At 33.9% G+C, this 72,089-nt stretch overlaps 7 protein-coding genes across 9 annotated transcripts; 4 read left to right on the top strand and 3 right to left on the bottom strand.

Annotated features, from left to right (window-relative positions):
* The first annotated feature begins 738 nt into the window (after positions 1–738).
* Positions 739–3,049, top strand: LOC109150695. Of its 2 annotated transcripts, none has more exons than XM_019298680.1 (2): positions 739–1,616; positions 1,686–3,049. In XM_019298680.1, exons 1-2 carry the CDS (start codon positions 1,514–1,516, stop codon positions 2,840–2,842), a joined length of 1,260 nt encoding a protein of 419 aa, XP_019154225.1. In that variant the 5' UTR covers positions 739–1,513; the 3' UTR covers positions 2,843–3,049. The 2 variants fall into 2 exon arrangements, with proteins under 2 accessions (XP_019154225.1, XP_019154217.1); XM_019298672.1 differs by having other exon boundaries at positions 740–952; positions 1,414–3,049.
* An 8,000-nt stretch (positions 3,050–11,049) lies between these two features.
* LOC109151385 (E3 ubiquitin-protein ligase SINAT2-like) lies at positions 11,050–13,400 on the top strand. Its single transcript, XM_019299392.1, has 3 exons — positions 11,050–11,404; positions 11,685–12,068; positions 12,936–13,400. The coding sequence occupies exons 1-3, from the start codon at positions 11,186–11,188 to the stop codon at positions 13,254–13,256; spliced, it is 924 nt and encodes a 307-aa protein (XP_019154937.1). The 5' UTR covers positions 11,050–11,185; the 3' UTR covers positions 13,257–13,400.
* Positions 13,401–44,495: 31,095 nt separating this feature from the next.
* Positions 44,496–48,968, top strand: LOC109150673 (F-box protein At3g58530). The gene is made up of 12 exons (XM_019298651.1): positions 44,496–44,846; positions 44,971–45,030; positions 45,376–45,459; positions 45,601–45,731; positions 45,838–45,913; positions 47,491–47,561; positions 47,802–47,888; positions 48,001–48,073; positions 48,199–48,266; positions 48,368–48,436; positions 48,512–48,617; positions 48,714–48,968. The coding sequence occupies exons 1-12, from the start codon at positions 44,670–44,672 to the stop codon at positions 48,777–48,779; spliced, it is 1,068 nt and encodes a 355-aa protein (XP_019154196.1). The 5' UTR covers positions 44,496–44,669; the 3' UTR covers positions 48,780–48,968.
* Positions 48,969–49,076: 108 nt separating this feature from the next.
* Positions 49,077–55,157, bottom strand: LOC109150652 (carbon catabolite repressor protein 4 homolog 1-like). 2 transcript variants are annotated; one of them, XM_019298649.1, is made up of 12 exons: positions 54,511–55,157; positions 51,440–52,184; positions 51,005–51,091; positions 50,842–50,925; positions 50,680–50,766; positions 50,472–50,558; positions 50,331–50,384; positions 50,156–50,247; positions 49,898–50,012; positions 49,616–49,763; positions 49,379–49,531; positions 49,077–49,277 (listed from the first exon to the last, which is right to left on the bottom strand). In XM_019298649.1, the coding sequence occupies exons 1-11, from the start codon at positions 54,666–54,668 to the stop codon at positions 49,386–49,388; spliced, it is 1,803 nt and encodes a 600-aa protein (XP_019154194.1). In that variant the 5' UTR covers positions 54,669–55,157; the 3' UTR covers positions 49,077–49,277; positions 49,379–49,385. The 2 variants fall into 2 exon arrangements, with proteins under 2 accessions (XP_019154194.1, XP_019154186.1); XM_019298641.1 differs by having other exon boundaries at positions 49,077–49,293; positions 54,511–55,156.
* Positions 55,158–60,285: 5,128 nt separating this feature from the next.
* Positions 60,286–61,695, bottom strand: LOC109150643 (60S ribosomal protein L21-2-like). The gene is made up of 2 exons (XM_019298630.1): positions 61,382–61,695; positions 60,286–60,691 (listed from the first exon to the last, which is right to left on the bottom strand). Exons 1-2 carry the CDS (start codon positions 61,616–61,618, stop codon positions 60,434–60,436), a joined length of 495 nt encoding a protein of 164 aa, XP_019154175.1. The 5' UTR covers positions 61,619–61,695; the 3' UTR covers positions 60,286–60,433.
* A 647-nt stretch (positions 61,696–62,342) lies between these two features.
* Positions 62,343–66,350, top strand: LOC109151195. Its single transcript, XM_019299113.1, has 6 exons — positions 62,343–62,562; positions 62,693–62,743; positions 64,313–64,364; positions 64,458–64,516; positions 64,665–64,710; positions 65,993–66,350. The coding sequence occupies exons 1-6, from the start codon at positions 62,437–62,439 to the stop codon at positions 66,133–66,135; spliced, it is 477 nt and encodes a 158-aa protein (XP_019154658.1). The 5' UTR covers positions 62,343–62,436; the 3' UTR covers positions 66,136–66,350.
* A 4,370-nt stretch (positions 66,351–70,720) lies between these two features.
* LOC109153456 (zinc finger protein 8-like) lies at positions 70,721–71,707 on the bottom strand. The gene has a single exon (XM_019301328.1). It carries the CDS (start codon positions 71,578–71,580, stop codon positions 70,807–70,809), a length of 774 nt encoding a protein of 257 aa, XP_019156873.1. The 5' UTR covers positions 71,581–71,707; the 3' UTR covers positions 70,721–70,806.
* Positions 71,708–72,089: the final 382 nt, after the last annotated feature.

Below are 72,089 nucleotides of genomic sequence, written 5' to 3'. Positions count from 1 at the left end.
AGTAGGTGAGTTATTATCACTATTAATTATAGACATAGAATTAGCAACATATTTGAGACATGTGAAAAAAAAAAAAAAAAAAAAAAAAAAAAAAAGAGGTATGTTTAGTAATTTCTTATTCTTATTTGCCTGTGAAGTATAATATTTTCCATATTAAAAGTGACAAAAGAATATTTGGCTAATATAATACAACAAGTGTATTTAGTTAATGACCACTTCAATAAAATTTCAAGAACATATTAAACTATAAGTTAACTCCCCATTTTGACTTGTCCTTCTCTTAAAACATTTGAATATATTATCATATAACTAATCAATTAATACTTTTTAAGTATAAAAAATTTTAAAATTTAAACACAACACCTTCTAACAAAGAAATATCCTAACTAGAAAAATAATAATATCAAAATTATTAATATTTAAACGGGGACTTGAAATCAGTCCATGCTATACATTCTTATATTTATTACTCACAAAATAATCACTTTCAAAGTCTCAAATAACAATTACATATTTGTAATATACTCCGTAATATTTTACCATATCAAAAGTATATATTTGAAATGATTAGTTTTTAAGATTTAATGTAAAGTTTTTTTGAGTACTATTGTTACATTATAATATTTGTCCATACATAAGTTATCAACTAGAACCAGATTTAATGTAAAGTATTTTGTTATTGTACGCAACTAATATTTGACATAACTCTCTATCTCTTTCTATCTATTGTTTAATCTTTATTGGGAAAATAGGAATTGAACACAAATGCACAATTAACAGGCAGGGGCAGCCCATCATCTCTCTTACTCTCTCGGACCAGATCCCTATTTACAAGAGAAAACACAACCCATGAAAAATCCACTCGGTACTCCACCGATTTCAGAGAAGTAACAAGCATTTCTTGCTCCAGCTTAACGCTCTTGAGCCTCAAAATCCAATATTTTGCTCAAAGGTCTCTCTGTCTTTCTCTCTCTAGCTGAAGCAACTTTTGAGTTTTTTGTCTTTTATCGGTGAATTGTAATTAAACCCTATGTTTGAATTTTGCTTGGGATTCTAGAACGTGAATTTCCAATCTTGAGCTGGATTCGTGAAATTGAATCTCATTCTGGGTCACAATCTCGTTGGCTCTTTTCGTTTTCTGTGATGAGGTTTGGGTTTTGTTTTTGTTGACTGACCCACAAATGATTAGGGATTTTTCTTTTCCTTTCATTCAATTTGTTTCAGCATAAATTTCCGGGCTTTATTGTTTATGGCCAGGATACAATAATGGTTTTTATTCATATTATCGAGTGGAATCTGGGTTTTGGTTTTCTTAATCAGTAAATTAGGGTTTCTTGGTTAAGTCCACCTGAGCTTACTTCATTTTTAATTATCTGAATTACCAAAGTTTGGGTTTTTAATTTTCGAATTCAGAGGGAGAAATCTGAGCTTTGGTTTGATTGGGAGTGTAAGACACATACATAGGTTTTGGTTGCACTGAGCTGGAATTTGGGTGTGTTTAGTTTAAGGAACTATGGAGGATGGGACTCCGAATTCGATGAATCTTGATCTTAATTTGGGCCCTGTTGATCATCCAAATGGTGAAGTGGCTCCTGAGTCTGGACCAGTACCCACTCCGAATATTAATTTGGAGGAGATTTTTGTTAGGGAAAGGAGACAATTTGGTCCCGAATCGTTTCCAATTGAGAATATTAATTTGGAGGAGTTCCTTGATGGTAGAGTTAGGGAAGCAGTTAGGCAAAGGAGACAGAGGAGGCAACGGTGGCGGTCCATGTGGAGAGAGTTCCCAGTCCCGCCTGAAACTAGAAACATTGCATTGGAATTGATCGGTGGGAGCAGATTGCAGACTGGTGAGGCTAGTATTGCTGCCGAGGAGAGGCCTGCAGAAGTGACCAAAACATGCGATACTAACAATTCGTGTTTGAATGATGAGGTATCGGGAAAAAAAGAAGAAAATGAAAAGGGAAACGGGGATGAAGGTAGCTTCTTTGACTGCAATATATGCTTGGATTTGGCAAAGGAACCCGTCGTGACTTGTTGTGGCCACTTGTTTTGTTGGCCTTGCCTTTATCGTTGGTTACATGTCCATTCGGATGCGAAAGAATGCCCTGTTTGTAAGGGGGAAGTGACAATGAAGAATGTGACTCCAATTTACGGTCGTGGGGGTAGTGCTCGGGAGACCGAAGAGAATTCTGCACTCAAAGTTCCTCACAGGCCCCAAGCACGACGAGTCGAGAGCTGGAGACAAACCATTCAGAGGGCTGCAGCGTTCACCATCCCGATGGAAGAAATGATTCGTCGACTTGGCAGTAGATTCGATTTGACCCAGATGCAGCCTCAAAATCTCGATGGCTCCCACGAATCTCCCGAGAGAACCAACTCCTTGCTCAACCGCATTCTTACCTCGAGGGGACGCAGAGAGCAGAACCCTATCTTGCCATCTGATGATGTCGTTAACATGGCGGGTCCCACTGACTCGGATATCTTGGAAAGCCTGGAAAACCCGGAAAACCGGCGACTTTCATCTCTTCTACAACGCAGATCAAATTTGCATCGGGCCGCTGGTGTTGCTAACCTTAACATTGCTGAAAGGCTGCTCGAAACATATTTCCGTAACAGTGACAGAAGTCAGGAGCAGGCTCTACCGGTTGACGACAGAGATTCTGTTTCGAGCATCGCAGCCGTGATTCACTCCGAGAGTCAGACTGTAGATACTGCTGTCGAAATAGATTCCACAGTTTCTCTTTCCACCTCATCTTCCAGAAGAAGAAACGATGCTTCTAGAATCTCAGATGTTGATAGTGGAGATTCACGCCCGCTTAGAAGGAGGAGACTGCACTGATCGCCTCCTCTCATCCTATTCACTTTCAGTAGTTTAAATTTCTTTCAGCGTAAATGTCTCACAGCATTTGCTCAAGTATAAACTGCCAGTATACATAGGCATGCTTTAAAAAATATCGAACTTGCTCTCGTGGACAACTCACATGAGGTATTCTTAATGCATTTCTAAGTTTTGCTTATTCTATAAAATATCTTTCCTTTTCTTCAATGCTCAATTGCTTATAATCTTCTATGTTGAGCAATCATGTTGGTTTGTTTGTTTGTTTGTGTCATATCTGAGTTACTTGTGCTGCACTTTTCACGTGTTTATAATCTTTATATATGTTGCAAAGCATATGAGATAAATCAATTTCTGAAGGTGATAATTTATCATTACTTAAGTCATAATCATATATGTGTTGATGGAAGTTTATTGCGGTGACTACCTTGAATTAGGTGAAATGTGTGTCCATTTAGGTATAGGTTGAGAATAGAGAATGGAAAACGGGAATGGGGATTGAATTTGAGACCTCTTAGCGGTTATGATGATTTGGAACTTAATTGTTGGATTGTGGCTCGAGATAGTAATGTAAGTTGTGATTGAGTACATTAGATTGCAGGGAGGAAGGAGTTAATCAAAATTGAAGTTGGTAAAGAGTCCTCATTATTACTAGGAAAAGTTTTATTCTTAGGAGGCATCAAAATGTTAAAAATATGTTGTCCAGATCCTCCTATATATCCATAGCATATTTGTTTCTCAAACCTTAAATAAACAAAAAAGTGTAATTAAATTCTAATCTTACATACTTAGCTGGTTACAAATGATTTGAAGTTGATTAAATTTTGACGTGTACATTTATTCATGTGATAGTGAATTAGCCCATTACTTGGAAAATCTTTTTATTTTTAGAAATTAAAAATTAAAACACCGAACAGAGACAATTTATTTTCAACATCACATGATAGCCATTAATATCTTAATGAGTTTAGATCTATACTCTAAAACGAAATCTGAAATCGGATTATCGAGGCTTTTTATGCCGAGATCTAGACTCAATAAGATAGCCATGGTTGTCATCTGACACTGGATGGAGAATGGAAATGTTGTCTTCATCCAATGTTTTAGAATTTTAATTTTTTTAAAAACTTTTTTTCAAAGGAATAAGGTTTAAATTGGTTACTGAACCTAACTTGAAAATGCAATTAGGTAACTAAACAAAAAAAGTACAATTAGGTCATTAAACGAAAAAAATGTGTAATAAGGTCATTGAACACTCCAAATGTATACAATTTCACCTAATATCAGGTTACCATCCATTTCGTCAGGTTGTCTGCTTTACGTGGATGGTGAGTTGACATTTTAAATAATTTTTAATAATAAATTTTTAAAATAATTTTTTTTTTAAAAATGATTGCTGGCCGGCGGCCACCGCTTCCCCGCCCCTCTCTTCCTTTGTCTCGAGTTGGAGACGAAGAGATTTGTCTTCGTCTCCAAACCGGAGACGAAGACAGGTCGGAAGGGGGTGGTGTAAGACAGGTCCTTCGTCTCAAGCTATCCCTCCCCAGACAAAGGAGGAGGGGGAAGGGGTCGCCAATGTTTTCTATTTTTGTTTTTTGTTTAAGTTTTATTTTTAAAGTTTATTATTAAAAATTATTAAAAATACCAACTCACCATCCACGTAAGTAGGTAACCTGTTGAAATGGATGGTAACCTGTTATCAAGTGAAATTGCATATATTTGGGGTGTTCAGTGGCCTAATTGTACCTCTTTTTTTTTTTTTTTTTTTTCTTTTTTTTTTCCTTCAGTGGCCTAATTATATTTTTAGGTTACGGTCAGACCAATTTGAACCTTATTCCTTTTTTTAAAAATAAAATGTTGTACAAGATTTTTCAAAGTAATGGACCATGCCATAATTAAATAAATGTATACATGGAAGGCTGGTTATCACCAAATCAATGGTAACTTGTCGAATATATAACATTAGGATTAATTGTACTCATTTTAAGGGGTCTTTATTGAATTCTTTTACTTACCAACTCAATTGGCTTTTAAAGGATTTATTTGACACTTCTCTTTTTAAAAAAATTATTAAAAAATGCTTCATATTTCATAAATCATCAGGAGCACATCTATTTTCAAAATATTTGAAAACTTGTTCTTATGAGAAAACTAAAAACCAATCACAAATCCTCAATCCGGCTAAATATAATAAAATGGTTTTAGAGAAAGGACGGGAAACATAAATTATTGTAGTATTTTGGTAAGTTTCTTCAACTTTAAAAGTGCATTTTTCAATACTATACAGTCCGTTTTGGCTAGTTTGAAAGTGCATTGCACTTAATATTCACCTTTAAGAGTTTATGATTTAATTTTTTGGTTTGATTTTAGTATTTTTTTTAGTTTGATTTAGAAGTTCACTTTTTACTGCATAAGGTTTAGTATTTACGGTTTAAGTTTAGGATTTATTTATTTATTTGGTTTAGGTTTTAAGATTTATCCAAAAAAGCAGAACTCTATGGTGTTAAAAGTGTACTTTTATAACTAAAGAAAATTACCAAAATGTCACAATGTTTTTTTTTTTCCTCAAGTTTGATTTTTTCAAATAGATTACTGAGATTGGTTTTAATTTTTTTTTTTTTAGTGCACGCGTGCACGTGTGTGCGCGTGTATATATAGTTCATATGAGAACTAGGCTCCCTGTGAGAATGCATGGACATGACTAATTTCATTCGTTCATCTAAGACGATCAATTGTTAAAAAATAAAGAAAAGTAACATTTATGTAATTATGATTGTGCATTTTGAAACGATTGATAGTGCATTTAAAAAGAAATTTTTAAAATACATTGTCAATTATTCGTGAATGTACTGTCAAATGTTTCTGAATGTACAATTGTAATTACAGAAATGTTATTGCATTTTTTTTCATTAATTTCCAATCTTTAATCATTTTAAGTAGATGACTAAGATAAGTTCACACTTTTTTTTTTTTATGAGAAATTTAATTCTTATGAGAAACATACCTTATATACATAATCTCCTATAAAATTTTCGATATGTTCTTTTTGCAAAAAGATTGCTCATAGGTTGAGCTGTGTCAAAAGTTTACTACATAACTAAACAGAAGTAAAGATCTTATATATACATAAACTTGCGTGTTTTTTAAAGTGACAAAAGGCAGAAGAATGAATGGAATCGTCGTTGACTGAGTCACCCAAGTTTTTTTTTTTTTTTTTTTTTTTTTTTTGTTCTTTTCTTGTACACATAACACACTCGCCCACGTCATGGTTGCAAAGTTGATAATATTAGTTTGGAAGCAAAGTTGATTATATTAGTTTGGAAAAATGTCAAATAGACTCTCGAATTTTACCTGAAAAGTTAATTATGTGACTGAATTTTTTAAAGTTGTAGTTAAACTCATTAACATTTTATTTTAATACAATGAAACCCAAAAATCGGTTAGTGACCTGTGGTAGAAGGTCACTAGGGTTCCGACATCATATCATTTCCGACCAAAAATTGACCACCAAAGACCGGCGCCGGTCGCCATAGAAAAACGGTCGCCTTCTTCGGCGACCATTTGTGGTCGCCTCTCCGGAGAAAGGCAACCAGTACTGGCCGTCTGGAGAAGGCGATCGGCAATCGGCGCCAGTCGCCGCGGTCGATTTTTGGTCGGAAATTGTTCTCGGAGTCTTAGTGACCTACTATCACATGTTATTAACTGATTTTTAGGCTTCATTGCACTAAAATAAAATGTTAATAGGTTTAATTACAACTTTAAAAAGTTTAAGCACCTAATTAATTTTTCAAGTAAAGTTCAGTGATCTAGTTGACTTTTTTCCCTATTAGTTTTAATCATTTGCAACCTCAACTACACCATATTAACTAAATACGGAGTAATTGATTTGATAACCACAAAGTTTCATTGTTCATAAAAAAAATATCTATTGTTAGCGTATTTGTAATCTTCTTGAAAAACTATACAAGCTTCCAATAAATCAAAATTTTAAGCATTACAGCCTCATTCACACACAAAGATTGATTAAAAAAATTAAAGCAGCTTTTACTTTTACTTTTTAAATGTTGGATTTTTTTCCCTTACTATGCCACAATGCATTCATTTATAAAAGATAATGTTTTTTTTTTTTTAAAGAAAACAAATATATTTTAGTGTGAGTTGATTTTTTTAGACTGAATTCAAATGACTCATCAATCCAACTTTTAAACAATATATATTATATGGGTTAATCTTCTACTAAATTCCTTGTCTTTAACTGCGGGTTTCTGCATATGGAGTCATTGCTGAAAAATGGCCTACTTCTAAAAAAAAAAAAAAAGTAAAAAAATCTCATTACAATATGGTGACTTAACTATTCAATTAAGAAAATTAAAGCAGCTGAGTTAAAAGATTAGTACCAAGACTATATGGTCTAATGGTATCTGGGTTGGACTTTCATTTGAAAGGATGTGAGTTCAAGTCTCAATGGAGACGTTATTGGTTCTTTGTGTTTCAATAGGTTGAGAAAGTATATAAACAGATACTACATTGTAATAGAGCCAGTAGCATTCAAAAAAAAAAAAAAAGGGTTGAAATTTCAGACCGGCAACTGAATATTCGAGTTTTGTTGTTGCAGACTTGCAGTGGGTAGTCCCTATCCTGCTAATAATTGGACACATTATTATGTGGACCATTGAGTGGATTATAACAAAAAGTAACTTTTAAATATATTAAAAATAAATTATTTGTGTATTAAATGTATATTATATAAAATAATATAATTTTAATATTTAAATAAAAACACTTTTATTGAATATAATATACATTTTTTAATATATTAAAAATATAATATTTATATACTGTACTGAATGTACATTATTTGATAATAGGATCCAAACAAGCATAATGAGCAAATAATTGGTTCGTTGGCTGCCTGCCCATTCTTGATAAGCTTTGGAATTCTAGAATCCCATCATTTGTCTTTTTCACCACCTCTTTTGTCCTATTACTATTTTTGTTTTCTCCTCATTTCATTAATTATTAAACCTGATTTGTGTTTCATTATGTCGAGAAAGTAGTTATGAATAGATATTACATTGTAATAAAGTTAATAACATTAAAAGAACCTGATTTGGTTTGCAATCATTATGGCCATGTTTGGTAAAAAACTGGCCTATAGGCCAATTTTAGCTTATTTGACCACTATTAATTATTTGATTTAGTTAAAATATCAATATAAATGTTTGGTTAATTAGCCTTTTGCAACTCCAAAATGCTAAAATTAAAAAAGCTACTCCTAGCAACTTTTTCAATTAGCTTTCTGAGAAAAGAAATTATACCAAACAGCTATCAGCTAACAGCTAATTTACCAAACACTTTTATACAATCAGCTAATGTTATCAACTATTTATACCCTCTAATTAACACAATCAACTAATAGCAAACAGCTATCAGCTAACAACCATTTTACCAAACAGGGCCTATATCATAGAGTATACTTCATTCAGTAAGGTGGATCATTGATATAAGATTTATTTTTAATATGTTAAATGTTTATTATTTGATATTCTTTAGTATATTAAAAATAAAAAAAAATACTTTTTTCCTTCCTTATTTTTACTTCCAAATTTTTCTTTCATGATGTATTTTTATTGGATGTCAATGAATTGGTTAATCCACCATTGACTAATAAATAAATTTAACTACCAATTACATTCTTTCTAAAAAGTTGAACCCCAACCCTAAACTACCAATTACATAATGATACATCAGGAGGAGAAATTTATAAGAGAAATATATAGGAAAGGTTTGTAGCATTATTCATTAAAAATATACTTTATATCAATAATTTATTTTATAAGGTAGATCATGACCTACAGTATAATTTGCCTTTCACTTGCCAGCCGGCCTTCAATCCCTTATTGCTATTTTATTTTTCTGAATGCTACTGACTGATCTATTACAATATAGTATCTGTTCATAAAATGTTCAAAGGAAGAATCAAACCATGGATCATATGACTTAGCTCAACAAGTCTTCCTCCAACTCGAACTTATCTATTTTATAAGGGGGATAATAATCCATTCTCGTTTCTTTAATAAACATATACATATATTTCCAGTTGTTTATGGAGATGATCGTACGTACTAAGTTTGTATATTTAATTTCTTCAACTCCCTATAATTAATCTCTCTGCGAATTTAATTTAATTTCGTGACGTATGAAAAAAGATGGATCAGATATTATGTATCTTGTAAATATTATGCATTAAATGTCCTTTTTTTTTTTTTTTCCAATTATTTGGAAAGTTTATGTTAGTGGTGTAAACGAATTGAACTAAGTTTGAATCTAGGAAGGTTAGAATTTGAACTTGAACTCCATCCAACTAAAAAATTATGCTCAAGTTTGACTCGCTAATTTTTATAAAGCTTGATTTTGAATTGATTGGTTTGAGTTGAGCTCAAATTCGAATTGGAACTATATATTACGCAGTATATATATATGCATATTTATTTATAAAGACTTGAGTTTGATTCGATTGGTTAGAATAAAGTTTGCGTTCGTGGTATAAATATATATAATATGTTTTGCCCCAATTAAAAGTTTAAACGAATAGTTAGATTGTACATTTATATAGTACTCCGTGTGTGTGTGTGTGTGTGTGTGTGTGCGTTCAGATGCGAACTGCCCGCCCCAGAGAAGAATGAGAACCATTCAGCGCTGTCTACATGTCCAGATGAATGAATCGGATGTAATTTTAAAAAAAACGACGCGGTGACATTTTCGTAAATAACTCGAACTTTGGTGCATGTAAATGTGTTATAAGTGCAGTGCGCATTTGCAAGTAAAAGGTGCAGGTAAAATCACTTACAAGTGCATGTAATTTTGTCTTGTTAACATTCATGCACCTTGGTGCAACTATTTATAACTATAGATGCACCTAGTTATAACGTCAGGTGCACTTAGTTTTGATGCTCAGTATAAATTTTACTTGCACATGTAATACATTTTACCTGCACTTGTTATACATTTTACACGCACTGAGGTGCATTATATGAAACAGTTACTTGCACTTGTAATACATTTTACTAGCACTTCGATGTTCAATTATTTACGAAAATACCACCACTTTTTTTTCTTATTATATAAAATCAGTATTTCTCATCCCTTAGATCTGGAGTCTGGATACGCGGCGCGTGCTGGGTTCTCAGTTCTTTCCTGGGTGGCCGTTCGTATTAGAATGCACCCCTATATATATAAGGGATGGTCCACGTGCGAAGAGTCTCCCGATACTTTACAAGCCGACTTTGAGTTCAAATTTGACCAAACTTAAAACAAAAATTGATTGAATTGTTCGCAAGCGGTTCAATTCATTTGCATTCCTAGTTTATGTTGCTTTTACTTCAATTCTCTCATTTTATTTTCTATAACTATCCTTTCTTCATTTTTTATTCTTTTATATGTGTTTCAATGTTTTCAAATGGGAGAAATGTAATGTACAAGTAAACACATTTTTTTATTTTCATTATAAAAAAGGAATTGATAATTCTTTTTTTGTTTAGTAAATGCACCTTACTTTTCACAGCATATTTTAAAGTAGAATTTCGTTAATTTCTCATCATTTCATATTAGACCATGATGCACATTCTTACGTGATGTGCACCGTAGCTTTTAGCATTCATAATCCTTTTAAACAAGAATAATAATCAAATTAAATGGCAACCTAACCAAGTTTTTTGAACTTAACTTGCTAATCATAATGTTTAAGTTTGACTTTCAATAGGATCTTTTTTACTTGAGCGGACCGTTATGATCAACTTAAGCTGATCAGTTTATCTTCTTATGACCCTTTACTGATTAAGTTACAAGACAGGCTACACCTAATACATATATTTAAGTAACTATTGAGCCGTTGCGGGTTTCCTTGTAAATCAAAGAATTATCAAATTAAAAATGCTACATGTACTAATATCTTGGATTTAATGGTTGGTGAAATTAAAGAATCTATTTGGTGATGATTAGTTTATTATCCGTTACCTACTGCATCTACCAAAAGCTAAAAATATCATAGACTCAGCTCTCACTCTACCGAATAGTGAACAAAACTTCCCACTACATTATTTTAAAAATATCATTTTTTATATTTCTCAATTTATTTATTTATTTATTTATTTCTTCCATTATTGTTTTGGTTTACTAAAAACTAAGTCAAGAATGGACCATCCAGAACTTGCACTGAATATTTCTGCACACCATAGAAGACGTTTAGATAGTACAGTATATTGTTGTCGCTACCAGATTGGGCGTGTCTATGTAAACAGAACAGAGGACTCAGAAAGTCAGCTCGCTCAAAGTATTTGATCGATCATGGCTCCCGGAGGTGGAGCTTGTAGAGAAGTGGTGGAAACACAGCCGAAGTCTGCGAATTTTGATATGGCAACGAAACGGCGACCGGAGAAAAGCAGGGCTCTGGTGAAGTATGCCGGCGGGAGAGGCGACAAGATGGATGGGCCTTTGAATTATGACGTGCACCAGCTGCTGGAGTGCCCCGTCTGCAGAAATTCGATGCTTCCACCGATTTTTCAGGTCAGTTTCTTGATTTTCCGGCGACTCGTTCGTGTTCTGAGTTTCCCCGGTTTTTATTGGAACAGAATCTGTCTTGTATGCGTACAAAGAGAACAAAATTGTTGGCTTTAGCTTCTTAGATTTATGGTCCATGGATTTCTCTAGCTTCAAGGTAGTGTAAATTCTCTTGATTTCCCAAAATCTTGTTCCGGCGACAGGATGGGTGTTTCTAAATTCTACAAGTTTTGACCATATCCCAAATGGCCTGAACTAAATATTAATTAATGATTATTGTTTGTAGTGTCCAAAGGGGCACACCCTATGCGCAAGCTGCAATGGAGCGCACAAGATTTGCCCGACTTGCCAATCTGAGATGGGAGACATCAGGTGCTTAGTCCTGGAAAAAGTGGCCGACTCTTTGGATCTTCCCTGCAGATTCCAAAGCGCCGGCTGTGATCATATATTTCCGTATTACAGGAAGCTGAATCACGAAAAACGTTGTAGATTCCGCCCCTACAATTGCCCCTACGCAGGATCAGAGTGTTGCGTCACCGGCGACATCCCAGCCCTGGTAAAGCATCTCAGGGAGGATCACAAGGTCGACATGCATAACGGCTGCACCTTTAACCATCGCTATGTCAAGTCAGATCCTCAACAAGTTGAAAACGCAACATGGATGCTCACTGTAAGTTAGTTTAATTTTCCCTTTCTTTTTTGGTGGTTTTAGCCATTTGGGCAGAGGCCTATGAAGGGTCAAGTCGAACACCATGTGACTAGGAATAGTTGGACAGAGGCCTGTAAAAATTCAGGTGGTTAGAGGTGGGTGAAGGGCCCAGTCCAACACCATGTGACTAGAGAATTACTAGGCAAAGGCTTGTTAAGTTAAGGCTCATGGTGACTAGAAAATTGTTGGATAGAGATCTGATTTAAAAATTCAAGGCCTTGCCTCTAAAATCTTAGACAGTATAAAAGAAATAAAATGGTGTCTTCGCTTCAAGTTAGAGGACCTAGTGATAAGCCTTCACAGAGTCAACAATCGTTATATCGTGTACCATGGTGCACAATGCATTGTGCACCCCGCCCTACCCAAAACAACGTTGTTTTGGTACATTGTCAAAAAAAAAAAAATCAACTGTTTTTAATACACATAAACTCATAACAGAATACACAGAAACTCATAAGTGAATACACATAATCTAACATGATACATAATACATAGAAACTCTTAACTGAATACTTAGAAACTCTTAACTGAATATACAGAAACTCATAACACAATATATAGAAACTTTTAACTGAATACACATTATGGAGTTTGGGCCGTTTGGACGGTAGCAATTGAAACGCGCCCGTTTTGTGCCTGAACATACATTGCTATGTGCCCGTTTTGTGCGTCGTGGTGCACGATATAAATTGCCCAGAGTCAAGCCATGAGTTTAAGTAAAGTTAGACACTTTAGCTATCATTATAACTTTTGACTTAGTGGTAAGTGTTTGATCCAAACACACCATCTTAATTGGTGCCAATCTGAATTAATGATTGTGCTGTGTAGGTGTTTGACTGTCATGGAAAGCAGTTCTGCTTGCATTTTGAGGCATTCCCTCTGGGAACGACGCCGGTGTACATGGCCTTTCTGCGGTTCATGGGCGAAGATGGCGAGGCTAAATTGTTCAGCTATAGTTTGGAAGTAGGCGGGCATGGGCGCAAACTGACATGGCAAGGAGTGCCAAGGAGTATCCGTGAAAGCCATAGACAGGTTCGGGATAGTCAAGATGGGCTCATAATTCCAAGAACCATAGCGCTTTACTTCTCCGCCGGCGATGCCCAAGAGCTTAAGCTAAAGGTAACAGGTCGAATATGGAAGGAGCAGTAATATAATAAGCTTCTATAAGCTCATCTCATCTGCTTATTATTTGTACAGTTGTTAAAATATAATGGACTAAAATTTGTAAGGATAAAATTTCATGCCAATCAGATATACAAGCACCATAAAAATGCAGAATATATATTTGTTCCTCATGTGGGGGAGGGGGGTTGAGAACTTGAGATGAATTCATATTGGAAAGATTAGAGAAAAAAGACATTTTGAACCGCTATTTTAAGATATTAATTTGAGGGAGTAAGGGATAGGCAATCGAATTGGGCACAGGATAATGCAATTAGGCCACTGAATCGAAAAAATCAACAATTAGGTCCCTAAACTAACCAATTTCAAACAATTCTTCTAATTTCAAGGTTTCCAACAGGTCAACAGGTCATCCTCTCAAATTAATTATTTTTAAAAAAATAAATTTTAAAAAATAATTATTTTTAAATTAAAAAAAAAAAAACAGACTCCAGCCGGAGACAACCGGCCAGTTTCTTCGTCTCCATGGCCGGAGACGAAGAAACCGGCCGGAGACGGTCGTCTCCGGACGATCCTGTTTTTTTTTTTTTTTTTTTTTTTAAATTTAAATAATTAATTTTAAAAATTTATTTTTTAAAAAATAATTTATCTGGAAGGATGACCTGTTCACCTATTGGAAACCTTCAAATTGGAAGAATTGTTTGAAATTGGTTAGTTTAGGGATCCAATTGTTGGCTTTTTAAGTTCAGTGGCCTAATGGAATTATTGTGTGCAGTTGAATGACCTACTTAACCTTTATTCCTAATTTTTGAGTAACATTCAAAATAATGAATAATGGATAACTGAGAAATTGATTTTCTATTTATGATGTTTTTGAAACCAAAAGCATCGATTGTATTTCATTATCAACGAACAAAGCACTTAAAATAAAAGATGGTGAAACATCAAACCAAGAAACACGTTCAGGCAAAAAAAACAGATTCCCTAGCTAATAAGTGGGCAACTTGATTCGCTATTTATGATGTTAGAAAAATGAAATTTTGAAAAGTTTTTAACATTTATTCCATATTGAAAAAGTAGGTGAACTTGCATATTAATATAAATATATTTCAATTTGTTAAAAGAAAAAAGACTATTTTGTGTAGTTATATACTCCTTGGATTGCCAACTATTATATTGTACGGTGATCAGGGCAAATTATGTTGTGAGCATGTGCTCACCTTGCAAGGTGGGCACAGTTTCATATCCATAATTTCTATATTGTAGATTCATAATTTTTATACTGTTGATTCATAAAATTTATACTTTTTGTCCCTAATTTTGATGGTCAACAAACAGACATATTAACGAAAGACTAAATTGGGTAAAGATCGATTGTATAGTCGAGGACTTAATTGGATAAGAATGGTAGTTAAGGACCAAATTAGTAATTACAACATAGTCGAGGGACCATTTTGGTTATTAACTCTTTATTAAACTCATCTAGAGATTTTGATTGAATTTCTTTGTATGGATGCTAATATGAATCGAATTTCCAAATCTAGGGCTTGCAATATCTTTAAGATGAATTTGGTTGTGAAATTAGTGAATTGTATTGACTCTTGTTTGGTTAGGGCCCAACTTTGCAAGAGGTTTTGAATTGGGTGTCTCACCTATGAGAATAGGGGTTTCACCATAGCCAAACTATCACATTTCTAGCTTTCCTTTGATAACAGGAAGTTGGAAGGGAATGAATACAGCAAGTGTTTGATTAATTGTCTCACCTAGTCTAGTTGCTATGAGAATGAGATTAGAACTTGGGTGATAGTCCAATGTCCATGAGAATGACGTTCGCACTTACTTAACTCCTTCACTTTCATTATTGAACATTGCTCGGTTTAGAATCTTAGAACATTAAGAAGCATCCATGCAAGGTTGTTTTAAATCCTCTCTTTAACATTGTCTATTGCTTAATCAATTGCTATCTTTTATATTTGTTAAGTTTCTCAATGCAAACAATCATTCTCTTTGGATTAGCTTTCAAACACTCAATGATCTTCTATTTAACCCCTCTCTATTCAAATTCTTTTTAGCCATTCCTTGATGGCGATATGTCGATACTCACTAAACACTCCCACTAAAAACCAACTTTCAATTACACATATCACATGATATCTCATAACATTTTTCTTTCATTTACAATGGCACGGAATCCTGTTGAGATTTTTGCATAAATATTATGAAAATTAATTAACATGTCTAATATAATTATTTCCGTTTTATAATAAGTAAAAATGCATTTTATCTATATATGCTAAATTCTGTACGAATGTATAAAAAAAATGATACATATCACATGCTATCTCATAACATTTTTTTTCCATTTATAGCGGCATGGAATTATTTATTTGAGATTTTTGCACAACTATTATGAAAAACATTTCTAATATAATTACTTCCGTTTTATAATAAGTGAACCAAATATGCTTAATTCTATACGAATGTATAATATAATTACTTCCGTTTCATAACATTTTTTTCCATTTATAATGGCATGGCCGGAATCCTATTTAGATTTTTGCACTACTATTATGGAAATTAATTAACATGTCTAATATAATTACTTCTGTATGTTTTATAATAAGTAAAAATATATTTTACCATATATGCTTAGTTCTAGATGAATGCATATAAAACAATAGATTATGACACATATCACATAATAATATCACATAACATATATTTTTTTCATTTATAATAGTGTGGAATCCTTTTGAGATTTCGACATATATGCCAAATCATGCATATATGGTTAAAAATTCACTTAAACGTTACTACAAATGAATTATATAAAATTGCATCGGTAAGTGTAGCAATATGGACTATAAATATGCCTTCAACTCAAAAGCACAACCATCACATCACATAGCAAATTAATCATACCTAGTAGTTTGAAGGTATGGCTACCAAGGTTTCAAACTTTGCTCTTTGCTTCATTCTCCTCGTCCTTTCAGGTATATATATGAATCATATTAAAATAATTATATATCCATACATAATTATTATATGATTTATTAATTAATTATTATATTGATGCAGTTTGTTTGATAGTTGAACAAGTAAATGGGCAGCAGAGATGCATATGCACTAAAATATTGGATCCCAATTCTTGCAACCTCACAAACTGTCAAAAGCAATGCTATCAACAATATAATGGGAATGGTGTTTGCGAGCAAAACGGTTCTGAACCATATTCCTGCTATTGTTTTTACAAGTGCCATTAATTAATTTAATGATTATTGCCTTTAAGTATGTAGTTAGCATGGCCACATTCCCTTAATTGTATGTGCTGCTGTGTCTATGTCTCTGACATCATAATATATAATATTATTACATTGCCATGGATTTTCAAGAGCTTAGTTGATGTGTTTTATTCTCTTTCTTTTTTCATTGATTTGCTAATTACATTGTTGTATCAAATGAGAGGACATCAATCGGTCTAGTTTTTCCTTTCATTGGACTACTAACTCCTTATATTTGCTCGACTTAGCCTGCTAGTCTATAAAAAGACTTGGCCTGAACAATATTACAAATTTTTCAAAACCTGACTTTGTTATTAAAACTTGATACATAAGACTTTCAAAATCTGACTTTGTTATATAAAACAATATATTATGGCACATCACATGTTACCTCATAACAATTTTTTTTTTTTTTTTTCATTTATAATGCCATGAACTCCTTTAAATTTCTGCATAACTGTTATAAAAATTAATTTATATGTCTAATATAATTACTTGTGGTTTATAATAAGTGAAAATGCATTTTACTTGTTTAATTCTATATGAATGTATATAAAACACTATATTATGACACATATCACATGATATCTCATAACATTTTTTCTTTCATTTATAATGACATGAAATCCTTTTGAGATTTTTGCATAACTATTATAAAAATTAATTAACATGTCTAATATAATTAACTGCTGTCTTTTCCATCACAGAACCAAGTTGCAGATGAATTTACCAAAGCCTTGCCAAAACCAGTTCTTGATAGCTTTCATTCTAAGCTGGGCCTTCAATACATTCATGCTCCAGCTTACCGGGGGTGGATGCAGTGATCACAGTCCAGTCAAGACTATGCCAATGGCATTATTGTATTTTCATCTAGTTGATAAGCGCTAAATATGCTATGTTTTATAGAGTATTTAATAGGCTAATTGTGCAATAATTTGGAGTCCTTTATGTTTAATTTGTGCTTAATTAGCTTAGTCTGATAAAAATTAGGATTAAGGACTAATTCTATTGCCTTTTAGAAACATAGCAAAACATTGTCAATTTTAGGGCATTCCGGCGACAGTTTGGTAGAACGATCATATCTTGAGCTAGGGGTGTCCAATTGAGGTGATTTCAGAGGTTGTGGTTTGGAAACTTCAAGAGCTACAACCTTGGTGAAGGCAAGAAGGGCAGGTTCGCAGCAACGCAAGCCGCAACATGCGTTGCGAGTGCGTTGTCCCGGAAGCCGAAAGAACAACGAACATCACAACGCACGTTGTGATGAGCGTTGGGATGCCCGCGCGGAAAAGACAGATTTTAAGCCTATTTAAAGGCTTATAGGGGGATTGTTTAGGGAGACTTCTTTTTTCCCTTTCCCTAGCTTTCATTTCAGTAGATTAGGTTAGATTATGGTTTATCTTTTCTTTTCATTTCCTAGATTAGATTTCTATTTTTCAACCCTAGCATTCATTGTTCAACATTTCTATTGTATTACAAGCATCAAGATTGAATACTTGGGTAACCACTCTTCCTTGTTCATATTTCTTATTTAATGTATGCTTTGTGATCTTATTAATGATGATGATTTGTTAGACTTCTAGGATTTGGATGTGGATTGGATTGTGTTTGTGTTCTTATGCTTTGAATGTATGAATGATGAGATTGGTTACGTTGTATGTTTTTGCTTTGTATGCTTTGTTGTAGAGGAGTGCATATTGATCTCTTTTCATTGAGAGCTCCAATGGTTAGATGAGTGGGAGAGTGGGAGTTTAGCAAGAGATTGCACTCTCCTTAGTCTTGCCCTTGCAATCCCCTTCCTACGACCCGAGATGGCGAGTTTAGGGGAGGAGACGGTAGACCGCACACCAAGTGTTTGATAGAATGCCTCGCCCGACGTAGGGAACGAGAGTTTAGGTGTGACGCCACCTAATGTTGGTGCCTTAGGTCTCCCTATGTTAAACCAAGCCGTATACCCACTCTTGTCGACTTAAGACCAATGAGTGCCCAAACCACAATCCAAATTTCATCCAAATTCCCATGTTACCTTCTTGTTTATTTTCATTTGTTTCCTTTATTTTCCTTCACTTTCTTATGTTTCTCACTTTCCCACACACTACCAACACCCACATCTAGCACCTAGACCATCCTTGTTGGTACATTGTGACACTAGGTTGTTTGCACTTCACTTGCTCCGACTTGACATCCTTGAGTTCGACACTCTGGAGTTCCACAATTCCCGTTTACACCTTCCTTCACATTCCATCCCTTACTAAAAACTAGAACATCACTAGTCTTTCTGTTATAACCACTAGTCTGCTAGTCTGTAGTCTGTACATACAAATATTCCTTCTCCCTTTTCCAGTTGCTGTAACACTTACTCTAAGTATTAATCCATCTCCAGTTCTTCTTGTTCAATCTATCTGTTTTCTAGCTACCATGAGTTCTATATGAATACATATAAAACAATAGATTATGACATATATCACATGGTGATATCTCATAACATTCATTTTTTTTTTCATTTATAATAGTGTGAAATCTTTTTGAGATTTCGGCATATATGTCAAATCATGCTTATATGGTTAAAAATTCACTCTTACTTAAACATTACTACAAATTAATTATATAAAATTGCATTGGTAAGTGTAGCAATATCGAGTATAAATAGGCTTTCAACTCAAAAGCACAACCATCACATCACATAGCAAATTAATCATACATATTACTTTGAGGATATGACAACCAAAGTTTCAAGCTTTGCTCTTTGCTTCCTTCTTCTCGTCCTTTCAGGTATATATATGAATCGAAATAATTATACATACATACTTGTTATATGATTTATTAATTAATATTAATTAATTATAATTGTTGTTGCACCATGGATGCAGCTAGTTTCATAGTTGAACAAGCAAATGGGCAGCGGAGATGCACTAAAATATTAGATCCCAATTCACTACTGGAAATTCTGAAATTTCTGACCACCTGAAAGTGATCTTAAATCAAGTTGAAAGCCTTGTTTCGATTATTTTTGGTATCCGAAAAAATCCTTGTTGCTATTTCCGACCACTTTTTACCTTTAACTTGATTTAAGATCACTTTCAGGTGGTCGTAAATTCAATAATTTTCAGTAGTGATTCTTGCAACCTCCCAAACTGTTAAAAGCAATGCTATGAACAATATAAAGGGAATGGTGTTTGCGAGCAAAACGCTACTGGATCATATGTCTGCTTTTGTTTCTACAATTGCCCTTAATTAAATTAGTGATTATTGGCTTTAAGTATGTAGTTAGCATGACCACATTAATTTTATGTGTTATTGTGTCTCTGACATCGTATCATAATAATATTATTACATTGCAATGATTTTCAAGAGCATAGTCGATGTATTTTATTCTCTTTATTTTCATTGATTTGCTAATTACATTGTTGCATCAAATGAGAGGACTTCAACCGGTCTCGTTATGCTCTCCATTAGCCCGCTAACTCTTCATATCAGCTTAATTCGATTTGAACAATAAAAAGTACTCAGTTTGGTCCATAGTTTGAAAAATATTTTTTTTAAAAAAAAACATTAATTAAAAAATATATATTTTTAATATATAAATTATTATTTTATGTAGTTACATATTTTTATTACAATTTACAACTTTAAAATTATTATTTTAGAACGTTACTATTAATCAAATATATTATATTTGATAAGTTTTTTTTAAAAAAAATAAAAATAAAAAATAAAACTAGTAATCATATTAAGATGAAACCGAGAATAGTGGTTGGATACATGAGTGGGGAATGAATTCTCAGGAGTGAGGTTCTGACTGACAGCCTGCCGCTTTAGCTGGAGTGAAGATAAATTGATTAAAGATCTCTATTAATCTAACGCATGTGTTAATATAATCGTTCTATTTTATTAAAATAAATATAAAATATTTATGTTCATATATATTTAAAAAAAAAAATGAACCAAAAAAATACAATTTTATGACTTCTAGATAAAAAGGGAAAAAAATATTTTCTAACTTTCACGTAAACACCATAAAATGAAATGATTTTAAGAAAATGATTCATTTTTCTAAAATTATTTGTCAAAAAATATTTCTTGTATTTTCAAATAGACCCTAAAACAAACTGTTGGAAATGCATGTGGGACGATCGCACTTCTTCAAGCTGTTGTAATATCACTTCAGAGATAAGGGCATAAGGCTTGGTAAGTCATTATGGCATCCTTTCCTTCATGGTATCAGTACATAATATTGTATTGATCATATCAATTGGTAATCTTTCTAATGTAACAACATGACTCTTTTGCTTAGTTAGAGGTACTGACAAAACTAGATGCACTTATGCACCATCTGGTTAATGGGTTGACTATATGGACAAGACCACATGACTAATTACTATGTACATAGACTATTAATTGATCTTAGTGGTTTGCTTAATTAGTTAGATTTGTATTGTCATTACTCTTTGTAATTTCTTTTTATGTGTGGTATTACAGGTTGCTCAGGAGATTGAATCAGAAGTTAAATTTCAAAATTCTAGATTTTTACTTGTTTTAAATTTTCAACTGTATATTCATGAAAGAATTTTCTTCAAGCGAATAAAATATGTATATGTTTTTCATTAAATATCTGACCAACTTGCAACAATATATATATATATATATATATATATATATATATATATATATATATAATTTTTCATTTCACTACGGAAGGATACTCTGTAGTGAAAATGAATTTTTTTACTAGCTGCCTCCAGTTTTCCGACCACGGTGGTCGGAAAATTCGCACCCGCTCAATTATTCTGTTGGACGTTTTTTTTCGACGACTTTAGAAAAGTGGTCTCTATTTCTAACCACTTTCTCCGGTGGTCAGAAATAGCGACGAAGGTTTTTCCAGATACCTAATTTGGTCAGAAAAGTAGTCGGCACTGACGCTTTTGATCGAATTAAGGCCATTTTCGACCACTTTCAGGTGGTCGAAAATCGACAGATTCCCAGCAGTGATAAATATATGATTTGAAGATAATTAGATGTATTTTGCCTAATTTTAGATGAATTACAAGTCAATGAGTAGTGTCAACGTGAAGCTAAAGAGATAGATACAACACTAAATTTGAACTAGTACCCCCTTTTACATTGGTATTAGGAAATTGAATATAGATTGATTAGCATTATTTTGTTTCTCGTGTGATTGTTTATACCTATTCAAATGGGAAGTACTGGTGTTAGATGCATATGGAAATCAGAAAATATTTTATGCACCGGCATTGTATAGGTGCTATACAATGAGTGTGAATCAGAATGGGCCACCTTATTAAATTGTAAAGTTAACTTTTACTGAACCATTTTTAAGTAAATTATAATAATCTTAATATAGTATAATTATAATTATTTTCTTTTATTAAAAATAATTACCATAATCAATTAAAACTAAATAATATTAATTAGATTTATTTTCCTCTGTCTTGGATCCAGTTTACGACCGGCCGGTGGTTTTTGTACAGATTCTTGCCGGCAATGCCGATTCACGCATTTGACCACGTTCATCCCCATTACTCTTCCACGGCCATTGGAGACCACGTTAATCAGTTCCACTGCCCGTTTTACGGTGCCAAATTTAATAACGGGAACTCTAGTCATCATGGCGTCTCTGAAAATCGCGCTAGTGGCTCCGCCGGAGGCGTGGATGGATTTGCAGCCCCTGTTGGTGCTGGTGACCAAGCAACCCTCGGCGGTGGCCATAGGCACAGAGTATTCTTTCCAGTCAAGTAAGAGAGGACGCGCAATACCCACGGGGATTTGAACGTAACCTACCGGCATCTCGCAACACTTGAAAAGCCATGCTGCTTCTATGTCCTCTTGATGATGATGAAATTTGGGCATTTAAGCAAGTAGAGAAGTTGATGATTTAGTGGTTGGATATTTGGGGGTTGGGCAATGGGTATAGTTGATGATGCCGCAGCCAAGAAGAAAGAAATGGACTGAGGGCGAGGAGAAAACGCTGATTGACTGTTAGGAAATAATACATTTGAGGCCTCAAATCCATGAAGAATGAGTCTTCCACGCAGCAGCTGCATCTCTCCATGACACACGTACCGCACCTCTGCCGCATGTCTCTCCACTTAGCTAGCTAGCAATGCATTCTCCATTTGCATGCCATTACATGCACTAATCCTCCGCATTTCTCTCTCAATTTTGAGTATAAATAGCTTAGACTTTCTTTGTAATTATGCACTCATTCATACATCAATTAGAATTGATTCTTCTTCTTTCTTTTGTCTTCTTTCACGTAAACATACTTGTATATATATATTTGTTTTCTTTATTATTCTCTTTTTAGAGATTAACAAATATTTATATTTATATTTTCCCATTTTAGTTATTCATTTGTCATTTTATACAATTTTCTTCATTTATATATTTTCCATATTATTTAACTTCTATAATTCTCAATTTTCGATTCTTCGCTTCCGCATTATTCCGCTATATTCCTAACGAACAAGTATGGTGAGATGGTCTGTGATGGGACTTTAGCTAAAATGAAAACTAGGGAGAAGAAGTATAAACTCATTGCCTTACATGTGAACTCTGTGCACCATTTGAGTGATCCCATTGCATTTCCATGGCAATGGACTTGGAAGGATGTTTCGACTAAAGTGCAGAACATGATTTCTTGGCAGTGGACAACTGGACATGGACGAATAGCAAAGGTCATTTATTTCTCACAAGATTCTTGTCAGTATGTATTAATCCAACAAAAACCACCGCCCAACTGAATCCACCGCAGAGGAAAATAAATCTAATTAATATTATTTAGTTTTAATTAATTATGGTAATTATTTTTAATAAAAGAAAATAATTATAATTATACTATATTAAGATTATTACTTTCCAAAAGGTTGAACTCCAACCCTAAGAGCCCCCCACACCCCGGCCCGACAGAGCATAGATGTAAATCATGGTAACTCAATTGAACATTAACCACAGAGACTAGACCTTTGCTTACTACGCACAAGGAGCCCTCCTCACTATATTAAGATTATTATAATTTGCTTAAAAGGTTTCAGTAAAAGGTGTCGCATTCTGGTTCATCGCTGTTGTATAGCACCTATACAATGCCGGTGCATCAAATATTTTCTCATGAAAAATTTACAAACTACTTTTTATAACTACAAAAAAATGCACATAGACAACACTAGAAAGACAACAGTTTTTAAGAAAAGTGTTGTCTTTTGTATAAAAGACAACACTTTGGTCCAAAACCGTTGTCTTTGATGCAACACTTTTGTCAAAGACAACGATTTTTACTTAACCGTTGTTATAAGTGTGTTGTCTTTGTGCATTTTGTGAAAAGACAACACCACAACGACAACAGTTTTTTAAAACCGTTGTCTATGTGCGTTTAAAAAAAAAAAAAAAAAAAGACAACGGTTTTTTTAACCGTTGTCGTTGGTGTGTTGTCTTTAAGCGCACTAGAATACACAACACTAGAAAGACAACGGTTGTTTAAAACCGTTGTCTTTGTGCGCTTTTTTTTGTAAAAAAAAAGACAACGGTTTTATTTAACCGTTATCGTTGGTGTGTTGTCTTTAAGCGCACTAGAATACACAACACTACAAAGACAACGGTTTTTTAAAACCGTTGTCTTTGCACATTATTATTTTATAAAAGACAACGGTTTTATTTAACCGTTGTCATTTGTGTGTTGTCTTTAATAGCACTTGAATACACAACATTACAACGACAACGGTTTTATATAACTGTTGTCGTTGGTCGTTCTTTATTTGTTTAAGACAACAGTTTTATTTAACCGTTGTCTTTGGTATGTTGTCTTTAAGCGTATTTGAATACACAACACTACAAAGACAACGGTTATAAAAAACCGTTGTCTTTGCGCATCATTATTTTATAAAAGACAACAGTTGTATAAAATAAAAACAAGGATGTTAACAACAAGAGTCGAACCTTTGATCTCAAACATAGCAATTAAGGTTTAAGCAACACAAACTCGGGTTGCTTCTGTGTTGTCTGTGCAAACCAAGACAACGATTTTATAAAATAGGTTAAGGATGCCTCTAAGAAGAATAGAACACAAAACTTTTAACATAATCTAACATAATAAACTAAGCTAAACCCACCAAACCATACCAACACTTATGTACTTAAGCGCAACATCTAAGATATAACGAGTTTGGTTCTGTGTTGTCTCTGAGAACCAAGACAATGATTGTATAAAATATAGGTTAAGGAAAGATAGAACCCAAAACCTCTAACATAACAAATAAAGCTAAACCTACCAAGCCACACCAACTCTTGTTTACTAATTTTGGTCCTTTATAAAAAAAATTGTTGAAATTTCGTTAAATACAGGACATTTCGCTCTTCAATTATGATTTTTTTCATAAAAATAAACATAAAAAATATAACTGGTCAACACACTTTATATTAAAAATAACAAAATGTCATTCAATTTAATTTAATTTCAACAATTTTATTGATAGAGGACCAAAATTAATCATGTCGAAATAATACTAGGACCAAAATTGAATATTTTGATTAAAAAAAAAAGGATTACAAATAGACGTTACCTATAAATCTAAGATCAAAAATGAAATTCACTTTTCTTTAAAATTTGACTTTCAAGACTATCACACTTTGCAAAAATCACCTTCCCTCTCCAAAATAAAAAATAAAAAATCCCTCGCACACTCTTAAAAAATAATCTCCTTCCCTCTCAAAAAATAAATTCCCTCTCAATTATTTTCGTTAACACTTAAGGAAGACAAAACAAAAACAAAATTTCTTCGAGAAGAAGAAAACAACGCGACAGTGCAGTCCCTCCGCCGAAGTCCAACCTCTCGATCGAAGTCGTTCGCCGTCGCTCGAACCTCCGCCGCCGCCTCATCCCTCATCTGCCGCCGTCGCACCAACCTCGTCCACTTCCCCGTCGTATGCTTCTACTTTATTATTAGGTTTGATGTTGTTGAATTCAGTGTTTGAGTACTACTGGCTGTGATGTTCCAAAACTACCTATTGTGATTATAAAACCAATGGATCCTTTTGAGCCTACCCCCTAACCCTAATTTTTGATTTAGTGACGAAATTTTAATGTTATATTTATTATTTTAAAAATATGCTCTCGCTATTGATACGAGAAATATTGTTACTCCAATCGTTATGCCATGGAATGGTGAACACGGTCCCAAACGGAAACGGCACCGTTATCTTTTTTTTTTTTTTTTTTTTTTAATTAACCGCACGACTTTTCTTCTTCATTTTCACATTTCGCAGTTTCACTTCCTTTTCGCGCAAGCTTCTTCAAAACTCATAAATTATGAATGTGCAGGCATGGATTTATGAATGTGCAGTTATGAAATTATGAATTTTCTTCAATTAGATTATGAATTTTCTGTTATGAAATTATGAATTTTCTGTTATGAGATTATGAATTTACAGAAAATTCATAATTACATAACTGTATATTCATAATCTCATAACAGAAAATTCATAATTTATAGGTTTGATTCCCGCCTTCTAAAATATACTATGTCACTTAATAGGTTCCGACTTATATGTAAAGACCTAGCCTACAAACTTGCAGGTCTGACCTATATATATATATATATATATATATATATATATATAACATTTTATAACTAATATATTTTTATATTTATAATATAGCCCTTCAACCCTCCTCAATTTGTTAAAATCCATTACTCGTACTTCCTTCCTAACTCATGAACAAATGTGACGTTTGCGAGGCGGCGATTCAACCGGCGAGGAGGGAGTGACCGACGCCTGTGGAGGCGGTGGCTGCTACTGCGGCCGGTGGGCTGCGACTCCTGCAAGCCTGCGACTGGTGGCGACCTACCGGCAAGTACTCGAGGAGTCAGTGACCGACGGGCGACGAAGAGGTTCGTGGTTCTTAACTTCTTACTCTTCTAGTCTAGCAGTGGTGTAGCCTTGTATATTTGAGTTAAACATATTCCAAATATCAAGTTTATAAAATGCTACAAGAAACCAGTGCTCCTAATCCAATAGAGGGAATAACAGATATAGTTTGACTTTCTCAAGATGGTTCTTTGGAAACTAAAATGTTGTTGATTGCTTAAATTAAGTAGTATTAAAGAAGAATTCTTTGGTGATTTAAGGGTGCGATTATATTATTGATTTGTGTTGTGTTGAAAGTGAAAAAAGAAAAGGGGGGGGGGGGGGGGGGGGGGGGGGCGGAATTAAAGCAGAAAAGCCAGAATGAGAGGGTTGATGTGAGCATCTTGAAGATTTATAGGTGAGGTGATATGCATGCCAATTGAATTTAATTCCAATAAATATATTCCTAAGACAAATTAGTAGTAGATTAAAGATTTATAGGTTTGAAAATTGAACTGCTAGATGCCTGCCTGCCTACTTAGTAATTAGTATACATAGTAATATACTATTGCTGTATTGCTGTATCAGACTGTCAATAATATACTAGTATGTTGCCTACTTAGTACTTGTTTAGTTGTTTATGATTTATGTGTTAATTTTCTATAATAATCATTAATGTTGGTTCTTACTGTTTACAAGGGAATTTCACTTGATAGATTTATATGCCCTCATAATGCTTAGCATGTTCTCTATGAAATTCTTTTCCCAATCAAAATCTACTTATCTAAGATCAGAGCCTCATGGTCCCCTCTTGCTTCAATGTCCATTATTATTATGCATAAAATATCACAAACTAAAGTTGGGTTTTCACTCTTTTTCCAACTGTAGCATCTCTTTCTTTTTCTTCTTCTTCTTCTTATTATTATTATTATTATTATTATTATTATTATTGTTTTCAATATTTGCAATAATGAAGAAAAAACAAAAAGGCAAGAATCTTATTTATATTACTGAGGTTCTCTTCTGTTCTTTGCTCTTTTTTTGTTTTCTTTTGTCTCTTGATTGCCTGATATTTTTCTGTGATTTCTGCAAATGCAATATTCATGCAATTCCCCCCCAAAAAAACATTTTAATATATATGAGCCCTCTTTTCTTCCCTTTTTTTAATAATTATCTTTTCCCCCCTTCAATTCATTACTGCCCAGGATACCAATTACCATTATCCACTCCATTAGATCATCTAATCACTTCTGACTAAAAATGAGAAGAAGCTTGAACTCTGGATACTACAGTATAGTTGTTGCTGCTGCAATGTACATTATCCTTGTTAAATAAGGTCCATCTAAAACTAAGAAGGCCTCTGATGCAATATCTGCACTGCTAGTCAACAAGAAGTTATGAATAAGCTAAGGTCCATCTTTATGGTTGTATTGAAAAGTTTAGTTATGAATGATATTTTGATAGAATGAAAATCAGTTCAGGCCTATATTAAAGCTAAGGTCCATCTTTATGGTTGCCGTGTCGACTTTGATGTTTGCAGCAACAAGATTTGGTGACGTGCCAGAATTGCGCGTGCTGAGAGATATGGCAATGCCCTCGATTGTTTCGTTAACAAAGAGGTAGCTATATATATATATGGGTTGAATCAAAGCAGCAATGGTTGAAAATGAAATTTGAATGTGTGCTGCGATTCTGATCTCTCCCATTTGTTAATGTTGTTTTTCCCCAGTTTGTTGAAAAGCTCAAGTCTAGGAAACCATCCAAAGATATGAAGCTTCAGTTGATCCAAAGATAGAGTAGGTATGATTTGATGATTAGAACATTGTGATCATTTAGCCTTGGTTCGTGGAATTGTTTTTTTTTGTAATATTATGACTTGGATGGTGATTCGATTTGAATTGGTTATGGAAGTATTTACACTTGTTAATTAGTTCTTTTGTATTTTAAGTTGAACCTTAGCTTGTGCAAAATTATGTAACTGCACTTGGTGATGGCGAATGGATAAATTGATTTTTTATATGATTAAAATTCAAGCAGGTTAAAAATGTTGAGACAACGGTTAAAAACCATTGTCTATTTTACAATAGACAACAGTTTATGGGCGTGACTTTTAACAACAGCGGTTTCAACAACACACAATAGATAACAGTTTATAACCGTTGTCTTTTAAAGAAAAGACAACGGTTAAAAACTGTTGTCAAACTGTTCGTGACTTTTAACAACACCGGTTTCAACAACACTTGATAGACAACGGTTAAAACACCGTTGTCGTTTATAGAAAAGACAACGGTTAAAAACCGTTGTCTATGTGCGTGACTTTAACAACACCGGTTTCAACAACACTTAATAGACAACGGTTATAAAACCGTTGTCGTTTCTAGAAAAGACAACGGTTATTAACCGTTGTCTATGTGCGTGATTTTTAACAACACCGGTTTCAACAACACTTAATAGACAACAGTTAAAAAATCGTTGTCGTTTCTAGAAAAGACAACGGTTATTAACCGTTGTCTATGTGCGTGACTTACAACAACACCGGCTTCAACAACACTTAATAGACAACGGTTAAAAAACTGTTGTTGTTTCTAGAAAAGACAACAGTTATTAACCGTTGTCTATGTGCGTGACTTACAACAACACCGGCTTCAACAACACTTAATAGACAACGGTTAAAAAATCGTTGTTGTTTCTAGAAAAGACAACGGTTAAAAAACCGTTGTCTATGTGCGAGACTTACAACAACACCGGCTTCAACAACAGAAATTATACCCCTACGACAACGGTTATTAACCGTTGTCTATGTGCATTTTTCTTCAATAATTTCCCTATCAAATTTTTCCAAACAGTAGTTTTTTTTAATAATTTTTTTTTTTTCAGTTGGTGGATTAGATGTAGTAAGAACACTAGCTAGGTTGAGCGTTAAGGTGAAGAAGTTGGATTATCCTAAACATTTTCATCATCACTATAATTTGGTAAATAATTATATGATTTATAAATTATAAAATATGAATATATTTATATATGACCATGAAAAGATAGAAGTAGAATCAATTAATAAAAATAAATACACAAATAATGAATAATTAAAATAAATAATTATAATACTTGTTGACTTGGGCAATTAAATCATTTAAATGCTACTCCGTATTTGCTAGTTCCTTTCGAAGAGCAAAAAAAGATTAATAAATGTAAATTTTATTATATATGAATCAGGTCCATATCACAATATGGATAATGGACTCATGTTTATAAAATAATGTTAAGAATTTAAAATTTCAGATGTCAAAATGAATAAGAATTTTTTTGTTATATATACAAATGATAATGAGCTGCAAACTTAATCGAATCATGTGTCTAATTGGGAAAAGTACTGAACATGTACATTTATATTGTGATGGAGTACTTAAGTTTTAGAGATAATTATTATAAATTTAAATAATAGAATAGTTTTAATGTGAAACTATTTTACATGAGACGTGTTAATAGAATAGTTTTAGATGTAATCACTTAATTAATGCGTTGCCTGGTACTGTACTTTGCTTTGTTAATAGGGAGGCCAATCAAGTGGCGCACTCCTTATCTAAACATGTAGCTGCTATAGCAGAACGTTCTGTTTGGAGGGATGTACCTCCTTCGTTTATTGAGCCCATGCTGGCTAATACAATATGATTCTTTTGACTTTCAAAAATTTTTTTTTTTTTACATGAGACGTGTTATTTTATTTTTATATTTAAAATGTAACTCTATTTTACAAATGCATAAAACTATTACGTTTTAATTTAGTTTTTTTTTTTTATAAGTATTATACATTTAATGTAAATCGATCTTACAAACGACTTAAATAGTTGTATCGAATGAGATGACTTTAACTGGTCCCATTCTGCCCTCCATTAGCCCGCTAAGTACTCTTCATATCAGCTTAACTTGATCCAAACAATTAAAAAAAAAAAAAAAAAAAAAAAAAAAAAAAAAAAAAAAAAAAAACTCAGACTGGTCCATAGTTTTAAAAAATTTAAATAACATTAATTAAAAAAATATATATTTTAATATATAAATTATTATTTATGTACTTAAATACTTTTATTACAACTAGTATTTTCACCCGTGCGATGCACGGAATGAAATTGTTGTAATATATTAAGAATATTTAAATCGATATATAATTATTTAAGAGTTAATTTCACCAGAGGTCGCTTATCTTTCCTGACAATTTCAAATTTAATCCTAGATTATAGTTATCAATTATTATGATTTATTCTATGTTATAATTCTTACGTTAATATTCTTACTATTATTATTAACACTTAATTACTTTTAGATATTATTATTGTATTGTATTCCGTGAGTCACAATAATAATATAACAATAATTAAATATTCTTCAATTCTATATTCCTCTGGGATTTTCTATTACCATCATTAATTATTACCTAATTTATCATAATTAAATAATTTGACCAATTATAATGAGAGATTATTAAATAATGCACGGAAAAAATTTTTAATTAAAAATTTTAAAAATTCATTAATAAAACATAAGGTTCTCATAGTTTTTTCTTAGAAATTATTTAATAAAGCATTTTTTTTAGAAATTGGTGGGCCAAACCGCCACGGCAATGAACGAAAAATAAGCACGAAATGATGAAATGTGCAACGCCAATGATAACTTAAGGGCGAAAAGTGAGCAGACCAACACTCATTGACGAATTTTACAATTATCTTATAATTTAAAGACAAAAAATTATAATTTCCCATGTATCTAATCAATCATTTAAAATACATACGGAGTATATAGATACATTGTTTGAAAGAGTTGTTAAATGTTGGACCATCTTCAAATAGATTGAGTTAGAAGTTATGCCTTGCCGAACTTTTGACACTTTACAACTTAAAAAAATAAAAATAAAAATTAAAGGTCGGTTCAGCCGGCGAGGCGGCCGATGAGGAGGCCGATTCCGGCCTTCCTCGCCGCGGCCAGCGACACGATTTTTGCAACACTGATATATAAAATAGATATAGATTAGAATAGGAATAGTATTATACTATTTTATAATATTAGAATAGAATTTTAACGCAGAATTATTATACGAATGGGAAAGTAGAAATCAATATATTTTATTAGGAAGAGAGATTTTTAGGAATTGGGCGGGAAGGTAAAATTTCAGGATTTTGTTTTTATATATAGTATAGATTATATTACACTATTTTATAATATTAGAATAGAATTTAACGCAGAATTATTGTACAAATGGGAAAAGTAGAAATCAATATATTTTATTAGGAAGAGAGATTTTTTAGGAATTGGGCGGGAAGTTGAAATTTCAGGATTTTGTTTTTATAGATAGTATAGATTGTATTACACTATTTTATAATATTAGAATAGAATTTTAACGCAGAATTATTGTACGAATGGGAAAGTAGAAATCAATATATTTTATTAGGAAGAGAGATTTTTTAGGAATTGGGCGGGAAGTTAAAATTTCAGGATTTTATTTTTATATATAGTATAAAAGTATAGATTTACAATTTAAAATTATTATTTTGGAACGTTACAATTTACAAGTAAATTTAGAAAATAATAATCATTTGGGGTAAGAAAATAATAATCAATACTCTAATTAATTCGATCAAATTTTGATCCAATCAAGCAAATGACCACCAAATAACACCTTTGATAAAATAAAGCATTATTAATATTGGATAATGTCAAATGCAATTACTATACACATAAATTTGCAAAGATTTATGAAATTACACCGTGAATCTTGAATACAAGATGAACCTTAGAATTCTACTGATTTTATGTTATGCAACAATCGCGTTCATTAATTAGATTTGTTAATCAAATGTAAATAACGAAAATTGAAAGCATAAAATAAAACAATAACACAAGAGAATTGTTACGCAGTTCGGAGCGCTTCTCCTACGTCTGCGGGGCAACCCACGTCTGCCTAATTCACTATAGATGTTCACTAAGGAATATTACAAGAGGTAAGTACAAATGACTCTCAGCCTTTACCACTACAACCCTTACTAACACCTATTCAGGACTGAACCGTGCATGTCATAACAATCTTCAAGCGAAGCTTCAGCTGTACCAGGTACTGTCTGTGCAGTCCAGAATTAAACTACAATAATATAATCAAAGAGATAATATAAGAGCTTGTAAAATATTCTTTCACTTAGAATAGCAGTTCTCAATTCGTCAATTTCCAAAAAGGAATAGCTTCCTTTTATAGTAACTTTTAATCCACCAGATTTGATCCATAAAGATAGCATCCATAATTTTCAACAAAGCACATCCACACATGTTATTTTGAACTTCCCCCACTGTATGCTCTGCTGACTTTCTCTTTTTAAATTTCCAATAAATGATAGCCACTTAAAATAATCTTATAAGATAGGAAATGGTCCAAATAGATTTAAACTAATCTTAAATCTAATTAAATTGAAACTAAATAAATTAGCCAACCAAGGTTTTAATGTGTACTAAACTTGTACAGTTACAATCTCCCACTTTGGTAATTTATTTGGTAAAATTATAGTATCTTATACTTTGGGCAAAATAAGAAAACAATTTAATTTTATTGAAGGCCCTTAGTATATGTACTAAACAATACCTTAAAAAAAAACAATTTAAACTAAAAACCTTTTGGACCATATTCCATCCGTGTATTCCAATGAACCTGTACTGTCGAATATCCCATGAGATGTCACGATTCGGACTAATAGAATTATTCCCAGAAATCACACAATACGGATATAAGCTAAATAAAAGCTTCATTGTGAATAGACATAAACCATTAATCGCATAATCAGGGAGTGAACCGAGTGATAATAGTATGAGATTTACCACACAATATTCCAGAAGAGAAGTAGTACCAAAAGACATACCATATGCAGCAATCAGAGTCAAGCTAATACATCAACCATTTAACTGCTACTCCCCCTTTCTTACTTACCCCCTTATTCCAACAAAAACAACCAGAACATACCAAACCAAAATTCCAACAATTTTACCAAAACCCCCCCTTAATCCATACCCCCCTTTGTACTTAATTCATACTTCCTCATTGTACTCCCCCTTTTGCCAATAAATTGACAAATGTGAACATCTATATTATTGGATTGAGTCTGACGGAGTGCCCTATGGGACTGAACCTGCATAAGAAGATTAGAAACAACGAGAAAAGCAAAACGTGATAACAATTTTAACAAATAACATATAAGCACAAGTCAAGTTGGAGCAGATTAAGTAGATAAAACATACCAAGTAACAAACGCATTCAAGCACAAATTCGTAGCAAATAACACAAAAAGCACACAATTGGGTCACTCAAGAAGACAGATTGGTAAATAAGACAGTAAGCACATTTAGGTAAAGCATATTCAGCCAGAGATTCAAATAGAGCAAAATCAGGCACAGATTCATATAAGTCAACTTCAGGCAAGAATTTATAACAGTTAGCACAATAAGTATACAAGCAAACACAGATACGGTCATGACCGGACCAACAAAACACATTCACATATTGTGCAAATATTAAACAAATTGCATCAAATTTTCATTCAAGTGACCATAGAGAATTCAAAGATGCAACACAAGAAACAAAAATAACCTAAGCAAAAATAGGTTTATCAGTTCAAAGGCACTCAAAACAACGTAAGTAGAACATTTAGTAAAAGCATAGAAAACAGTCAAGAACAAAACACAAAGAATCAATCTGTTAAAAGCACTCAAAACAACGCAAGTAGAACATTTAGTAAACGCATAGAAAATAGTCAAGAACAAAACACAAAGAATCAATCCGCAATTTAGATTAGGTAACGAAAAGGACTAATTGCGAGAAAATTAAAAAAAAAAAATTAGAATAGAGGACAAATCAATCATAGAGAGACACACGCACAAAAAAAGACATAGATGCAATGCGAGAGCATGTAGGAACTGAACCATTAATTCAAAAGATAAATTCTCTTATCTTGAAACAGATTCTATCACAGATGCAGAATATTACACTGGCAAAGATGAAGAATTGTCAAGATTTAATGAATGCAAGGATATTGAAGTAGAGGGCACCAAATTAGGTAAAGGAACACATAAAAACTCAGTTTTAGACATAGGAATATTTGCAGGTATTGCATAGGACACATTAGACAATGACACCCTAAAATATTCATGAAATCAACAAAAGGAATTAAAGAGTAATGAACCTGTATACCTTATCACCAAAGATGATGGCAAAATTAATTTTGAAGATAGATGATCTATTGTGGATGCGTGTTGGAATATCAATGTCGTCTTGATCAGTGTCAGATTCTGGTTCTGGTTCTGGGTTAGGTTTAGATGGCGTGGGTGATGGTGTAGGTGACTCTGGATCTGGTTCAGGAGTTTCAAGATCAGGAGTTTTAAAACGGTTTGCATCAGGTTCTGTCACTGACTCAGGTTGTGAAACTTCAACAATATCATTCGGTTGATTATCAATTACAACATTTGTAGACTCCATGATGGTCCTGGTCACTTTGTTGTATACACGATATGCACTGCTGTTCGTTGAATAACAGGGAAAGATCCCCTCGTCGCTTTTTGGTTCAAATTTTGCAACAGGATTTCTATCCTTCAAAATAAAACATCGTGAGCCAAAAATGTGAAAGTATTTAATATTCGGTTTCTTACCTTTCTATAATTCTTACGGTGTTTGACTTGTGCCTGGCCAAAGATAGACTCGGTTGGGGATGTGACATGTGGTGTTTACAGCTTCTGTCCAAAATTTTTGAGGTAATCCTTTGGCGTTGAGCAGGACTCGTCCCATTTTTTGAATGGTGCAGTTTTTTTCATTCAACGACTCCGTTTTGTTGAGGTGTCTTTGCTGTTGAATACTCGTGGGTAATTCCTGATTGATTGCAAAAGGCATCAAACAAGTTGTTGTCGAATTTCCGTCCGTGATCACTTCGAATTCGAATAAAAGGTTCATTTCTTTCCTTTTGGAGTTTCAGTCCCAGTGTTTTGAAAGCTTCAAGTGCTTCGAATTTTTCCCTGAGAAAGATTACCCCGAAAAATGTGAAAAATCATCAACACATACCAGTATGTATTTCACTATTTCTTACCTCCAAAACTCTCTGTTTGAGTAGGACCAACGAGATCCATGTGGATCAGTTCTAGGCAGTGACTCATGTTTATAGTATGTTGAGCTGGATGAAATGATTTGTTCTGTTTCCCCGCTTGGCAGGCACCACAAATGGTTGATTCGACTTTCATTTTGGGTAAACCACGAACACCTTCTATCTTCATTAGTTTATCAAGTAGTCTTGGTGCCATAGCTCAGCTTCATCTATGCTGGTCCTGCAACAGAAGATATGTTAGTTAGAATATAGCAATTATCAATTGAACTTTTACCTTCCATAACGCATTGATTTGTTTTGTCCAGCACACTGCAGTTATTTTTGGAGAAGAACACGTTCCAGTTTTCGTCACATAGTTGACTTATACTTATGAGATTTGTGTGAAGTCCACTGACTAGCAATACTTTTTCTAGTTTTGGCAGGCCAACTACATTTAGCGTGCCTATGCCAGTGACCTGACCTTTAATACTGTCACCAAAGGTAACTTCACATTTGCTTGCATTTACGTTACTTAGAAATTTGGCATTTCCTGTCATGTGACGGGGACACCCGCTGTCAAAGTACCATTTCTCTTCTCTTCTTGCACTTTTAGAGAGAAAAGAGACAAACGAAATATAGTCAGTCTTTTTAACCCAAATCTGTTTTGTAAAAGGTTGGATGTTCTTGTGCCTGAACTTCTTGATTTTTTTATCCTTGTAGAAGTAGTAGCATTCGGGTCTGGTGTGGCCACGCAACCTGCAATAATGACATACGGGGTTATAGAGTTTGTACTATTGCTTGTTTGACCTTACTATACCACTGTTATGTTTCGTTGAGCTGGATTCAGGAATGTCTCCTGGATCAGGTCCAGACGCTTTGACGAATACCGTTTTATCCTTTGAGTTGATAAATGTTTTGACTTCATAAAAATGTGCCTTAATTCCATTGTTTTCATCTTTAGCTACATAAATATATGATTTGAAGATAATTAGATCTATTTTAATTGCCTAATTTTAGATGAACTCCAAGTCAACGAGGGCCAAAGTGAAGCTAAAGAGATAGATACAACACTAAATTTGAACTAGTACCCCCATTTACATTAGTATTAGGAAATTGACACTACTGGAAATTCTGAAATTTCCGACCACCTGAAAGTGATATTAAATCAAGTCGAAAGCCTTGTTCCGACCACTTTTGGTATCCGGAAAAACCCTTGTTGCTATTTCCGACCACTTTTTGCTTTCAACTTGATTTAAGATCACTTTTAGGTGGTCGGAAATTTAATAATTTCCAGTAGTGTGAATTTAGATTCATTAACATTATTTTGTTTTTCGTGTGATTGTTTATGCCTATTCAAATGGGATGACTGGTTTTAGATTCATATGAAAAATTTGCAAACTACTTCTTATTTTCCTTCAATAATTTTTCTATTAAATTTTTCCAAACACTAGTTTTATTAATAATTTTTTATCAGTTGGTAGATTAGATGCAGTAAGATCAGTAGGTTGAGATGAAAAAGTTGGATTATCCTAAACACTTTCATCATCATTTTAGTTTGGTAAATCATCAAACTAATAGTTAATGATGCCCATTTGGCGGAGCCATGGCCATTAAAAAGAAGGCCTTGCATGGGTAAAGGATTGCAGATATTTGAAGATTATTTTATTTTCAGATTGTCAGCAGGTGTGCAATTTGTTCAAGGGTTTGTTACCCGACTTATCGTTTACAAGTTGTGTCATTAACGAATGCCGAAAGCTTCAACGACACAATGATCATGTGTCTATCAAATTTATCTCAAGATCAGTGAATAAGGTCGCTCATGCATTGACAAGAGCAGCTCGTTCTAATTCTGATTTTTCAATTTGGCTTAATACTATTCCTTTTTGTATTGAACACTTGATTTAATGGTGAAAGTTCTTTGGTTTTCAAAAAAAAAAAAAAAAAAAAAAAAAAAAAAAAAAAAACGTTTGATGAACAGTACCACGCCATATCTGTTCACCAAATGTCATTTTTGTGTATTATTTTCTTTCCTATTTGCCCATATGGCCTACTTTAATTTAGTAATCCTTTTATGTCCGTTATTTTGTTTTAATGTATTTGAATATTTTGTTAAATATACTTAAACATAAATTTTATATTATTAAAAATAAATTATATCATTTGAAATATCTCTTCAAGACGATGAAAACAAGACTAATATTGATGTAAAATATTAATACAAAGTTTTAATTTATAAGACTACAAATTATTTTAGTGAAGAAATAAAATTTGATGTAGAATTTGGTATAAATGGGTTGGTGATTACTTTCTTTTTGCATTATAAATGAAAATAATATGACAATAATTAATTTATGATATTTATCAACTTGTGCCTTAAAACAATAAGAATTTCACTTAGAGTTAAAGATCATATTTATTATTAATAAACATTTTTATTGTTCTTTAATAATTTTAACACATTTTAATATTGAACTTAAACTTTTGCCTATTATGCATAAAAATGCCTAATAATAATGATATAAGTGAACACAAAAATGTAACTACTTGTGTTTTATAATAAATGGAAATACATTTTACCATATATGTTTAATTCTATACAAATGTATATAAAATAATAGATTATGATACATATCACATGCTGTCTCATAACAAACTTTTTCCATTTATAATGACATGGAATCCTATTTAGATTTTTATACTACTATTATGAAAATTAATTAACATATCTAATATAATTACTTCCGTTTTATAATAAGTGAAAATATATTTTACTATATATGCTTAATTCTATTTGAACACATATCACATGATGATATCTCATAACATTTATTTTTTTCTATTTATAATAATAGTGTGGAATCCTTTTGAGATTTCGGCATAAATGCTAAATCATGCATATATGGTTAAAATCCACTTTTACTTAAACGTTACTACAAATTAATTATATAAAATTGTGTCGATAAGTGTAGCAATATCGAGTATAAATAGGCCTTCAACTCGACAAAAGCACAACCATCACATCACATAGCAAATTAATCATACGTAGTAGTTTGAGGATATGGCAACCAAGGTTTCAAGCTTTGCTCTTTGCTTCCTTCTCCTCGTCCTTTCAGGTATATACATGATTATATGAATCATATCGAAATAATTATACATTGCATACTATACATAATTATTATATAATTTATTAATTAATTATTATATTGATGCAGCTGGTTTGATAGTTGAACAAGTAAATGGGCAGAAGAGATGCAGTATAATATTAGATCCCAATTCATGCAACCTCCCTAACTGTCAAAAGCAATGCTATCAACAAAAAAATGGGAATGGTGTTTGCGAACAAAGCGGTTCTGGATCATATTCCTGCTATTGTTTCTACAATTGCGGGGCCATTAATTAATTTAATGATTATTGCCTTTAAGTATGTAGTTAGCATGGCCACATTCCCTTAATTGTATGTGCTGCTGTGTTTATGTCTCCGACATCATATCATATCATAATAATATTATTTCATTGCCATGAGTTTCAAGTGCATGGTTGATGTATTTTATTTTCTTTATATTCATTGATTTGCTAATTACATTGTTATATTTGCTAAAATTGCTATCCAACCAGCAAGCAAAACACTATTTTAGCAACAAAAAAAAATAAAAAATAAATAAATAAATAAATAATAGGCGTGACACAGCTCCAAAGAAGACGCTATTGCGGCAAAATAAAAAAAAAAATACGTTTGATGAACAGTGCAACGCCATATCAGTTCATCAAATGTCATTTTTTGTGTATTATTTTCTTTCTTATTTGCCCCTATGGCCTACTTTAATTTGCTAATCCTTTTATGTCCTTTATTTTGTTTTAATGTATTTGAATATTTTGTTAAATATACTTAAACATAAATTTTATATTATTAAAAATAAATTATATCATTTGAAATATCTCTTCAAGACGATGAAAACAAGACTAATATTGATGTAAAATATTAATACAAAGTTTTAATTTATAAGACTGCAAATTATTTATCGAAGAAATAAAAATGATGTAGAATTTGGTATAAATGGGTTGGTGATTACTCTCTTTTTGCATTATAAATGAAAATAATATGACAATAATTAATTTATGATATTTATCAACTTGTGCCTTAAAAAAATAAGATTTTCACTCAGGGTTAAAAATCTTATTTATTATTAATAATTATTTTTATTGTTCTTTAATAATTTTAACACAGTTTAATATTGAACTTAAACTTTTGCCTATTATGCATAAAAATGCCTAATCTAAAAACATAATAAGCCTCAATTAAGGGGGGTGTATTCAATCATGACTTTTGTAGAGTTTTAAAAACTTTTAAAATGATAGATTTTAATAAACTTTGATTGACTTTCATAGAGTCGTTCAAAACTTTTTAAAACTTTATAAGACTTTATAAAAGTCTATATAAAAAAATATTCATAGACTTTTATCAACTTTTTATTTTAAAAAGTCTACAAAAGTCATTGAAATTCTAAATTGAATACATCCTTACAAACTTTCAATGATTTTGATGATTATTATTTATAATTTTCTTACAAAACTTTTATAATATATCATAAAATTCTTCTTATTATATAGTTCTTCACCTACATCAACATTCTCGACATTATTAATTTTATCCATAGTATGCTGAGACTTATATGCTAATTAGGCTGTCCTTATCCCTGCAAACATCTTTCACTCTCAAAAATGGGTCCCACTTTCACATCATCCCATTTGCAAATCATCTACTATTCACACTACATCCCTACAAATCTAATCAATCTTCAAAAGTGGGTCCAATATATTAAAATAACATTATTAATTATATTAAAATATTAAAAAGTACAAAAATCAAATAAAATTTTAAAAAAAATATACAAAAGCTGCCGCGGCAGCTTTTTCAGGGTTTGCAAATTTGCTTGCAGTGCAAATTTGCAAACCCATTTCATAAAAAAAATAAAATAAAAAATGTATATGTGGCTTTGCCACATCACTTTGCAAAGGAGAGTTTGGCTGGGATAAGGACAGCCTTACTTATTCTTTAAAAAAATGCTAATTACTTATATATCTACTATACTAATAAGAGCCCAAGAGAGTTAGGCCTATAATGGGTAGAAAAAATGGCGGTCACAGATTTTAATTAAATGTATGGCTCAGATGGATTAAAAGATTGATCAGATTTAAATTTTACACTAAAATTTCCTAAAATACCCACACACCGTTACTAATTCCGTTAAAATTTTAAGAATTGCCGTTAGTTCACCGTTAACTTACTCATTGATTTCAATAAAAAAATGTCTTAGGTTCAAACCTCATCCCAATCAAGTTAGCATAATTAAATAATAATTTAGTAGTTACAACGAAAAATGATACATATGCATTTCTTTAATTTAGAATTATGTGTCCACAATGTCTTTATTCAAAAAAAAAAATTATTCATTATCAATAAATTAAATAAGAGAAATAATTTTATTAGTTATATTGTCTTTATTTTTCTTCAATATAAAAATTCTTTATATTCAAATTTATTAATTGATTATATTCGCTACATTATCCTTACAATGTCTTTATTCAGTGAAAAAAAATTATTAATTATCAATAAATTAATTAAAAGAAATATTTTCATTAGTTATATTGTCTTTATTTTTCTCAAATGTAAAAATTTTTACATTCAAATTCATCAATTGATTATATTCACTACATTATCTATTATCTTTTTTGTGCACTATTTTTCTGATTAAATATCAAAGTTATAATACAAAATAATGCTATATATTTATTTACCAAGTATTTTATTAATACCATGAAAAAATTAAAAAAAATATAATTAATAAAGCCAACCATATTAACTACTTTGAGAGATTTTGTGACAAAGAGAGTATTCAAATCACACAACAAATTGAAGTGAGAACTACCTCGCAATGTCCTTGTTTGACAATCAGCAGTTAGCGGTTAGCGTTAGGGGCCCTTGGGGTTGGAGACTCAACCTTTGGGAGAAGAATTACCTATTTAAATACGCAAATTCAACCTTCAATTATCTATGCATGAACAATTTCAATATAATCCTGCCTTAATATATTTTAAAGTACTTATTTAAAAAAAAAAAATTGGGCATTATCCTAATCGCGCAATGCGCGTAAAAAACTAGCGGATTTGACCAGCGAATTTATTTAATTATTAACATTGGGTAGAAAAAATGACCGTCAAATTATTAAATCAAATGAATGGTTCATATTGTTCAGGTTTTAATTTTTTTCTTTTAAGATTTTATAATTTATCCTTAATTATATGATTATCCATTTAACTTTTTCGTTAATTCACCGTTAGTCTAATTCTAATATTAAAGTCTAATATAGAATTATAACTACACCATTAATCTAATTCTAATATTAAAGCTAAGTCTTAATAGAACTTAATCACAAATCCTAATGTCGGAATCTCCTCAAACAATATTAGTATATATTTAATATTTTATGCCCTAATTTTTATTTGTTTTCCTTTATGTCCCGTATTTGGTTTCAACCATACCTATACAATTATTTTATTGACAATTATAATCAATCTTGACTATATTATATTGCATTTGTAAACTTAGAATTACCTATTTAACCCGCACGGGCTTAGCTCAATGGTTTAGTGGGTAGTATTTGGGAGAAGATACCAAGGTTTGAATCTCGGCAGCGGCAGTGCGGGAATTATGTCCAAAGTGGGCAGATTTCTTGTGCGTATCGGCATTTGGCCCTGTCTGCTGAACCATTGAGTCACCGTGATTTACAACTTCCTACAATGCTCTGTCGGGTCGGAGATTTACAACTTCCTTGGGTCGGAGTGTGGGGGGCTCTTGGGGTTGGGGACTCAACCTTTGGGAGAAGAATTACCTATTTAAATACGCAAATTCAACCTTCAATTATCTATGCATGAACAATTTCAATATAATCATGCCTTAATATACTTTAAAGTACTTATTTAAAAAAAAATGCATTGGGCATTATCCCAATCGCGCAATGCGCGTAAAAAACTAGTATTATTAATAAACATCAACAAAAAAAAACTATTTCATTAGAAATTCATAACAATATTGGACAATAAAATTTATAATAAAAGAATTGATCAAATAAAATATTTAAAAATATAATTACAAGTTACATAAAATTAAAAAAATAAAAATCTAATATTAATAATATATATAAAAAATTATACTTGATATATTGCTAGGCATCACGCAAAGTACTGTTATTTGCAATAGTAATTTGAGACTGCGAACAACAAGGTGCTACTGTTTGCAACCCCAAATTGTTGTTGTGAACAGTAGTTCACTATCCGTAGTAACCTGTTGTTAAAAAAAAAAAAAATATATATATATATATATATATATATATATATATATATATTACGAATATAAACATAAAAAGAATAAAAATCAAAATATATAAGTATTTATATGAATATTATGAAACATATACTAAAATTTGACGATGAAAAAATTGCTTTGTTCATGTGTTTAGGGAGAATTAGAGAAAGTTAGAGATAAAAAAATCATAGAAAAAATAAAATTCAATATAAACAAGCAATAATGATGTAAAAATAATATTATTTCGAATTTTTAGATGAAGATTGTAAAGTTTAGGAGAGAGAAAAATTAGTACAGCTTAGGTACGAGGAAAATATACGATAATGAAGAAAAAAAATTATTGAATTTAGATAGGTTTACAAGTTCAAATATGGAGAAAATTAGAGTTTAAATAGAGAGAGAAAACACTCAAAGTTGTTAGAAAGAAAATTTTGAAATCTTGGGATTGATGGTTGGATTTGAACTATTTATATTTGAGAAGGAAAAGTCTACAAAAGTCTTAAAATTAAAAAGTCTACAAAAATACATAACTTTTTGAATACCACATGACTTTTAAAGACTCTTTAAAAGTCTTAATCGAATACCATACGACTTTTAAAGACTCTTTAAAAATCTTGATTGAATACCGCCTAACTTTTAAAGACTCTCTAAAAGTTTGAATTGAATACCTCCAAACATTTAAAGTTCATAAAAGTCATTAAAACTCGAGCAAATTACACTTTTGGTCCTGTGACTATTGGGGGTGTGTTAATTTGAGTACGTGACTTTTAAAACTGACAATTTAGTCCTTTAACTATCATTTTTTTAGCAGATTTGGTCCTCCAGGCCAAATTGTCGGTGGAATTTGGCCGGAAAGACGTTCGAATTTTTAAATCAAATGTTATTTTTTTTACAATTAAAAAGACCGAATTACCCCCACTAATATTTGATTTAAAAATTCGAATGTCTTTCCGGCCAAATTCCACCGTCAATTTGGCCAGGAGGACCAAATCTGCTAAAAAAATGATAGTTAAAGGACTAAATTGTTAATTTTAAAAGTCACGTACCCAAATTAACACACCCCTAATAGTCACAGGACCAAAAGTGTAATTTGCTCTTAAAACTCTATGAAAGTCATGATTAAATACACCCCCGTAAGGTTATATCCTTAATTTATGTCCCTTTTTTTTTGTATCCAAATAAATGTGTGCATTTTACTTTAAATGTTGTACATTTAAATGTTACTAGACAAAACTACCCGTACACCGTTAATTTTTAATTCTAACCTTGATAACACATCATTATTACCATACACCTATATCTATCATATCTTTTTTCTATTTTTAATTATCATTTTATTAAGGTCATTATTTATTAATTTAATTTTTAATTATATTTTAATTAAATTTCTATGAATTATAAATTATATATGTGTCTACAAAATACATATATTATTTGTGTATATATAATTCAAATTATAATTTTTAATTATTTGTATTTATCAATATTTTAATATTGGACATGAATTTTCACGCATCGTGTGTACAAAATGCTAGTAATAATGATATATGTGAACACAAAAATGTAACATTGAAAATTAGAAAAGGAAAATTTACATGCTATATTATATTAGTAATACACTATACATTGTAGTACAAAATGCCATTAGAATGTCCCAGACATCAACAAATTTTGGTGCCCTATTGATTAGACAAAAGTAGGGCAATTATGCAAAATGTCTGATTAGAAACTTCTTTGTTTGGTGCCCTTGCCCTAGACGAAATTGATCAGAAAATTGATTTGAAGCAAAGTGATTGGGGTAGTTGGTTGAGGGTTCCAGGCGAAAGATTGTTGGTAAAGAGCAATGGAGAGAAAGGAAGAAGCATTAACGACAGCAGAAGAAGAGGTATGGAACCGAGAAACAGTGCCAAAAGTGATGATGATAGTCAGCACCAGACTACCCCAAAAAGACCTCATGTCTCTATTGCTCCTCAACCCTTGGATTCACCGCACTCTCATCTCACACCCCTCCCTCTGGCTGGTCAGCTTCTCTATACTTCTATATGCATCTGTGTGTGTGTAAAAAGATTATCTTTCTTCTATTTTCAACGTTGGTATTCCGGATTTTGGTTTTCTTAGTACTCCTTGTCTGAACCCTTTTTCAGGCGCTTGATTTCCATGAGATGAACAATGCTGGGAATCGCCTCGTTGCAGCCCTTTCTCTGGTCAGTTTTTTTTTTTTTTTGGGGGGGGGGGGTTTCTTTTATATTGATGTGTTTCAGAAAAATAGTGCTTATTTTCTGAGAATGTGAAAGAAAAAAAAAATAGATTTTGCCAAATTAGAGATTTTGTGAAGGCTATGCAGACCGGAGAAGGACTGGAATGTATTGATGTACGGAAATACGAGATGTTACTAAAAGGAATATTCATTTTTCTGTCAAAGAAGAAGAATTTGGTTCTGTGGATTTATTATGTTGACTGTAAATGAAGATCATTATAAAAATTTTAAAATGCTTTGTATCTAATTTCTTGGAACTCTGGTGTTTCATTTATTTGTGTTTTTCCTCCAGCTGAGATATCGGAATGTGAGGCATATAAACCTCGAGTTTGCACAGGATGTGGAAGATAAGAATCTCCAAGATGTCAAGAGCAAGGTAGCCCTCAAACAATATTAGAAATCAGAGAAAGTTGATATTTTGTTAGCAAACAGAACCTTTACCGTTTTGTGTGCTGAGCATATGTGTGTTTATGATCTTGTAATGAAGTTTCAAATTTATGACATTTGTCATTGGCAGTGTGGGAATTCCCTTCAAAACCTTGAGACTTTGAACCTAAATGGCTGCCAAAAGATTTCTGATACAGGGATAGAAGCTATAACTAGTATTTGTCCCAAATTGAAGGGATTTTCCATATATTGGAATGTAAGGTATTTTAAGCCTTAATTTATGTCTCGACTATTATGTACTATTGATGTATTCTTAGTTAAACTTATTTTTCTTCTTCACATCTGTGATTCTTAATCTGATTTTCAGGGTTACAGATCTTGGCATAATGCATTTAGTGAGAAACTGCAAACTTGTGGTTGATTTGAACTTAAGTGGCTGTAAGGTACGTAATGATTATGTATGGTATATGACTGTATGTGCCCTATTTTTGTTCCCTGTCTCTTTATATTATTTGTTTGGTTTAGTAAGGGGGATAGGCAATTAGGCATTGAACTCCTGACTGTGGGAGTGTGGGATGATGAGGACTCACTTTGAATGATTTTGGCAAAGGCTTTGCTTTTGGAGGTCTCACCCTGATTATAATGTCCTATAGACTTTGGGGTGTTTGGTTGGCATGAATTGCATTGGCATTGAATTGCAATTCAATGAAGTGATAAACTACATTGTTTGGTTGGAGGGAATTGCAATTCCCTCAATTCATTGAATTGCAATTCATAGGTACCCCCCTATGAATTGCAATTCAATGAATTCATCCATACAATGAAAAGGGAAAAGGAAGGAAATGACATATTTGTCCTTGAATGTTATTATTAATATTATTACACAAGGGTATTTTATTCTTTATATCACTTCTCCCATTTCCATTATTCTTCCCTACCAAACAATGTAATTGTAATTCCTACTTTATTCCCACCTTATTCTTTTCCCACCGAATTACAATTCCTTTCCCCCTTAATTCCTTCCTTCCAACCAATTGCAGAAAGTGCTTCCTAGAACTGTGAAATAGAACTGGACAGACAGTTGGAACAGATAAAGTTAAACACTCTTAAATAAAAGAAACTGTTGTACTAGTTGTAATGTTGCTATTTGAACTCCAGTACTTGCCACTAATATCAGATAGCCTATGGAACTATTTAGGGTCCATTTGGAAACTTGAAAAATGTTTTCCAGAAAATGATTCATTTCCCTTGAAATATTTTAATTTTCTGGTGTTTGGCTGAAGGTTAGAAAACTATCTTTTGTTGTTTGGTTGAACGTTAAAAAATTACATTTTTTCTGTTAATGAATATATTATTTGTTATAAAATAATAATAATAATAATAAATGGTGGTGGTGGTGGTGGTAATAATCCAGAAACTAGCTTGAAGATTGAGAGAAAAGAGAGATGGAAAATAAAGAATCCGGAAAATGTATTCCAACTAAAAATCTAGGAAGACACTTTCCGCCAAATTGGGCTTTTTTCTCTTGATTAGAATGAATATTTTCTTTTGATTTTATTTCCTTTGAATACCCAAACACGGAAAAATCTGGAAAATGACTTCCGGGTTTCCAAACAAATCCTTAGTTCATATTGAAACTGATTCTATAGTATTTACTAGACTACAATGAGAGGAAGTTGTCACCTTTAGAGATGTTTGTGTGTCATTTGTGTGTACAAATGTAGTCAATATGGTTATCACGTTATACTGCTTGAGCATATTGGAGACATTAAAATAGTTTTAATCCACTTCCCACTGTATACTGTTGTCTAGGTGAAACGTAGAATATTTAAATAGACACAAATACTGGGGTGAAAGAAAAAGGGTAGCAAGATAAACTACTGATAGTTTTATTCCTCTTGTCGCTGCCCCTAATATGTGAGCAGTGGCCATGAATTTGTTGCTTAATGCAAGCTTGTGGTTTCATTTCATCTTCTTGTTGTTGAAAGACTGCCTCAGTTTTTGTTTGTGCATATTACAGAATATTACAGATAAAAGTTTGCATCTAATTGCGGACAACTATCAAGAATTGGATTCACTGAATCTCACTAGGTAATACTAAGAGATCTGTGTAGATTACTAACCTTATTTTTCTTGAGGAAACTTTTTTTTTTTTTTTTAAATTAAATCTCTCCTTTTTTGAAATATGCCATTCATCATAAAGAGTATATTTCTTCATTTTCTTGATTCAAGATGAAGTATATGATCGGATGAGGCATATGACTGAAGTTAACACAATACCACGTTATTTGTACGGTTCTATAATTCTTTTGTGATCTTTCATGTATTTAGGTGCATCAAGCTAACGGATAGTGGTTTACAAAGGATATTGCTGAAGTGCTCTTTGCTTCAAAGTTTGAACCTTTATGCCCTTTCTATGTATGAAATTAAGATTATATTCCCTGTTCAATGTTACATATGCATACAAACTAAAGTGTTTGACAAACAAGCCATCAAAGTGCTCTATATTGCTTCACTTATTTATGTGCAGATTTACGGATGAAGCTTACAAGAAGATTTCACTTTTGCCTCATCTAAAATTCCTGGATCTCTGCGGTGCACAGGTGATCGTCTTTTTTTAAAAAAATTTCATTTCTTTGACCTCTTGCCTAAGTAGATTCTGTCACCACTTGGTGCAGTGGTCAAATTGGTTATGTATACTTCTGTATTGACCAAAGCTGTGCATCAGAATCTAACGGATGATGGACTTTCTTGTATTGCAAACTGTAAAAGGCTAGCGTCTCTCAATTTGACATGGTATGTAAGCTATATGGGTGTGCCCCAGAATTTCATCTTGAGCAAAAGAACACGTTTCACATATATACCTAAACTGGTTACTGGTGTCGGTTAACTGACAGGTGTGTAAGAGTTACTGATGTGGGGGTCTTAGCCATTGCCCAAGGCTGCAGGTCTCTTGAATTGCTAAGGTGATCCCAAACAAAATATTTTTTCTTATTGATTCCTGCCAAAAGTTCGTATTGATGCCCTATTTATTACTGCAGTTTGTTTGGAATTGTTGGGGTGACTGACAAGTCTGTGGAGGCACTCTCGAGCTTCTGTTCAAATACGCTAACAACTCTGGATGTGAACGGTTGTATTGGCATCAAGGTATAAAGAGAAAACTACAAAGTGAAATCATCAGTAGATTGATTGTAGCATGAAAATACTAATCCCTTTTACTAATACTGTTCCACCATGTTATAGAATCGGAGCCGTGATCAACTGCTCCAACTCTTCCCAAAGCTCGAGTGCTTCAAAGTGCATAGCTAATCTCGGTTGTTGGACTCGTATTCCTTGCGTTTGAGTGAGTATAAAAACAATCTTTTCGAAACATTTTGTTCATCATGTGTTAAGTCCCCCCTGCTTATCCAGATGATTGTTCTTGCACTAGGTTGTAATTTGATAAAAATATTTTTGTTTACAAGGAGATTTCTATATATTTATGTCCAGTTCAGTTCAGTTCAATTTCCCCTCATTCAATTCATGCATGGAAGAAAAAGTTTAGGATTGGAGAAAATTGAGAAAGATTAATAACTAAAAAGAAAATCTCTTTAGTGGAGATTGCAGGTATATAATATTTTTCTATTTTAGATAGGAAAATGAAGTCAAAAACAATAAACAATTTTTTCTATGGGACAAGGTGGTAGATAGATCATAATACAAGGATGAACATCTGTGGTGGCCGCCCTGGAAAGGGATCTACTATTCTTACAATCACTTAATCTGTAAAATCCTTTTTCACTTGTTTCTGCTTCTATTCTGCAATGCCTACAGCAAAACGACACTGCCACGTAAACCGTTCCATCAGAAATGATAATAGTACGTGAGAATTGGCATAAACAAACAACACACTTATGATCGACACGAACCTAGTTGTCAGTGTTTAGTTCTAGACTTGCAATGAAACTCGGCTAGGAGTGCTATATGATCAGACGACCACTCTGGAGAAGGAAGCGCCGTGTCTTTTCTCAAGCTATCCTCATCCAAGAGCTCCAACATAGATTCAATAGTTAACGAGTCCGCTGAAACAACATAGTAATAATGAATGTAATGTAATCACACAAGCTATCCCAAGTTAAACGAAGAATTGGCAGTCGAGCATATACCTGAGTAGAATATATAATCGTGGGTACCAATAAAGTCCCTAGTGCAATTAGTAAATAGGGGTTCATTCGTAGTGGGATCAATTCGCCTCCTCTGTAGCTCAAACCCAAGACCTACCCCAAGTCTACCAATGGCCGAGTAAGCACTCACCTGCATTGAAGAATGTCATAACAACGTTTTTTTTTTTTCCTCTCTATAAAATCCATGCAAGTCAAGATTTATTACGGCATTAAACAATTTAATTGGGCAGTGAAAAACTTGATATGGAGATTTTTAAGCTATACCAATGGCAGGTGATGCGTTAACTTGGTTGTAGGACGCAGAATACCAAGAGGGTCAACTTGTAGATCTGGATGCAATGGATCAACTTTCCCAGCTGCAAGGAGTGAATGAGGAGCGCTGCATTTGGTCCACACAACATTTCAATTATTAAAATTTTTCCAACCAAATACCAAATATGCTGAGTTTTTATGCTCTACTTAGACGAGGTCACTGTGAATCAGAAATAAGTACACTCCATATCAATTAAAAGACCGACAGACCTTCCAGGTACTGAATTAAAATCACCACAGACCAACATTGGAATATCGGCACTTGCAGCAATCTTTTCCAGTCCTTTCAGAAGTGTATGAACCTGATAAGTAAGACAAACACAATTGAGTTTTGAACCAAAAGATCCTAAAAACAGGAGGACAGAACGAAGGGCATTGATATAACCTGCCAAAGCTTGACATCCTTCAACTCTTGTTGAACATTCACATGAGTATTTGCCTGGATTCAGGATAGGGAATATGCTACTTAAAAAACACCCGTCAAAAATTTCAATCAAATAAAGGGCACATCTTAAGGGATCCATACCACACAAACAAGCTGACGCTTTCCAGGGTTATCAACTCCCTGGTTACTGAACTTTGCTTCCAGGACCGCTATAAGTGCCACATTATCCTGTATGAAAGCACAATTTCAAAAACAATTAGACCAAAACAAAAGAGTGTAACCAATGAAGATTGCATGAAAAAATAAATAATAACCAAATGAACATCACTTGATATGTTAAATAAGATACCTTAACTAGACGACTTAGAGCAGCTTTCTTTTGAGCACTGGGAACTAATGCATCAGTCAAGGATTGTGCAGCTTTGTTAAACTCAACCTACACAGCAGATGTGGATGATTACATGATTACCAAAGCAAGATAGACTTCCATAGACTCGTAACTCTTTCATACCTCATATTTCTTAACATGAGAAAATCTATCTCGTCGGAAAAATGTAGCACATCCATCAATTGTATTAATATTTCCACCGAATACCTGCAGCCACAAAAATACAGCTTATAGAAGCAATAATCTCCAATGCCTAACATTTCATCAGAGCAAGTGGCTAACCAACCTCTGCAGTTTTTCTTTTGTAAAGTGCTTGATAGCCATGCTTGTCTAACTCAGGAGCAAAGAATTCCTCAAAATGGTCATTTTGAACCTAAAATGAAAAAAAAAAAAAATGCAGGCATCTAGGATAAGTGTTTATAAGCTCACTTACCAACATAATCATATGAAATGAAGCACAACTTAAGATAGCAATGCACATAAAAAAAAATGACACTTTCTTGTGATAAAATAAATTGGAAAAGAGTAACACCAGGCAGAGGAATCAATTTTTGATACACCAATTAATGTTGGACTGTCATATTTAGAACTTCTAATTATGAAATTAAAACTTCACAGTTTAGAAGATCATATTGCCTGCATGTTGTAGAATACTATGCATAAACTAGACCAAAATCTAAATGACTGAACAGCCTTCAGTGTTTCTAGCATGTATCTATACCTCTTGAAGACAAACAATGTCTGCACGATAGCCAACAATTTCACGCAATAGATTCTGTCTTCGATACGTCCAAGAAAGAGCCCAAGAGGGGCAATAATTGTATATTTCACTTGATGCATATGCATCAGATAGGATGTTATATGAAAGCACGGTAAAAGACTCGGAAGATGAAATACGGCCATCTAAATCAAGATGCCCAGGGATATCAACTCCACTGAAGGAAATCAAGCGGCGTGGAGTGGGAGATGGTGCTGGAATCACACGAGATGTCAATATAGTATTCATATGTCCCACTGGATGTTTTGTTTCTGCATCTACAACAACACATTCAAATTTAAGGACATGACCAATATCATCTGCTGTTGGTGTATATGTTTTGGACCGAGCAACGTCAAACCACGTTTCACTACCATTCCTTTGTGCGACCGTTGCTGGGTACAAGGGTGTCACTCCATTTGCCAAATTGCCAGCTGATTGTGATGGAGGCAAGCTTGTATTAACTACAGCATTATTGAAGCGCCCAAATTCTTCTTCCTCCTCATTTCCATTTTCATTGACAGCACTAGCAGCACGTTCATGCAGAACACGGTGATGTTGCCATGCATCTGAGAAACATTTGGTAGAGCAATGGTAACTCTTAGCAACCGGTATTTTGGCCTTAACACATCCAAGGCACTGTAATGTAGCTTGCTCAGATGGGTGGACACTGCAAATAGCGACTTTCTTATCACTTTGTATGCGGTACCTACATATGGTACAAATTAACAAGAATCAAAATAGCAACCAGAGTTAATGAAAACTTAAATAGCAGAAAATTTTTCATTTAATTGACAACCAATTCATTAAGAAAGATGGGAGATTAAAGACAGTGTGAACTCAACTCACACGGCAAAAATCAATTACTTAGCGACAGTTCTCACTTCTCACCCACATGTTTGCATTGGCGAACGAGTGATTGTTGGCATGTCGATAAAAGAAATGCTTGTTTTTTAGATTGGCAACAATTATTACACATTGGCAAATCTTACGTTACTATATTTTGTATATTTATATATATGAAGATAATGTAGTCAGTGAGGAAACGGTTCGGTATGCATGATGGATATATCCATATAAATGATATAATAGTAATTTAAATTTCATATTCGCCGTTAAAAGTCATTAAGAGAAATGTTACTTAATCTCTTAATTATGCTTAGTGATTTTTGTCAAATCTTAAGAATTTCACTTATGTATCTTATATGTTGACAATAAAGTCAGGACAGGATTCGTATGCATGATGGATATTGACAAATATGTCGACCAACTTTTCCCATGAACCCAATGTGGGGCCCAACACCATCCCTCATAACCTACTCACATCCAATGATCCAACACCCCTTAGCCCAACCCAACACAACACCTAGAAAAATATTCTAACCATGTAACTCCTCCCTTGACAATAAAGTCAGGAGACTCAGGACAGGATTTGTATGCATGATGGATATTGACAAATATGTTGACCAACTTTTCCCGTGAATCCAACGTGGGGCCTAACACCATCCCTGATAACCTATTCACATCCAACACTCCTTAGCCCAACCCAACACACAACACCTAGCAGCATATTCTAAGCTTGTAACTCCTCCCTTGGTACCGCTTCCCATCATCACCACAGACCCTTAACAAATACAACGTGAAGCAAACACATGTTTTTAATTTTCTTGTCAAACCAAAATAAAAAAATAAAAAAATAGTATATTTGATTTTGAAATGGAAAGATATAAACAAAATTTAAATTAAAAAAAAAAAAAAGGATATTACCAAATAGATCCTAAAACTTCTAAGTGATCTTTGTCAATTGATAAAAATAAGTTAACAAATTACATCATGGAACCAGATACTTCAGATACACCTCAAACATAAGTAATGTGTTCTGGGAAAGGGGGCGGAAGCAAAAATGCTCAAATTTATCACCCCAGCCACACAAGCAGTAGCATGATCTCATCTAATGAAAGTAACACATCAATCCAATTAAAAACAAAGATATCTTTCATACAACTATGCTCCAAAATCAAAATATTTCAAAAACAATTTTTTTTTTAATCCATTCAATTTTTGTAGCATAACATCATTGGATATGAGATTCTAACTGAAGACCACACTATCCTTTGCACCACTAGAGTCCTGCCAATAGCAAAACAGAAAAAAGTCATTCGGCAGTGGAGCCAGTTTAAATTATATCACGCACTTCCTGAAAATACTGCCAAAATTGTTGCTCTTGCTTTCAAGTGCAGATACTGCGTTTCCTAAAGCTGTGAAACAAGGTCATTAAAGTCCCTAGTTCCCTACAACTAATGGATGCCTTTCTACAGTTCTACGTAGTAAGCAGTTCAACCCTTAACTACTCTATGCACTAACAGGAGGATGATAACATGAAATTAAATGATAAATAAAAATACATTTGCCACATGCAGACCAATGAGTGTAGAGATATCAGATGAATAGCTAATAATGCTGGCAGCTATAGCCAATTCAGCATCTTGGAAGAAAACAGCATATCTCAAGATTGGGTTTAAGAACTAAAACTATAAAACTGAATATAGAAAAGAAATACACTTTAGTACATGATATATTTCCAGACACAATGACAAGAAGAAACTAATAAATGCATTCAAAGTTGGAGCAAGCATCACTAGAGCAGTTCAAACAAGAAAGACAATAATATCTAATGGCAAAATGACATTTTCTTCAGTCAGCAACATATGCTTCGAAGGTCACATTTTCTTTAATCAATAGACACCCAACACTTTCCTCAGGACAAACACAAAAGAAGGAAGGCATTCTAAAAGAGGCTTCATTCTCCTAGACATAAATTTTGTCTCCCGAATAAAATATCATATTACCAAATCCTACAACTCAGCATCAACAGGTCTAAACATGAAGTACCCTTTTTACAATTTGAAAGAATTCAAATGTATAAATGAGTACAGAGATCAAGCAATACCAAACTAACTGCAACTACAAATTAGAACAACTGAGAAAATAGTCAAATGCAGAAATATTTAAACAATATGCAGAAATGAACTTACCATTTGTATCTCAAGGTGTGGCCGTCAATAGGCGCGGAATCTAGAACATCGTCAGTAATAACAGATTTATCTGGGCGGCGCAAGAGAACATAAGGAGTGAGCTCGCAACCTACGATCGGAATGTCTGAAGGGAGGTGCACTCGCAGAACAGTCAGCATTCTGGGAGATGTGCAACGGCCCACTCTCTTCTCACTACTTCTTCACCTATAGCTACTACTAGGAAACCACCAGCGTCGAGAAAACTTAATTCTTCAATATCTAAACACGGGATAACAATCAATCGGCGGCGGACATGTGGCGGATCCGCCATCACCTGACCTCAGCACCAATCGCCAGCCTGACCTCCGGTTTAGCCCCTCTCTCTATTGCAGACCAAAACCCTAAATTTCTAACAGCAAAATCAAATTGTTTTTGAAAAAACCCCCCACAAAAGTAAATAAAAATGAAAACTTTGGAGAAAAGATTCGAAGATGGGAAGAAATGAAGCAGGTGCGGAGAGCTGAAAGAAAAAACGATCGAGCTTAGAGATTAGAGAGTGAAATGGAGTTTTAGAGAGATGGCATGGGATTTCATTGATTGGTGATTTAGGGTTTTACACAGAAGAGGAGAGGGGGGAAAAAAGAGAAGAAAGTTGTCCCAACATCTTTTTCATTTTATTTTATTTTCTTTTACTTTTATTATACACAGTATAATAAGAATATAAGAAAAAGGAGAATTTTTTTTGTCTATTTTAAATGAGAGTGGCATGATATTTTTGTGTTTTCTATCTCTCAAATTTGTCCAGTTTTTAGATGTACTTTCAAGTATACCTTTTATTTTACCCATAACCTGATTTTTCCTTACTAAATTATGTTAAATGTTAAATGTAAATACTTTTCTATATATTTATATAATTTTAATTAATTACAGTAATAAAAAAAATATTACAAAATATGATTCCCTATTAAAACTATAGCATCTATGTCCACGATTTAAAGTGATATTATTTATAAATTATTGACGTGTAGTGACTCTGCCGGGTAAGCCCGACTGGAGACTAACGAGTTTTTATGGCAACCCTGACAGATCGAGACGGCAGGAGACGTGGGATCTCCTTAGACAGCTCAAGGGTCAATCTAACTTACCTTGGATTGTCCTAGGCGATTTCAACGACATTGTTTGTCTATCGGAGAAGCGGGACACGCATTCTCATCCGACAGCATTATTAGATGGTTTCAACGACTCTTTAGCCGATTGTCAATTGGTGGACTTAGGGATGGTGGGAGGTCGGTTTACTTGGGAGCGTGGTCGTGGTACAGACAGATGGGTGGAAGAACGACTGGACCGAGCGGTGGCCACGGTGGACTAGACGGAACTCTACAAGGGTGTTCTGGTACACAATCTGCAAACCTTGTCTTCTGATCATTGCGCTATTTTTCTAGACGTGGAGACAAGGCCAGTTCGGACAGCTAGAAAATCCTTTAGGTTTGAGTCTGCGTGGTTGTTGGAAGGAGGATGCGGTAGAGTGATTGATCAAGCCTGGCGTCAGTCGGCAGGGCTGGAGTTCCAACAATGGATCAAGCTGTGCAAGCAGCGTCTATGGAGATGGGGTGACGAGCATTTTAGAAGGTTCGGAAGACGTATCACTATTTTGCGTGATAGAATGGCTAGACTCAAGGAGAATAGAACGGCCCAGGCAATGGGCGAGTTTATGGCAGCGGAAGGCGAACTAGGTTCTCTTCTACGCCAAGAAGAGGTGTTTTGGAAACAACGATCCAAACAGCTTTGGCTAAAGCAAGGTGATTTCAATACCAAGTTTTTCCACAGAGCAGCATCGGTTCGGAAGAGACGTAATTTATTTATTTTGTGTGCGGAGGCCTTATCTTTACTGTTACAACAGGCTGAAGCGGCTGGGGTATACATGGTGTTCGAGTGGCACGAGGTGCCCCATCTATTTCACACCTCTTTTTTGCCGACGATAGTCTTGTTTTTTTCAAGGCGAATCACAGTGAAGCACAACGAATTAGGGACTGTTTGGAAGCATATCGTACGGCTTCAGGTCAGCGAATAAACTACAACAAGTCATCTGCTATGTTCAGCTTCAATACCTCGGCTGAATCAAGACAAATGATGATCCAATGTATGGGGGTTTGTTAATCGACGGACCCTGCCGATTTTATACTGTTAGTGTGTGTGTGTGTATATATATATATATATATATATATATATATATATATATATATATATATATATATATATATATATATATATATATAGTTAGTTAGTTAGTTAGTTAGTTAGTTAGTATTTTAAATTTTGAAACTAGTACTTAAATGTTAATTTTTTATTATTAAAAATTAAAATTATTTAACATTTTGAGTAGGAGTTGACGGGGAATGGGGAATCTCCGATCCCGTCTAATTTCCCGCAGGGACGGGGATGTGGAACATTTTCAATTCCCCACCGGGGACGGGGAGTATACTCCCCGCCCGCGCTCCGCCCCGTTGCCATCCCTAGGTTAAACAAAGCATAAAATATAAAATAAAATACCGTTGCCATCCCTAGGTTAAACAAAGCATAAAATATAAAATAAAATATAAAAGCTATTTCTGAAAACTCATGAATAGGTTAATACTGGAAATGCTATGTCATTTCAGGCCTATTCTGTGAACCAAACGTGTCATTCGTTTTTGTGTGTGAAATTACTAGACCCACTGATTAATTATTTAAAAGGTGATAACCTTTTATTTTCGATTAATTCAATATTATAATTAATGTTTTTAAATGCATAGATGATTATTTTAAAATGCATAAATTAAGTCTTCAACTTTGAAAATCTTACCCAATTTCATCATTCGTTATCATCCGTATGGTTCAAATTGACGAGAGGACGAAATTGGGTAAGATTTTCAAAGTTGATGACTTAATTTGGTAAGATGATAGTCGATAACCAAATCGATAATTTCACTATAGTCAATGAATCAAATCGGTCGTTAAAACTCTTTCAAGAATTTATTGGTGATGACGAAATTTGTTTCCAAAACAAAATCAATACTTTAATTTCTAATTTATGATCAAGTTTAACTATGTTACCAATGTTAAAGAATACAAGCGCATTGATCTCCCTATGTTCATGTTTAGGTTGAAGAGTTTTGAGTCATTGACTTGCGATTAACAAGTTGAGAGTAAAGCTGGTCAATTATAAATAGGATAAGTCATTTGAATCCAACTTACTTATCTCCCTCTTCAATATCCTTTGCTATTTTTTCCCTCAAAGGTTGAGTTCCCAATGCCAAGGACCCCCACACCCCGGCTCGACAAAGCATTTGTGATGATGTAAATTACGATAACTCAATGATGCAACAAATAGGGTCAAAAGTTGTGCACACAAGATATCTAGTCACTTTGGGCGTAATCTCCACACTGTCACTACCGAGTTTCAGACCTTGGTTTCTTATGCTAAACATTGTCTACTAAACCAGTAAACTAAGCCCGTACTCCTTTGCTATTTCTTTATGGAGAAGATGACTATCTAGATGATATAATTTTTTCAAATCTAAAAGTTAATGGTGGCAGACAATGAAAGTCTGAGGGAATACCTATCTTTCTGAATGCATGAGAAGTTATCTTACTAGATCTCTACATTATTGTATGATATGCGATTTTCCAAAAAATAACCAAATTTTTATATTTGGCTCAAGTGTCAAATCGCACCATGAACCAATTGCGATATGTCATGTCGCACCCTGATCTTTCGTAAGTGCTGATTCGATGCACAAACTAAAAAAATTTGTCCGCCTAGATTTTTTTACAGGTTGCTTTCAAGTAATAGGTCATAACTTGCTGATGTGGAAGTGTTTAGTTGTTGACGTGTTATAATTTGTAGAGGTGGCAGTCATTTCATCACTTCTCTCTAATAAACTCAAAAATGAAATCTGAAACCAAATCCTAAATCCAATTCTCTCAAGACATACTGAATACGCTTGATCTGAAAAACCGAGAATAAAAATCATGTGAACTGCTGGATGCCTTGAAAGCTGCCGGTGGAACACTGCATAGAAAACTTGCATAGCAACCATGTCGACGGAACTATAGGAGTGGCGAGAAAACTCCATGATACTGTAATACAAAGCTAAGCAAAATCCAATCCAAAAATAATAAGTGTTTGCATGCATCTCTTAATCCAAGTCAACAGAGGTTTAAGCAGTGGAGAAAATGCAAATAAAAAGCACTCCAATTTGTGGGAACCCGGAGAGAAGCGAGAAAACCAACTCTTCTCAGATTTCCAAATTTGCACTGTCCCTACATACTCTGCAAGGTTAGGAACCATTTTTCAGAAGCGATTCAAAGCCTAATTTCAGAGATCAAAACCGCCCGTTCTGGACAAATCCTCAAGATTTTTACACTTTTGTATATACTCTCGAGGATTTCACCGTTTTCAGCATCATGAACATTGAGATTAGCTGCTCTAAAGCAATCTAAGGCGGGGGTGTACTTGTTGAGGGTTTTCCGGTGACGGTTTACGTCACCAGAAATTAGAAATTTTGCAAAATTTGCGAGGAGGTTTCCAGTAGCTCATATCAGTGGTTTTCTGAGCGATTCACTACCAAACTGTGCGATTTTCAGAAATAGCAACACAGGGGCGAGAGGAAGCAGATTTGCGCTCAAATGTCAGATCGAAGATTTCGATGCGAGATGGAGCAGATCGATCAATGAGATCCGATAATCCGAATGAGATTTCAGAGGATCGTCGATCAAGTGTGCAAATTTCAACGTCGGAGTGGAAGAATTTGGTGGATGCAGAGGAAAAGTTCTCTCTCGTAGGGTGATTTGCGAGGGGACGACCATCATTGGAACCAGAGCCTCTGGATTCTGGACGAGAGGCAGAATAACACTAGCAGCGGCGAAGCGGGAGCAAGTCTTGGCGGAGGAAGAAGACTTCTTGACCAGCATCATGAACATCATGCTTACATGGACTCCATTTCTCATTTTAATTAAAATCAATAAGGCCACCTCATAGTATACCGGCACCATGTCATCAAGGGTATTGGAAAACCGGTAAAAAAGTCTAGACGGACAAATTTTTTTAGTTTGTGCATCTAATCAACACTTACGAAAGATCAGGGTGCGACATGACATATCGCAATTGGTTCAATTGGTTCATGGTGCGATTTGACACTTGAGCCTTTATATTTTTATATTTTAAATTAAAAATTTTTAAATTATACAATTCTATCTATTTTTTAAGAAATAACCAAATGAAACCAAATATTGGAAAGAAAAATATTTTTTAGAAAATAACTCATTTTTCAAAAGTTATTTTTTTTACTTTCCAAACAGATCCTTAGTTTGGAAATTTTTTACCCTTCGTTAATAGTAGGTAACATGATCACATTTCTTATAATTTTTTTTTATTATGTTCTTCTCCATTGTATAGGTAAAATAATACATGTTTATGTTGATAACATATTATCGATTTGTCTTAACAATCTATAATTTAATCATGAAAAAAAAAGCTATTTGGACCAAATATTTGTACTATGAAATGGTATGTTTCAACACAAAATTAATTATATAAACCTACAGCATATGACAAATAATTTAATATAAAAAATGCTTGATTTATATGATACGAGACGGTATCAATGCTATTAATACTAAATAATAAAAGGAAATTAATGAATTGCGATGTAGCAAGTTGAAAATATAGAAACATTTGAGCTACCCAGAACACAAAAATGAACGTAACTAAAACAGTCAAGTTCACTCTAGGTCTGTAGGAAAGTAAGTAAACCATAGAAATCCAGGCAAACAAGTTCTACTACATATATTGGAGGCACAAAATTTCAGAATCAGAAAATAACAAGTCACAAGACAATAAAGCAGTCTCTGATTTAGCTATTCATTGAATACTATAAAAAACACATTGCCAGAAACATAAAACTTAGTATCCACCTTTGAGATCGTTGACCACATCGTATGGGATGGGTGTAACAGTCTCCAAGGTTGCACCTTCCACCATAAACCCTGGTTTAGGACCTTGAGGCTGCCTCTTGGTGCTGATCACCGTACCTTTGGCCTTTGCCTCAGCCTTGAGGCGGTCATTTTCTTTGATCCTCAGCTTAACCTCCTCAGTACACCTGGAGAGTTGAACGTGCTCAATTCGGACATGAATCCTCTTCCTGATGATCCTGTTCCCAACCTGTGCTCGAGAATCATTGCAGCATTTAAGCTTAATGAACAAGTGAAATAACCCAAATAACCAATGCATATACAAACCATCCAAATTTATGTGTTATAGTTTGGGATTGTGCTGGTACGTATTCTATTTTCTTGTATATTTGTGACTTCATTTCATAGAGATGATGATTGCATAGCAGTTAGCATCAGCATTACATTCTATTATTGAATTCGTATTTGGGATTAGAGTCTCAAAATCCCTTCTTGAATTTGTGTCTTCATTTCATAGAGTTGAGGATTGCTTAGTATCAGTCACCATTAGATCACATTCCATTCCTCTTTTTCTTAACTATATAGAAGAAAGAGATTCTAACATGAAAAGGAACCAAAACAGATTGCATATTGCCATATTTTCTTTATTAGGATTTATACAAGTATAATCAAATATAACATCACATTTCAAGTTTCAGGCCTAAGTCAATAACTCAGAACTTTAAAAACAGGAAAATCATTTACAATTTTACAGAGAAAGGCAATTTTTCCAGACAAACGATAAATCAAAACACAAATTCAATTCAGATAATCAGATGATAGTTTGCAATACAAAAAGCAACGAATTCATATTAAGCTATCAATATGTTGAAATAGAATAATAGAATGGAGCATTTGAGTCATACATACATGCTATAAATACGGAGTAGCATATATATACCTGCTTGTTGACTTCGACACCGATTGCGCGCTTGGTGACGTTCCAGACGCGACCAGTACGGCCATGGTAGAACTTGTGAGGCATTCCCTTGTGCACGGCGCCATTAACCTTGATGTCGACATAGTCGCCGATGTGGAAGATCCTTAGGTAGGTAGAGAGCGGGATGGTACCACGCTTCCTAAACCCCCGAGAGAACAGGTCCCTCGTCCTCGCCCTTAGACCGTGACCAGCCGGCATTTTCCTCCTCCGTGCAAGCGCCGCTCCGACTTCCGAGTGGTGTCTGACGACTGTGAGAAGCCAAGCCCTAGCAGAAGTTGTGGTTTATAAGGTTTTGTTTACCACGATTACAATGGGAATGGACCATACTATGGGCTTTTTGAAGGTTGGGCTATTCCAACGGGCTCGTAACTATTTGGGCCGGAATAAGGCCCACTAGTTATGCCATGAACCCGGGTTCAAAATGACGACGTCTGAATTAAAAAGAAAAATTGTTTTCTTCCTTGCCGTTAACTTGTCATTGTCTTTAGGATTCATTCATCTATATCTATAATTTTTGAACTCGAATTGAATATTCATAATTTTAAATCTCAATATACAAAATTACAGAACTCTATATTCACAATTTTTAAATTTTATATTCACATTTTTAAACTCTATATTCATAATTATAGAATTCTATGTTCATACTTTCATAACTCTATATTTATAATTACAGTATAACACAGTTTTTAAATCTATATTTACAATTTTGAATTCTATATTCACAATTTTTGAACTTTGTATTCACAATTTTAAAATTTTATATTCACAATTTTTAACTCTATATTTACAAAATGTATATATATCATTAACTAAGAAAACAAAATCCTGTTATTCTAGACTGAGCGTTCGATCTATCTTGCAAGGTGGACCATGTCTACACATAATTTGCCCCCTATACTATACTTCGTATGGTACGGTGGAGTTGATTTCTCTTCTCCTTCCTCCGCTGAGAGTGAGAGAGAACTGGAATTCTGGAAAGTGGAAAAGAGAGAACAGAGCTCTGAGGCTTAAACATGGGGACTCGGGAAGTTTACGAAGAGCGGCTGAGGACGGGGAATCTGTATCACGATCCAACCATCAAGCCTGGACTCGGCTCGGCTCGCTGCCCTCGCTGTTTGTCTCTCTTAAACCCCACCTCTGTACGTTCGCTCGCTCGCTCGCTTCTTCAATTATATGCTTACGCTTTGCGTATACACGTTCAATTAATTGATTCCTAGATTTTGAGCTGTTGCCCGAATATTTTTCTAATTTTTGATTGATGCGGTACAGGGGAACGCAGAATGGAGAATCACACCAGTTCTGCATGACTTCACTACTGTGGTATGGCTTTTTATTGATTCTCATATGCAAATCGATTTTTTTTTTAAAAACATTTCATTGAAATTTATGTATCTAGATGTTAGCTCAGCAAGTGCTTCAATCTGATTATTGTGAGGATTTTGGATTCATAGTTGTTTGTTTAGAACCTTCTGGAATTGTTTCAACTTTCAAAGTTACCTTTTAGAGTACTGAGTACCTTTTCATGGTCTTAAAGCAATATGCATCTTATTATCTCAAACTTGCAGGTATTTAAGTAATTGCAATTTTGACAAATTAGAGAGTTAGATGTCAACCATATAATTGAAAAATAGATCTTATAATAATCAAATAAGATTGTCTATCCGGTTTGTGTCATTTGCTGAGTAATATCTCTACTAAAATTGATAGTCATGGATCTAAATTAAACATACACCAATACTCATAGAACAAAAGTGAGAATTTTTTCTACAAAATATAAACAAGAAACTGGGAGAAGTGAAGCTTTGAGAGCTTTAGTTGGCATTAGTTGTATGAGTAATAATTTATTATAAATGGTAAATATGCTGGGAGAAGAAAAGAGGAAAACATATATACTGATTTTGTTCTTTGTAAATTGAGCACATGATTGTGTTTCTTTGTGAATGGAATAAAATGTGCTTGAAAGATATATTTGAAAATGCTTTTATGACTGGAATATAACCATGCTAATTATACTAGTAAAACAACTTGTGAGAAATTGAGAAAGTAGGACGGGTTGTAACTGGATTACTTATTTCACATGAGAAGGTAAATAGGCATTGTGAGTGGATATGATAGGTACTCGAGCTCATCCCAAAAGACTAGTCCAATAGGTATGAGAACCCCTCAAGCTTAAATACCATCCCACAATCTCTTATGGGGCTGATATGTAATCGTATCACTGCCTACACCTTGAGAAGCCAACATCTCCGTGGCCTAACTCACACTCCGAACTCTTCTTGGCTCCGTCTGGACCTTATCAAGCACTAGGTAACCTTTTTTCTAGGTCGCCCCCTCCGCTATGATGGCACCTGAGGAGTAAACAACTCTCACTCTGGATTGCTTTCACTCTGGACCTTTTTTTGGTACTGGGCAGCCTTTTTCTTCCCCTGCATTGGCTCTCAATAAGAACTCCAATGGTAGGTTCTCAAGCCCAATGGAAGAGCTCATCCCAGAAAACTAGTTTAATAGGTGGGAGAACACAACAAACTTAAATATCATTCCAAATCTCTTATGGAGCTAATGTGGAATTGTAACAGGATAGCCTCATTTAACTTTTCAAAACTTATGTAACCCTAACATGTCAATGCTAAAACCTATTTATCCATGGATTGACCTTATTCCCCATGATGCAACACATTCTCATTGGCATTTATCTCAATGCAAAGATAGGTTTGTTTTAGCCAATTTATAATCACCCATATTGAATGGTCCACTAAGAGGGCTTAGAAAATATTATTCCACTTCAAGTTGACAGTTCCTTATCTTAAATCTTAATTCTTCTTTGTTTCCAATTGATCCCTTAAAAGGTTTCTTCTTTTTTGGTTCTCATCTCATGTATCCTTCCAATAGACTGGCTGTGGAATTGGTGGATTGCTTAGTTCAGTCCATGGTTTGAACACAGGCATGTGTACAGTCCTTCCTTGCACTGCTCTCTTTCACTTGTTTCCATTAAGTCACATTCATATTAATAATTAATAAAATGATTATACTTCAGGTATTCCTTTCGTTCAGAAGCATGTGAAGGGACCAAAGTGGCTTCCTTTTGTTATAGGGGTATGGCTGTTACATGCTTATGGAATTGTTGCACTTCATTTCATCTTATGTGCGAGATTTGGATATAGTTGAATGATGTTGCATTTGCCTATGTCAATTGAACTTATTGTTCTTCCTCTTTGCATTCCGTCTGGATTTGTGCGTGCAGCTCCCTCCACTTCTGATGTTTTCTGCAGCTAGTGCAGCATTTGGCGGTACGCTTCTTCCCTCATTTAGATATCCAAACTTCATTTTAAGAACCATTTTTACACTTCAGCTGTGGTTTGTTACCTTTTTGTTTAGATTTAAGGTTCTATTGTGGGCTGTATGATGGAATTAGTTATGTGTACTCTCTGTAGTGCTATTGTTTATACAGACTTGAGTTCAACCTGTCTGAGGACAGAGGTAAAATTGGGCATATCTCTCTTCCCATGATCCTTCATGGTGCAAAAACCTTGTCCAAAGGGTCTGGCATTTTTGCTGCTAGAACCTCTGTAATTTCTAATTGTATATAGTTTCTACCTATTGGTAAAAATAAATATTAATGGTGGGCTGTAAAACTAGTAACTTGAGGTTGTACATTGATGGTTTCTTATGGGGGTTTACAAGATTTGTTCATAAGTTTATGCTAACTGCCAATGGGTCTTTTTGTAATTTGTAATTGTTTATATAATTGAGCATTGTTTCATGTGAAATAGTCTGAAACAACTTTATCTCTTTCTGTTTGGAGATAGATATTTTGTGATCCTGTGTATTGTAATTCTAAATATAATTGAGCATTGTATCATAGTGTCATGTATAATTTGCAATTTTCTGATCCAAACCATACTCCTAGATTGAACTTTCTCAGCTCATAGATATTGTTATTTATTTCAGTAATTAGACATCTTATTTATTACTTGTGTATGGTGGTATTCAGTTGCTTTGTGAAGGAAAAAGTGAATCCATTTTTTTTTAAATATCTTGGCCAGTTAATTAGAAACGGTAGGAGACCTTATAAGAAAAGAAATAAAAAAAGTGGAGAGGGAGTAGAATTCTGGCAATCCCTCCGTCTTGTTGTGATTAGACGCTACAGTCACTGCTTTATTTATTGGTAAAACTCATGTAAATTTTATTTTTTTCATTGATAAAAATTGCATTGTTCTCCCTTAAGTTTGTTCACACAGGATGCTTACAATTTGATGACTAGTGGTATAATTTTTATAATATTTGACCAAGTTTGTATGCTACTGAAAGAAATTTGGGATGAGTAGCAAAGTAGCACCTTTCTGGTTAATTTCTTGATTTACAAAGGATTCCAAATGGGTAAGTTTCATTAAGTGGTCATTGGAAATCAAACCAATTGTATATAACTGATCAATGAACTACTATGAAGGATCTCTTTGAAATCACTGCTGATTAACTTTTTCTCACCATTTTTCACAACCTTTGTGTATAATTTAATTATCTATTTTTTATAAAGTAAATCATTGGGAATCCTTTTGATCTTCTTTACAGGTTTTGCACTTCCAAAGTTTGCACAGCTCACTGTGACATCATATTATGCTGCTTCAAGTGCATCCCATCATGGAATATCATTGCTTACAAGGCACATAGAAGAAGCACATACTTCAGGCGCTCGCCCTGAAAAACTCAGATGATTATTCCAGGTGCACAAAGTGAGAAAATCCGCTTTCAATTTTGTAACAAATCCTGTGTATATTTGAATCAAGATGCCAAGGTGCTTGATTTACATATGTGTCCATATTTTTTGGTCAAGCTTGTTAGAGAATCTCTTCTAAACCTAGTTTTGTTTCTATACTTCCTTTCTATCGGATGAGTGCTTATATGAATACTTGACAAATACCCGTATAAATTTTTTTTTTGGGTCAGGCCATGAGGTGTTCTGACTAGGCCCTAACTGTAGGCCTGTAGGAGGCACCTTTTAAGCCCGTACCATACTCATACTCAGACTAATTCCCGTATAAAGTTATTTCGTCTAATTTTGATAGTGTTCCATCCATTCTTTTGTTTGTTGGTATAGTGTTGTGACAGTATGACTATACTACTCAGTATGTAATTTGTATGTTTCATGGTACTGTGAGTGCGTTAGTTGAAGGGTTGATGTGAAGAAACAGTACAGGTGGGTTTTAGAGGATTAAATGTGGTGTGCCATCACCACCTAAAAAGAGTCTGTACAAAGACAAAAACTTAATGGCAGCAGAGGCAGCTTCGTGCGCCCACTGCCCACTGCCTGCGGCGCACTTTAGCATGGCACACTGTTTAAACTTCAAACTGTTAAACCTCGTTCCCAGCCTTTTTATAGGGTTGTGGGCCAAGGTTTCTTAAATTCCGCTGATGTGTCTCTAATATTGTGGTCCTAATCATTACGTGTGACTCTTTAATCTCTCTTCTGCATATATATTCATACTTTCAGCTTTCTCCCCACCATTTTTGTGCATTTACTTGCGGGCCCCTAGATAGTTGGGGGATGTTATAGTAAAGCCTGACACTATATGTGGTGCCACACTGCCATTTCTTTTTCCCTTTCTTTCTATTACCTTCACTATTTCACTCCGACTTACCTTAATATCTAATGGAGCCAATGACTAATTTAGGCACCACTCTAGCTACAGGGTGGGATTCAATTTTCACCAACAACATCTTGGAGTTAGAACTCTCCAAGTTTGGGCCCTTGGACTGTTTAAATTGGAGATTGGGCTTCTCAAGTTGGTGAAACTGTGGAGATGGATCCTTTGTGCACAGAGTCAACGACAGGGACTAATTGGGAGGCTACTTGGACGACTTGCAATTTACCTCCCCAGTGACTTGGACAAGAGCTATGGGGGCTTAGGATTAGTCTAAGGGAAACATAATGTATCAAAAAAAAAAAAAAGAACGGAGTACGATGGAGTGATTTGTACAAGATTTTCCAGCTTAGTTGGACTATATTGCACAGAAGAAGTCCTTCCATGGTTCTCAATCAGATTTAAACTTACACCATATTGTTGCAAGTAAGAAAATACTATGTGTACTCCCATTTTCTATTCCCAACTTATACTCCCATACACAAAATCTTGATGTAGACATTTGTATTGGGATCCACATGAAAAAAATTAGCTTATCAGAGTGCGCTACATCAGGGAGTAAAATTTAGGGAGTAAGATTTGGGAGTCTATGTAGTAGAACTCTTGGAAGTAAGTCTTATTGGTAATTGGTCATTTAGTGAAATGTTGATTGAGATAGAATTCAAACTTTTGTAACCATAGTTTTAAGGATTGATGAGGTTTAGATTTGATAGGGGAGTGATGATTAGACATTGCGGTCCAAAGTGGTGACCGCAGGAACAGAGTGATAGTACAATCGCCACATGTGAAAACTTAAAATGTGTCCCCCCGGCTTGACTGACCAGAAAGTTGATACAGTGTCTACTTGAGATGTCAAAATAAAACCCCCCTTATATGGATTTATTGCAGGACATAGTGTGTACAAGTCCTTGAAAGTACATTCCATCAATGCTGTTCCTAAACTCTCACACCAATCACCTCCCCTCTCTTTTACTTCCTTGTTACTTGCTCTTTTCATGCCTCTTTCTCTCTACCCCATCACAAAACTAGGGTTCCCACTTTCCCCACTTAGTATATAGAGTCACAAAAATCCTAAAACCCCTTACACATTCATGCAATAATATGTGCGAAGGGAAATTTGTCTCATATATTGATCAAATCATATCGCTTTCCTAGTGTTTACTTAATTAATGTTTCTCTCGCATATAAATTGAAAAATTTTAGTCTCATACAATCACTATTCGAAAATTTTTGAGATTTTTTAATACTAAAATCTAAGAGATAACCTGAGAGGTTGGTTGTATCTTCCCTTCCAAATTTGTGTGTTGGTGAAGCAATTAAGCAATAAGCAACAGTTAAACAGTAAACATGGAAGAAAAATGTGCAACTTTTGGTTGAATCACGTACGTACAGTAATATGCAGTAGCAGTATGGAAGCACTGCACTATAACAGAAAGGCAGCCGTACGATCGGACGTACATTTCTTTCTTATTTATAGCAGTAACGTACATAGCTCAGGCCAATCCAGATCAGATCATATCATATCAGATCAGAGCTAGCTAGGTTTCATTGCTTAGAAAGTTAGTTGTTGAATTGTACCCAGTAATCCGCTACTACCAAGAAAAAGCATATATAATGTACACAGATACATCTTATCTTACCCTATCATAAACAACACATACATACATACATGTATGCACTCTATAGGGCGTCGCCCGGGTTGGCATAGTTCAGCCCCTGCTCGATTCGAGACGTGTCGTTGTGGCTTACCATGGAGAGATGTGATTAAATGTTTAACGTTCACCTACTTATCATCAATTGATTTTAAATAGGATATGACATCCAGATACCATAGAACTCTGTGGTTAAGCAATTCCGGGATGGGTGAACCCCGGCTTGGGAAGTAAGCATAGTGCAGCGCTGAGATCCATCATACTCCCTCCCTCGTACAATAACGTTAGATCAATCCACTTATTGTTAGTTGTAACATTTGGTGATGAATGATGATGAGCCGGTTGAAGCCCAGAAGTCTGTTGCCGGCCGGTAAGCTCAGTCAGGTCAGGTCTGAGCCCGGTAGTGTTATTATTTTCTATCTTGTCTTAAATTTTTCTCTTAATAAATGAATCTCGAGACCAACTTCTTAACCACAAATAGCACGCAATTTTTTACACGTTTTTTTTAGCGTATGTATTGTACTTGAAAATTAAATGTTTATATATATATATATATATATATATATATATATATATATATATATATATATGTATATATATGTATGTATGTATATGCACTTAAAATTGAAGGTTCAGTAGTATACAAAAAATTAAACATTTAATGTAATAAAAATGAACTTTATATGTAACAACATTCATAGCTATACTAATATATAAAAAATTGTAAAAAAAATTAGTAGATCATCGTTAATATAAATTGAGACAAAAAGAGTAACTAACATATATATGACCAAGCTAATTAAGGTGACCCAGATCATCAAATAGTTTGGTTATCTGAAAAAAATTCAATGAATTGGGGAGTCCCCAATATAATGATAATTATATACACACACAAAATGCAAGAAATTAAATAAATAAAGAAATTATAATTTGAATTGAGAACCAAGCCAGTCCATACAAGTACCAAACCAGAGCTCAGGAATATACATTATTGGCTCCATAGGTTGTCATCTCAGGTTTACTTATACCAGATATCAATACAGACAAAAAGCTATGTGTTTTATTCTCCTTACATGTATGTATATTTATAGGATTGTGAAGCAGACATGGTATTGGTCCATCTTTTTTTTTTTCTTTTTTTTTTTTTTCATGCTTAATCCTTTTTATACGATTGTCAGGATCAAATGTTCTTAAACATGGCTAATTTAAATTAAACCTTATCTGCTCCCTAAGCTAACCAATTCAGAAGGAAGAAAAAAAAAAAGAAGACTAGAAACCAACTATACAAATCTTCAAGATTTTGGACCCAATTCTTGTGAATTATCATTTCAAACCACTGACTTAGAAAATTAGAGTTGGACAACATGTTCCATCTCAATTAAAAGTTTAGTAGGATTATCAATTAGGACATCCAATCTTTGACATTAAACTCTAGTACCAAATTGAATGATGTGTTTCATCTCAATTAAACAATTAAAACTTATAATTAGACTACACATTTATGTTATGTACTGGATGCAAAATGTAGCTGGTTGTTTAATTTCAACTTTTGTCACTTAATTCCTTTAATTTCATTAACCTCAATTCCTGTATTTCCAAGAATATATATGCTACAACATTAATTAACTTCCCAAGTAAATTAAATGCAGCTGAAAACAAACAAATTAAACATTTTCACTATTCTTAACCTAAAGTTGTAATTATTTTTCAGAAGTAGCTAGAAAACATCACCTATAATGCCACCCCTCAAAATTAAAACTTGACATTTTTTTTTTCTTTTTGTAACTTTAATTAAGAAAGAAGTTTGGAGTTTAACTGTACTCCACTATCATATGAAATGTGAACCAAAATTGAGTGATTAATTATGATGAATTGGACATTCAAAACGGAATTTAGGAAAAGTTTTATAAATATAAAATATATATGGAAAAAAATTAAAGTTAACAAGTTTAGTAGTACTAGGTAGGAAATTAAAAGGAAAAAAAAAATTATATATATATATATATATATGATACTGTTCTTAAAATTTTTGTCATCTGATCTGCAGGCTAATACAAAAGATGGAGTAAAACGATGGATTAAGCTATGGTTATTACAAGTGTAGATCTAAACTCACATCTTTGACGCTGGGTGGCTTCGGGTCGTACCCGAACCGGGTTTGATGAGTAGCGGAGCTACTGATTATGGAAGATGGCGGTTTCAGATCAGTTTCCTTTGCCAGCAACGGCAATGGATGCATTGAGCGGTCTCGGCTGAAGTAAGACGACGGCGGCGGCGGCGAATTATGCGGCACGGCGGGGACGCGCCATAGGGCGAGCGGGCTTCCGTTGATGGGAGGTTGGGAGTAAGGGTTGGCGACGTGGGAGCCGTAAACCCTAGTGCCGCCGCTCCAGGGCTGAGGGTGGTGGTGATGATGGTAGGGGATGGGCGGAGCGGCGGCGGGAGCGGAGCCTATGCGGTAGTTGATTAGGCCGTAGAGGTGCGCGTCGGCGGCGGAGAGACCGCCGTGGACCATGGCGGACTGGAGGTTCGCCCGTTTGGCGTGCTGGCGTTCGCGTTTGTGGGCGTTCTGGTGGCCGCCGAGGGCCTGGGAAGTGGGGAAGTTCCGGCAGCAGTAGTGGCACTCGAATTTCCGGCTACTTTCGCCGCCGTTGTTGTCATTATCCTTGCTCTCCCCGCCGCCGCCTGCGGCGGCGGCGGGGGTATCGTTGGATTCAGAATCATCCTCGGCGCCGCCGCCGAAGTCTTTGCCGAAGAGCCTAATGCCCTTCTCCGGTTTGAGCGGCGAGGGGCGGATGAAGGGAAGCTGAGAGAAGGAGTCAACGTTCATGAAGTCGCGAGTCTCTCTCTGCTCATTCTTCTCCATTATCAGTTTAAAGCAGGAAACAAAATTGGGTGTGAGAATGTTAAAGGAGAGAGAGAAAGGATATGGTGGAATTTGGGAGGAGAATGTGAAGGAATTGAAGAAGCTAAGCTAAGCTAAACATGTTTTTGTATGAAATAGTTTGGGATGGATGGGGGTTTTGATGAGCTCAATCACATCATCCATGGACTCTAACAATTATTGCTTAGGTCCACTTTCAAAATACACAAATTAATTGTTTACAGAATTTACTGAATTTCCCCCCACATGTAATGTATGTACAATTGTTTTTAATTATTTATTTACAAAATTTACTGAATTTCCTATTTATATATAATATAATATATGCACCTACCAAGACTATGTGGTCTAATGGTACCCGGGTTGGACTTCCATTTGGAAGATTACGAGTTCAAGCCTTAGTGGAGGCGTTATTGGTTCTTTGTGTTTCAGTAGGTTGAGAAAGTATATGAACAGATACTACAATGTAATAGGGCCAGTAACATTAATAA

This window comes from Ipomoea nil, unplaced genomic scaffold (genome assembly GCF_001879475.1).
Source record: "Ipomoea nil cultivar Tokyo-kokei standard unplaced genomic scaffold, Asagao_1.1 scaffold0268, whole genome shotgun sequence".
Lineage (NCBI taxonomy): Eukaryota > Viridiplantae > Streptophyta > Magnoliopsida > Solanales > Convolvulaceae > Ipomoea > Ipomoea nil.
The sequence above is the reverse complement of the archived record's forward strand: the minus strand, read 5'-3'. Positions and strand labels throughout refer to the sequence as shown.

Coding starts and splice junctions, on each gene's coding strand:
- LOC109150695 (XM_019298672.1), top strand. CDS start 1,514: ATGGAGGATGGGACTCCGAATTCGATGAATCTTGATCTTAATTTGGGC.
- LOC109151385 (XM_019299392.1), top strand. CDS start 11,186: ATGGCTCCCGGAGGTGGAGCTTGTAGAGAAGTGGTGGAAACACAGCCG. Junction 11,405..11,684: donor TGCTTCCACCGATTTTTCAG/GTCAGTTTCTTG, acceptor TATTGTTTGTAG/TGTCCAAAGGGGCACACCCT. Junction 12,069..12,935: donor ACGCAACATGGATGCTCACT/GTAAGTTAGTTT, acceptor TGTGCTGTGTAG/GTGTTTGACTGTCATGGAAA.
- LOC109150673 (XM_019298651.1), top strand. CDS start 44,670: ATGGAGAGAAAGGAAGAAGCATTAACGACAGCAGAAGAAGAGGTATGG. Junction 48,267..48,367: donor GCGTCTCTCAATTTGACATG/GTATGTAAGCTA, acceptor GTTAACTGACAG/GTGTGTAAGAGTTACTGATG. Junction 48,437..48,511: donor AGGTCTCTTGAATTGCTAAG/GTGATCCCAAAC, acceptor TTATTACTGCAG/TTTGTTTGGAATTGTTGGGG.
- LOC109150652 (XM_019298649.1), bottom strand. CDS start 54,668: ATGCTGACTGTTCTGCGAGTGCACCTCCCTTCAGACATTCCGATCGTA. Junction 50,248..50,330: donor AGGATGTCAAGCTTTGGCAG/GTTATATCAATG, acceptor CTTACTTATCAG/GTTCATACACTTCTGAAAGG. Junction 50,013..50,155: donor TTTAATTCAGTACCTGGAAG/GTCTGTCGGTCT, acceptor GACCAAATGCAG/CGCTCCTCATTCACTCCTTG.
- LOC109150643 (XM_019298630.1), bottom strand. CDS start 61,618: ATGCCGGCTGGTCACGGTCTAAGGGCGAGGACGAGGGACCTGTTCTCT. Junction 60,692..61,381: donor GTGTCGAAGTCAACAAGCAG/GTATATATATGC, acceptor TCTCGAGCACAG/GTTGGGAACAGGATCATCAG.
- LOC109151195 (XM_019299113.1), top strand. CDS start 62,437: ATGGGGACTCGGGAAGTTTACGAAGAGCGGCTGAGGACGGGGAATCTG. Junction 62,744..64,312: donor TGCATGACTTCACTACTGTG/GTATGGCTTTTT, acceptor TCCTTCCAATAG/ACTGGCTGTGGAATTGGTGG. Junction 64,517..64,664: donor GGCTTCCTTTTGTTATAGGG/GTATGGCTGTTA, acceptor TTGTGCGTGCAG/CTCCCTCCACTTCTGATGTT.
- LOC109153456 (XM_019301328.1), bottom strand. CDS start 71,580: ATGGAGAAGAATGAGCAGAGAGAGACTCGCGACTTCATGAACGTTGAC.